At 34.0% G+C, this 72,089-nt stretch overlaps 1 long non-coding RNA gene and 1 pseudogene across 1 annotated transcript; both read left to right on the top strand.

Moving 5' to 3' along the window:
* The first annotated feature begins 18,147 nt into the window (after positions 1–18,147).
* Positions 18,148–35,240, top strand: LOC142873693 (uncharacterized). Its single transcript, XR_012921649.1, has 4 exons — positions 18,148–18,350; positions 18,560–18,659; positions 22,392–22,558; positions 34,781–35,240. It is a non-coding gene; the product is annotated as an uncharacterized LOC142873693 (long non-coding RNA).
* Positions 35,241–36,765: 1,525 nt separating this feature from the next.
* Positions 36,766–36,864, top strand: LOC142874129 (uncharacterized; annotated as a pseudogene).
* The last annotated feature ends 35,225 nt before the right edge of the window (positions 36,865–72,089 follow it).

The raw sequence follows: 72,089 nt of genomic DNA, 5'->3' as shown, positions 1-72,089 counted from the left end.
TATTTCAAACCTTTTTATTGTTACTGTATCTGTTATGATAATCTGTGATCAGCAATCTTTGTTGTTATTATAAAAATTGTTTTGGAACATTTTAATTATAGCAGCATTGTCAGCATAAATACAAACTCGTTGGGAAGGGAATGGCGAAATCACGCGGCTCTGCTGTGGGGTTGCCATCAAGATTGCAGCAGGTGACTTACCATCCAGAAATATAATGGGTTTCCAGGGAAGGAAAGAGCCCATAAAGGGCTAGGTAAGCTCCTCTCATATGTCTTGCTGGGAAATTACGCATGTGTGCATGGAAGATCTGAGAAGGCTCAGCAGAAAGTAAAGTCCAAGAAAGAGTCAAATAGAAGCTGTATGCTGAGTACTCTCCAAACCACTCATAAATGGAACAGCAGAGGGTGAAAAGATTTTATGGGCTCAAGAAGTTTAATACAATGCCTGCCCAAAAGATTTGCTGGCCCTTGTGCTTTACAAACACAGGGGCAACACTGAAAAGCCAAGCAAACAATAAAACTGAGAATTTAAGAAAGAGAGCATAGACACCACCAGACACATGCTAAGGAGGATAGAGATTGCATAAAGTTCAAGAAATGTACTAAAGGAAACTCAGAAAAAAAACAAGAACACAGAATTGCTACACTGTATTATCTAAAATGTGCAGTTTTTAAAAGATTACAGAGAAAAAAGTGTTACTGGATATATTAACAGAAAATTTTTTTTTCAAATATTCTCCTAATCTAACAATGAGAACAAGCCGAATTATCTCAAAATCATGTTTATTTTAAACCCTAGGGTTGCAAAGTAACAAAGTAATCTAATAAACTAAAATTCAATAAGTGATGTCTCCACAGTTATGATAGACCCATTTTTGTGGGCTTTTGTTTGTTTGTTTGTTTTGAATAGGTTCATAGTAATTTAGGTTCCTGGCTGATACATGAGGGCAAATTTGAAATACTTTTCTACTTCCCCTTGTAACTTTTCCTTGGCCAGTGTACATGATGATGATGTTTGCCAGAGACATGGGCTCCTAGAGCTGGGAGAACACGTGACATCACCTGCCCGATCCCCTCATTTCCTGCATATAACACAGTATTAACCCCCTTTTAATGGAAAGGGAAATTGGGGCCCAGGGGAGAACTTGACATGTCTCAATGAACAAGGATTCCAGTGCCACTTCTGAATCAGCACCAATGTCTCCTGCTTTCCTGGCTGGACTTTTCCAGTGCCCAAGAATGTGCAGAATTCTCAGGTTACCTAGCACCTTGGAGTATTTTCCTCAGTATTTCTGAATATCTTTCCTCCTGGAGGGATGCATGTATTACTGACCCATTTTGGATCTTTTATCATATTGAATATCTTATGTTATTAAGTTTATTCTTTCAGGAAGAAGGTACAAAGGAACACAAGAACACCTTGATACACATAACCACAAAAAACATGCAGGTTGCCTTCAATGAATCACAGAAAAGGACTATGCTTTATTGGACCCACGCTGCAGAACACATGGCCTGTAAAACCCTCTGACGCCATTTTCCAGGGTTCCTGGTCCTTCTTCCTCTCTTACATATCCCATCAAGATCCGGAAAGTATAAGATGTTCATTACATCTCAAAGTGATTATTTCTCTCCTACTATTTTTTTCCTTTGGTTAATGTCATATGGTTGATTTTTAAGACTCTCGAGATCACAAATGTTAGATAGTCTAAACTTTAGCTGGCAACCTCATTAAATCACACTTTTTAAGATCAATAAGTTATTTTCTAAGTGTCCAACACTTCCAATATTTTACCAATAAAATTTGTACTATAGCATTCTCGAGAATAACACAGAGAAAATCAGGTTTTCTTTAATAATTTATAACTTTTCTGTTCTGAAAATGCAAGTACACATTATGTTTAGTTGAAATTGCTATAATATATGGAAGACACTTACCAAATACAGTGATTTTCAGAGAGCTACATAGTTTGGGCTTCAAGGCCTGTCTGTATTTTCTCTTGCTGAGGTGAAAAATCATGAAACCATTGCCACACAATTGCTAATACTTTGGAGAGTATTCTTACCTATGAGAGTGAAAAATGAAAACTACTATAAAATAATGTACGCGGGAAATTTGCACACCATGAAATGAAAGTACAAGTCTGGGTCTTGGGTATTATTCTGTCCTTTAAGTTTCTTTAATAGAGATGTAGCAGTTTTCTATAATTATGCATTTATTCTTCAGAAATTGGCAAAAGCATGTAACCTGTTTAAGAACACTAGTAATTAATCTCAAGATTGCCATAAAAAAAATCAATGTAATTGTTTTACTTTGGCTTAGACAGCTCTGAATTTTCCTCAGAATCACTGAGCAACTCAGAACTCAGAGAAAGATGACATAAATAATTTCACTTATGTTAGAGTTGACCCAGAGCTAATCTTTTTCTGCTGAAGAGGATTGGTACTCAGCCTAGGTCATCCACAAACTTCCAAAAAAAGAAACCTAATTAAAGAATTAATACCAATTAGTGTAACAATACTAAGTTTATAGCATTGACTTTCACTAAATATCACAGCTAAAATCTTTTGTTGCCTCAAAACAGACTAAAAATGCTATGCTATAAGATGTCTTAAGCCATTATTATGTTATTCATAATTTAAGTATTTAATACCTACTGATATATTGGTAGTATGATTTACCTTTATCTCTCAAAAATTTACTTCATTTTTGCTCTTCAAATATAAGATAGGACATGAATCAGAAATATTGCCAATACAGATAGTAGATATTAAATGTTTCCCAGATTTGTGAAATTAACTTTTGATTTTATGAGAATTACACACTTTTTGGACTGCAAAAAAAGTGGCATATAATTTATACTACGCTAAGAGATGCATATAATGTGCAAGTATTATGTATTGTGTAATTCAATAGGTTGATAAAAGCAACTCCAAAAGATCAACTACCTGATGATCTTTTGTTGAAAACTGGGCATCTAACAGATTGTAAATCAAATTCTCTCAACTACCTGCAATTCTGAACAAAACAAAATAAATAAATGATTTTTTAAACTAAGGAATTTAAAATCAATATAAACAAGTAATCTTTTGCCAGAATCTAAGAGGAATTTCACTGTCTCTGAGGTCGATAGTAATGGGTTAAGAAAATACTAGAAAACTTACAACATGTAAGGCAGCCACCCCACCTTCTTGGAACAAGACCAGGAAATGCATCAGCCATTGCTTACCACTTCCGCTGGAGTGATTGTTTTTGTAGCAGATGTGACCAGTACGTGTTTCTACTCTCTTTTATTTCTTTTAATCTTTAGTAATAAGCATAGTAATAAATAAATTATTTAAAACTGAGGTACATTAATGGGAAGTATTTCATACTGATGGTCTAGTTCCCAAAGTAGATTGGTTTATGTGCAAATAGAGACAAGAAGAACTCCACATTAGTACAGTCTAGAGATTATAAATCCTATCTAGGACATCACGGAATCACAGAAGCACAGAATGGAAGCAAAAAAGAACCTAAACTTGGTCCATTGTAGATACACACAAAATAATAGAGCCTGCTAGACAAAGAGAAAGCCATCGACTTTATGGCTATCAATAATGTTGCATATCTCAAGTGGCCACCAAGCAGAAACCAAAAGGAACAACTTGTCTAGGCTGGGGATATCTGAACCTTATATATTAACAATCGCTGACTCTTGATATCATTCACTTCATTCAAAGATCAGGGTAAAATAAAAACAATTTAAAAATCAATGCACACCAGAAAAGTTATAGTGAACTAAACAATGAGAGAAAAAAATTTTGTGAAGAATTACAAATTTCATCTCAAAAATGATTACTACCTTAGCCCCAAACAAACACAGAAGTTATAGAAATACTGCTTTGAATTGTAAACAGAATGCAATAAATATAGCCTCTATAATCACTGGCAGAAAGCTACAAGAAAAGAATTAGTGACACGGGGAAATAATATAAGAAAATGAGATCATAGGAGGTTGCTTGATGGGTACAATGTGTGTTGATCCAGTGATGGATGCAGTGAAGGCCCCAACTTCACCACAGTGCAATATATCAATGTGGCCCAAATTAGCACATACAAAGGATTACATACTTTGTATGTACTCCACTACATACAAAGTTTTTCTTTAAAAAAAAGATTTAAAAGTAAAAAAGCTACAAAGAAAGACTGCAGTGAAAATGAAAGCAGGGGAGCCAAAATTTCAACAATACAATCGAAATATATACTTATGGTGGTGGACAAATACATGGAACCCATCTAGACCAGAAAAAGAGTAAGAATAAATAAATTCAAGAAAAATAAGAAAAAAGAAATTAGATATGGAGGAGGAAGCAGCAACCTAAAAGGTAAAGAACATCCCATAAATCATCAGAACAATTAAAACACAAGTGTTAGACAAAGCATACAAAAATATGTTTTCAGAGTTGAAAAAGTCCTGTGCATGCAAAAGGAAAAGGCTCACTGGGTTTGTTCATTTAATAATGATTTCTGGAGCACCTACTCTGTGCCAAAAATACAACAGAGAACTAGAGTATTTGTCTGCCTTCAACTGGAAAATGTATTCTAAATAAGGTAGCAGGAAACAAAGCAATCAAACATTTAAACTAATTTAATTACTAATCATGTCAGGCGCCATGAGAGAAGGGGCAAACATACAGATTGACATGGGAAGTAGCTTTCTTGAGATTGTTGGCTCAGGAAAGGCATCTGAGGAAATAATGGTAGTATTTCAACTGATCCCTGAAGAATAAACTGTTAACAATGCAAAGGGAATAGGCAAGAGTATTACAAGAAGAAAAAGAGTATATGCACAGGACTCAAGGTTAGAATTTTTGAAGGCTTGGGGCCTGAGTTTGTTGCTGGAAGATTTAAACGAAAGTTAGTGTTTTAGTTCATTTGGGAGGCTATAACAAAATTCCATGGACTGAGTGGTTCATAAGCAACCAAAATGTTTTTCTCACAGCGCTGAAGGCTGAGAAGTTCAAGATCAAGTCTCTGGCAGATTCAATGTCTGGTGAGGGCTGACTTCTTCCTTCATAGACAGCCATTACATCACTATTTCCTCCCAAGGTGGAGGGGGCAAGAGAGTTCTCCGGGGTTTCTTTTATGAGAACACTAATCCCATCCATGAGGCCTCCACCCATTTGACCTAATCACCTCTCAAATAACTCACCTCCAAATACCATCGCACTGGGCATTAGGTAAAATACATTAGTTGCTACTAAATTAAATTTTTGGGTGGATAAACATTCAGTGTTAAGCAGTCAAGATAGAAGGGAGGCAAGAATGGTTCAAAATGAAGTTGGAATGATGAACAGAGCTCAGATTATGCAGCACCAGAGAGATGAAGGCAAGGAGTCTGAAAACACCTAGAACATTTTGAAATGTATGATATATAAATATAGATAAATTTATTAATATATAATTTTTCAATATTCTAAGTCTGGACAAAATCTGACTTGTTTTAAAAGTCTCTTTTCTGAAGTAACTGGGAAGATTACCACTTCTAAATTTTTTATTTGATCATTTTGAAATTTGCATTTTATAATTGAAAGATATTCTAAAATATGTAAAGACTTGAAAAACTTAACAGGTTGTTCACTTAATCATACAAGCATTGAATGAGGAATTATGAAAATGGTGCATTTTTAAAACATTTTGTTTTTAGAAAACCAATTCAACTGCACTATTTTCAAACATTTAAGGTAGGGAGAAAAGCTTTTCCTTTTAATAAATATATTCCAATTTCATGCCTCATCTTTCATTCATAAAATATTGCATCCTTAATGTATGATCTAAATTTTGAATTTTGGTTCCTATATGGATGGCAAAGCATAAATTTAAAATCATATATGAAGTAACATAAAAATAGAGCTCAAAATTGTTTACAGGCATCCCAGCTTTTATCATTGCCTCTTCTCTATCTAATTTAGTAGCAACTTCTTTTAAAGCAATTTCCTTTTGGACATTCCACTTGGTTTTCATAGAATCATTAACTCTACGTTACACTTGAATATGAATATAACATTGTAAATATAAATGTATATCTTGATTTTTATGCATTTAATTAAATGTTTCATTTCATTAAAAGTCCTACAGATATAAAAGGTTTTGTGGGGAAAAGCACAAGTGAGTCTTGGTAAACATACAATTCAACTACTGTGGTGGAACCGCCAGGGTAGCCTAGACAGTACCCAATGAACCATGAGTTATCATAGTGTTGTGCGAATTAGTCAGTATGTTTTATAGAGGAAATAGAGAATGTCATTTGTTCTGACTGGCCTTTTAGGAAGAGGCTATTTGAAAGAAAGTCTCTCTGACCCACTCGCTCTCTCACTCGCTCGCTCTCTCTGACACACTCATACACACACACATATTTGTTTTATGTATACATATATGTTTTATATTAGTATTGTATTTGTGTGTGTATTTGTGACATAGAGTAGAATAAGGAGTGAGGGTAGGAAGATAGGAAAGAGGCCAGAAACTGTCTTTCTTTTTTGACCAGATCTGTGTTGGAACTGAGGATGTCTCACCAGCATTTCCTCAATGTGATTGCTATACTAACTACTGGGGCATTTATAAGTTCTCAGTCCCTGAACTATCTATTTTTCTCTCAAGAATTTTTGTTCTGATATCTCTTTACATATCTAGGAAACCCTCTTAGAGGTGGGATGGATATAAGGAAACTCCACAATGGCTCATGAGACCACCTAGCCTACATGTAGTTTAACTGGCTGCATCTTACGCCAAAGCAGGAATACACATCCATAGTGATATTACTGGGGAAAAAATGATTTGTGGCCCCTGAAATATTCCACACGGCTCAGCAAAAAATTTCTAACTTATTCACCCCTGGGATTCACTCAGTTACTTAAGGATTTCTTTTCAAAACATATATCATGTTTAGTCAATTTGAAATATTTTCCCTTTCTAAAATTACATAAGACACCATTAAGCTATGCCACAGTGCAATATATCTTACTAAATAGTATAACTTGAAAATAACAGAATTCTCAAGCAAGGTAAAAATTTTTTGGCAATTTGATTCCAGTATATAGAAATTAAATGTAAACCAACAGTTCCTATAATCAAGGGCAAAAAATGCAACAAAATAAAATAACTGGAGTAAGCACAGTCTTCTTCATTGTTTACACAAATAATTCAGAGTGTTTGTTATGGTCTGAATGTTTGTGCCCCCGAAAATTTGTATGTTGAAATCTTAACCCCCAAGGTGAGGGTATTAGGAGATGGGGCCTTTTGGACAGTGAATAAGTCATGAAGGCTGAGTGGGACTAGTCTCCTTCTGAAATGCCCAAAGGAGCTCATTTTCAGCTTCCACCATGTAAGGGCACAGGGAAGAGAAGCCATCTATGAGACAGTGGCTCCTCACCAAACACTGAGTCAGCTAGTACCTTCCAGCATCCAGAACTGTGAGAAATAAATTTCTGTTGTTTATAAGCTACCCAGTTTACGGTATTTTGTTATAGCAGCTCAAATACACTAAGATAGTACTAACAAGAAAACAATACCTACTGAAGGGGCTCTGGCATAAGTATATTTGTTTATCATTTTGTTTGTTTGCTAGTTATAGACAGATTGTATCAATGAAAAGTGTCAAATTGATATATTTGTTCTAGTTGATAAAAGTGTGATCTTATATTTCAACAATGGATCAGTAGTAAGTTCTTTATTTAAACATTTTTTTTCTTCTATCAAGTTCTATAAATACTGTTTGTTACATGCTTGGCCCTGATTCTTCATTACAAACTCCAGTGGACTGTATAATCCTACTATCTAAACAGGTCTTGTTTTTACCGATGTCTCATTCTGTACCCCAACCCACCCTTCCCACATAGCTCTTCAATGTATATATACCTTTCATATCTCCTGTTCTCATGAAACACTGAATCTGCCACCACAAAAATTACGTCTAATGTTTACTTAAGTGTATCTGTTTTGGTATGTTATCAATCTCATTTATTTATTAAGTTATGCTTTAAAAGTTTATGGTGACTTTTGTCTCTTTTTAATTTAGAATTATTAAATATTATGTGATAAAGGTAATAAATGCAAGGCTTATTTCCCAGATGTGTGTTAAAGAGAGTGGGTGTTATTAATATGTTCTGGAGACGTATGTTATGGTGAGGCTACCTCCCCCCAACCCCCACCCCTGCCCAGTGCCCATAGTACACGCCCACTCACAGCTGAGCCATGCACTCAGCTGTATGGAAGGCAGCACTGGCAGGCATCTTCTGTCCAGATGTTCACCTGGGACTGCTCCAGTTTACACTCCACTATCTCAGTCTCTTGGTCTTCCTCAACTGCGGATTCCTGAAATCTACTTCATATTTTGATAGTTGCTTTGCTTCCATCACTTTTGTCAGATACTTCCAAATACTCTTTGGCCTATGAAAATTCAGTTTCTCACTCAGCTTATCACTCAGCTTTCCCTGACTTTGGACTCTTGCCTCATTACAGGTTTTCTCTCTAATCTCATCCTGAAGTTCTAGGTAGAAGTTCACCAGACAGACTTAATGAGGGTAAATGGTTCAGAAATGCAGAAAAATTATTCAGAATATTCTCAAATATTGCCTCTTGTTTTAAAAGATTTCCCATGTAGGCCCTACACACACACTCTGACACACACAATATTTGGTCAACATTTCACTTTTGCCTCCTAAACTCTCCACCACCTTGCATTGTAGTTCTTTGTATTAATACATGTTTGGGGGTCGGGAGGAGGTTGGGCTGGAGGGCTACTACATGAGACTGTGAGTTTTAATGGAATAGAGACTTCTTTACTTTTGCTTCTCCTACAATGTCATGTATATATGTAGAATTGAATCAAAGATAAAGTCTTCCCATTTAGAGAGATAGCAGGATCTATATTTTCATAAGATATACTTCCCCACTCAGGGAGGAGCACGAAATGCCAATGAGACAGCTGAATAAATAAAGGATTCCAACACAAAAACACACATCCTCATGAACTCAAACATTTATTCCCAGTAAACCCCTGTATTATTCTATAATTGATATGGAAATTATTCATGTATATTTATACTGATTCTACCCACTGAACAGTCTCTATCTCTCTGACAAGTGGGAATTTTCATGGCTTCTGCCAATCTGCAAAGAACAAAAAACATATTCCAGAAACTGTTGTCACATGACCTCCTTTACAGTTCACTGCTTTTTAGCCTGATGGTGGATGATGCCACTAGCACTACATGTGACATGGCCAATCCCCACTGGAAACACTTAGATTGACATAAGAGATCCAGTAGTGAAATAAATCATGGCAACTGCTGCATGTGTGTACATCTGCAAGTACCTTTATGTACAGATACTTACAAGCATCTGGGGTACTTTATTAACATTTCTTTTTCTTGTAAGAGCACTGTACATACCTCAGAAAACCCACCCCTTACTCCATGTGTTCTGGAGTACTGTCGCTGTGTTGCATGTTCTTCTGAAAGGGCACACAATGTAATATAGGCTAGGTCAATTTGAGTCTGTCCCATAATGTTTTAATTGAACGTGAAAGGAAGGTTTCCCATCTTCTTGGATTTTAGGTATAAGATGATAAAGTCCTCATTAGTCATCTATTTTCATAATGTGGAGAAGCCCTTATGTACAAAATGAAACACAGTAAAAAGTTGCAGAGAGAAGAGATAGAGTCCTGAGAGCATTGAACCTCACTGTTGTTCTCTGAGGCCTTGATTCTTTTGTTTTTCTTTTTCTTTTTTTTTTGAGGCAGAGTCTCACTCTGTTGCCCTGGCTAAAGTGCCGTGGCACCAGCCTAGCTCACAGCAACCTCAAACTCCTGGGCTCAAGCAATCCTACTGCCTCAGCCTCCTGAGTAGCTGGGACTACAGGCATGTCCCACCATGCCTGGCTAATTTTTTCTATGTATTTTTAGTTGGCCAATTAATTTCTTTCTATTTTTAGTAGAGATGGGGTCTCACTCTTGCTCAGGTTGGTTTCGAACTCCTGACCTTGAGTGATCCACCCGCCTCAGCCTCCCAGAGTGATAGGATTATAAGTATGAGCCACCACGCCCGGCCTGTTTTGTTTTTCTTTTGGTTGTGTGGGCTCCAGTATTCTTCTCTGCCACCAAGAAAAAAAAAAATCTTTTGTTTTTTCTTCAGGTGATTCTAGTTGTGATTCTATCATTTGTATTTGAAGACAAACAACTGTTACTAAAATAGTTGGCTTGTAATCTCAGAGCTCACACTGTTTGCAGCCTGCTATAATCTTAAACAGTTCAGAAAATGAATCTTCTAACTTGGAAAGGATTAGATCATCTCACAAAATGGTGGAGACTTTCTAAAATATTATACATATTTTTAGGAGATGGTAAGCTATTTTTCTAAATCAAAAATTTCTTAAAGTCAAAGATATTGCCCCTTTCTACTCTTTGTATATTCTTGTGCTCCAAAACACCTATTAGCAATGAAATTCATGGCTTACTTTTTGCACTAGATTATAAAAAAAAAAAAAAAAAAAAAAAAAACAAAACTGTACTTGTCCTAGTTTAATCCTCCTTAAGCTTAAAGATAACTTTGCACAGTAAAATTTACCTCCAGGCTCTTATTGCTTCCTTTGTCCTAATATTCTTAACATACAGGTAAGAGCAGATCTCTGGGTTGTTAAGATTCATGGTGGAAAAGAGAATATGAAAAATAGCTTGTCTGTGCTCATATATGAGTACTTGATATATTAATACAAATATATTTAATACCTAGCATAAGGACATATTTTTCAACCTACTTTAGTGTGAGAAGATTGTAGATTGTCTTTTCCTCAGAAGAGAAGGTTTGCATTGAGGTGAATGTTACTTATATCTGAGGAAGAGCATGTAGTGCCTGGTTAGTTCCTTCATGGCTACATATAGCAGGAGGCATGGCCAGATTATAGCTAGCATCTGTTCTACTTGGCTGATACTTATAAAATAGCAATTATTAGGTTGTTAAATGTCTTGAAGATTATTCCAGGATTTCAAGAATGACTGAAGAGGTAGGGATCCAGAGATAAAGGAAAGGTATTGCTAAGAAGAAATTTTTTAAAATAAATAAATGACCAAGAAATAATTATAATGGGAACTTTCTAAAATATCTGAAACTCTTACATTTACATAGCTAATTTTTATTTTTGTTATACCCATTACTTGTTCTCCATAATAGTATTAGGATCCATAAAATAAAAGAGCTTTTTTCTCTTTCTTTATTCTTCCTTCTTTCTTTATCTCTTCCTTCTTTCTTTTCTTTTTTCTTTCTTTTTTTAATTTTCTGAAAAAGAGGTCAAAGGTGAGCCTGGCAGAAATTTGTTACTCAACAGATAATCATAGGGCAAAATGAACTCTAACAGTTGGAAAAGGGCTCAGCTATAGAGAGGAGAAGAGAAGGAAAAACTCAGATTTCAGAAAGAAGGGTTGTGGTCCAGCCCAGGACATGTGCTGGTGTTGGTCTAAAGTGGATTGCATGGTGTTTTTTGCCTATTTTTCTCTCATTCACAAGGGGGGCTTTCTAAAATTCATACTAAAGGTGATTTTGGAAAAACATATGTTTTATTACTTTTCCCCCAAGCTTGAGCTGTCCTTTGAGACCACATCCCAATGATACCTAAAATACCTGGAGGAAAAGGTGGTAAATAATGCAGATAGTCCTTAGCTTTTGATTTTTCAACTTTGTGATGGTGAGACAGAGATACACATCCAGTAGAAACTATACTTAAAATTTTACATCTCATGTTTTCCTGGCCTTGTAGGATATACTGTGTGATACAGTCTCCTGGTGTTGGGCAGCCACAGTGAGCGCCAGCTGCCAGCCAGCCAACTGATCATGAGGGTACACAGCTAACAACTCCACAGTGCACGGTGTTGCCGGTGTTTTCTGGATATTGTTTTTTGTATTTTCACATCCCATCATGTGTACAAAATGCCCTTTTTGACTTAAGATATTTCCAATTTACAACGGGTTTATCAGGACATAATTCCATTGGAAGTCAAGGAGCATCTGTACTTATTATTTTTAATTTTTTGTGCATCCAGAGCTGAGGCCAGAAAGATACTAAAATGCTCAATAAATATGCATTAGAATACCTTGGCAAACATTTAAGATTTTTTTTTTTCTTTAGAAAAAAAAGAAAAAAATTATGAGCTTTGTTGGTGCATGTAGATAGCATAGCAATTTTAGGAACTTGCTTTCCTTTCAGAATCATTTGAAATTCTGGAAAAACAAAGTATGTATAAAAGCCATATGTGGGCAATTTTCTGCTTTAAGGCTGACCTCAGGGGAAAAACACTGGACAAAACTCATTTTCAAAGCAAACTGAGTTGTAAGCCTAGATCAAATTTAAAGGAATAACTGAAGTATGTGGATTTCTTTTTAATTTTTTTCTTACAGATAAGGTTGCTGTCATTGTTGTAGTTTAAAAAAAAAAAAAAAAAAAAAAAAACAGAAGGATCCAGGTAAGTGATTCAGTTGAGTACTCACACTTGCCAATGAATATGGCAGGTCAGCGTTTTAACATACTATGTTAGAAGTGTCACTGCCATGAATATTTCCTAACATTTGTAGTAAAAGAGTTCAATCCATTTTACTTCAGTTCTAACCCTTATAAGAGCAGACATCTAGAAAATAGAGTACCTTATCTCATTTCATTAGTTATAGGAAATGGCTCATTCTACTTGATCCCTATGATTTATTTTTATATTAGGAATATTGATCCCCTGCCAACATTCATATTTCATTTGGAAATATGTTTTGATTACTTGTTTGACCTGAAAATAAAGAAACCCTGACATTTACCTAGGCATGGCTGCCTGGAAAACAAAACAAAACATTAACAAGGGCAACAGCAAAAATACACCAAAACAATTTCAATCTTTTTACTTATTGTGTTTTAGTTTCAATATTATTTATTATAATGTATATTGAAGCCATGTTTATTATTGTTATATGATGAAATTATTACTCAATATAAGAAAACAAATCAAGACTTTAAACTTTAAAAAATACTAGTACTGTAGTTGAAAATTAATAAAATAGTTTAAGATAACATTAACAATGGAAAAGATAAGATAAACTCAAAAACTATGAAGGCAGCTTTGTCTGAAGATCACAACAAGCTTAGGTAGGTGTTTAGGCTTGGAAAGGGTTTTTTGATTAAATTATTTTTTCAATAAGAAGGAGAGGAAAAATATGTGTGTGTTTTAATGAAGCTTATTTTGTATGCTCTACTATTAATTCAACAAATATCTATGATTATCTACTTTCTGTGACATCATTGTAACTTGTTTGTACAGTAGAGGAGCTTAGAGTTCCAAAACAGAAAGATGCTGAGTTTTAAAATTATAATTTAAGATAGTTTGGGAAAATTATGCTGTTGAGAATTCAGAGATAGCAAGGTACAGGGGAGAGTTCAGGTTGAGTCCAAATCTATCTTCCAAACTGAGTCCATTCCTTGCTATTGTAGGTGCTGAACAGGTTAATGTATTTCTCTTAGTTTGCATTTCTATGAAATACAGATCAAAGCAAATTCGTACAGTTAACATGAGTAGGCCTTCAGTATATGTTAATTAAGTGTTACTTTCAATTAGCTATGTGGAAGGCAAAAATCAGGAAAAGAGTACAAATATCTTGGCTATAATTAAGAAAATACATAAACAGACAAAACTCAAAAACATACATATGTATAAAATATTTTTTACTACTTGTCTTTTAAATATTATACAGTTGCTATTGAATAAAATGACTCAGATTAAACTAATTTACTTCATAAATTTTATGTATTTTAAAAAGGTAATAGAATCTATTACTTTAAAAAGTTCTTACTGATTTCATCAGGTTTATACAACAACCATATTTTCCGTCACAGACACCGCAATTATCATGCTTTAATAAGATTAAAATTGAAAATAGCTTTTGTTAAATTGATAACAATCATCTACTTTTATAATAAACAATTTACTGAAGTGTTACCCAATAATGAAAGGAAAACAGATCACAGAGGCACAGCTCAATGAACTGTCGTACCTGGGAGGTCACCCCTGGGACCACCATCCAGATTCAGAAACAGGGCAACTCCTGACATTGTAGCACTTCTTACGTCTTCTAGTCACCTGTTCTGTATTCTTGCTCAGAAGTATCGTCTTGCTCAGAAGTATCATCATCTTAATCTCTAAGACTCTAAATTAATTTTGCCATTTTTTGAATTCTATATAAATGGAATCACACAAATACACTATTTTGCATCTAGTTTATTTTATTAAAATGGTATTTGAGTGATCCATCCATGCTATTGCCTATAACAGTGGTTGGTTCATTTTCATTGCTATACAATATTCTGTGGTATGGTCAATCCACAATGTATTAATACATTCCTTTGTTGATGAGCATTTGTTTTGTTCTAGTTTGGAGGTATTATAAGTAATACAGTTATATGAATTGTTGAGCATACATTTTGGTGAGCACATGTGCACTTTATTTGAGTCGAGATGCTCCTCAACTTACAATAGGGTCATATCCTTATAAACCCATCATAAGTTGAAAATTTGTAAGCTGGAAATGCATTAAGTGCACCTAACCTACTGAACATCATGGTCTAGCCTACCTTAAACATGCTCAGGACATTTATCGTAGCCTACAGTTGGGCAAAATCATCTAACTCAAAGTTTATTTTATAATTAAGTATTAAATATCTCATGTAACTTATTGAATACTATGATGAACATAAAAAGCCAGAATGGTTGTATGAGTACTTGATATATGGTTTCTACTGAAAGTGTACCCCTTTGTACCATCCTAAAGTTGAAAACTCATTAAGTGTAACAATTGTAAGTCAAGGACCATCTTTATTATTTTTTTTTCTTTTTTTTTAAATTTTTTTTCTTTTATTTCATCATATTATGGAGGTACAGATATTGTTAGGGTTACAAATATTGCCCCTGCCCCCTCCCTCCCCCTCCCATATGTCCAATCCCCTGGTGGTGTGCACCACACACGTTATGGAAGCATGCACCCCTTTCCCCCTCCCCACTCCCGCCTGCCCACCACCTGCTAAAAAGCTTTTTTTGTTTTGTTTTTTTTAACATTTTGCTTACATTGTATATCTTTGCCTCTCCCTAAGAAGGGTTAGAATTATGCCCTTCCCCTCCAAAATGCTTGCCACATCCCTAAGATTGGGTCGGAGGGACCCAATCTAAGGGGCCATCTTTATATACATTGAAGTCCAATTTCTGTATACATGTATTCAGCTTAAACACTTACTGACAACACATTTTTCAAAGAAATTGTACCAATTTACACTACCATGAACCAGATCTGAAATTTCCAATTTCTTTGTATCCTTAACCACTTCGGTACAAGTGTCGACTATAGTCGATAGCCACAGATGAACACGCACAGCCGAGCATCGACTTTAGTGTTAATAACAAAACTTGACTTTTCTAATTTTTCATTTATCAAAATAAAATTGTGAACATTTAAAAATAACGTAATAAAAACATATATGTATAGGTTACCTATTCTGATTTACATTACACGTAAAGCTGCCTGTAAAGTGAAACAAGCTTTCAGTGCTTTACAGCTTTGCTCATCACACAAGAACAAAACAGATGTGTCGTCAATGCGCAGCACAGACCACCGTGGGGACTGTGAGTGCCGGCTGTGGGCGAGGTTTCGCAGCCAGTGAGCGCCAGACAGAAGTGGTTAAGAACACTTGCTATTGCCTGTATTTTCCAATGTGAACTGGAAATCCATTGTGTGTGTGCATATACATTCATGTGTGTTTTAAACCAGTTTATTGAGGTCTGATTGACATACAAAAAGCAATACAGATGAACACATTTAATTTAACAACTTGACAAGTTTGGAAGTAAATATACATCTATGAAACTGTCACCACAATCTATGCCATAAGCATATCCATCACCTCTAGAAGTTTCCTGCTGTTATCTTAATTAATTATTATTATTATTTGCATTTCATTAATGACTGTTATGGGTTGAATTACATTCTACTAAAATTCATATATTGAAATCCTAATTCCTAATACTTAAGAATGTGACTTGATTTGGAAAACAAAGTCTTGTAGATTTAATTAGAAAAAAGGTCCTGTAGTTAAATGAAGATGAGGTCACACTGGAGTAGGGTGAGCCCCTACCAGGGGTGGGGAACCTGCAGCCTTGAGGCCACATGTGGCCTTTTGGATACTTGAGGGCGGCCTTTTGACTGAATCCAAATTTTACTGAACAAATCCTTTTAGTAAATCAGTTGTCAACTGATGTTATAAAGGGACAATTTGGGACACAGAGACACGCAGAATACGCCTTGTGAAAATGGAAGTTATGCCACGACAAGCTAAGAGACACCCAAGATTGCCAACAAACCAGTAGAAACTAGGAGAGAAACAGACGGATTCTCCTGCACAGTGCTTGGAAGAAATTAACTCAGCTGACAACTTGATTTTGGATATGTAAGCCTCTGCATTTGCAAGAAAATACATTTCTATTGTTTCAGCTACCTAGTTTGGGGTGCTTTGTTGTGGCAGCTCTAGCAAACTAATATAATAACTAATGTTTAATTTGTATTTCTTTGTTTACTAATGTTGGCCTTTGGATATTCTCCTTTTTTGAAGTACTCATTCTAAGAGTATTGTCTCTTTTTTCCTGATGAGTACTGAAAGTATTTTGGCTATTTGACTTTAAGTCAACCTTCAGCTACATACGGAAATATCTTCTACCATATGGTCATTTTTTTATTCTCTTAATGATGCATTTTATTAAATAAAAGTTCCTGATTTTGATATAGTGTGATTTGTGTTTTCCCTTAAGTTTACTTTCTTAAAAAAAATTTGGTTCAACTTTTATATAACTAAGTTGTGAGTTGTTCTTCAGCCAATACCATGGCACTCAAGCTGAAAGATTTGAATGTTTCCTTTTTTCTCCTTGTGAGTCAATTTGCAATAAAGCTTTTCTTTTCTCAAAAGCTGGTGCCATGGCATTGGCTTCTGTGTACATCAGCATCAAGCCCATTGTTTGCTTGGTAACATTATCTCTGTAAAAACTTTACTAATTTTGTTTAAAACTAAATTCCCATGAGAAATATGTTCATGCTTGGTATGCATAAAATCCTGAATTACAGAATAGTTTGATATTTAACAGCAATGAGTTTTGCACACCTTGATTTATATTACTATTTTCATTATTTGCTTTTCCAAGAGAGGAAAAACTCATATCCAAAATGCCAGTATTCTTAATAGCCCTTCATGTTTAAATCTGGGTTCATTCGAGTACTCTTTTCGAAAATGATTATGAGTTTTGTCTCCTTTGCCTTTTTGCATGTATGGTCAATCTCAAAACCAGCTGACTTAGAGCATTAATCTGCCTTAGGGGAGGAAGGAGTTAGACTAGAGAAGAGATGTAGCTGGAAGTAGTATTGCAATTAATAGTGTTGCATTGGAAAGAAATTTTCTAAATTTCTTTATTACATCAAGAGCAAGGCGTGAAAAGTTAGCTCACAAGTTTTGTGTAAGGAATAATCAAAAGTGAAAGGAAGCCAAGAGTCTTGCTGCAGAAAGACTTGCTGCAGAAACAATGGGTGTGAAGTCAGTGTGCTGGATTTTAAATAATTTCACGGCCTAATTTCTCTTCTTTTGGTATTAGCTTAAAAGACTTGTATAGATAACTGTGGCACTAAGGTAAAGAGTAGCTCTTGTACCCACCCAGCCCTATTTGGAGCACTGGCAGGAGATTACCTTACAGCTTTTCCTTACAATCTTTGAGAGCAGTATTGGAAGTGCAAATGGTCAGGAGGGGGAAGCTTCGAAACTGACTTGTCCCTAATTGCTCACGTGATATAAAATGTTATAAGAAATAGCCAAGTACTTGTCTGAGAAGTGTGGCTGGAGGGATTGCTAAGCTGAAGATGGGCTGGCTCTGTGTCAGTGCTGCAGCGGGAACCAACAGAGCTGGGTTGGAAGGGCGTCAGCAGAGCGCTGGAGCCCAGAGCACGGGCAGAGTTGAACACAGGCCGACTCCAGGGGAGGAGGAAGCAGTGGAGGAGAGGTCATGAGTTAAATCAGATCAAATATCAGCCTCAAATGCCAAGAAGAATAGCAGAAACCAGGGCAACAAGTGACATTGTTACAGAGGTCATAAAAGGCAGAAAAGAATCTCAGCTTTTCTTTGTGTTGCTAATCTTATATAAAAAAGGATCTGAGGAATAGGAAGAATGAGAGACTGGTTTCCCAAGGGACTGAGCATTTTTATCCAAAGCAGATTGAAACAAGAACACAAATTATCCATAAATTTTCAAAGTGAGGTAAGCTTTAAATCAGATTAGACTTTACTTATCCTTTAATATATATATTTTTAATTTTTACTAACCAGAATATAAGGTGTGGAGAAAATCAGATTTGATATAGTTAAAGTAAAAAAGCCTATTTTTTCTATTCATCTGATTGAAGGAAAATGTGTGACCTTCTCAAACATGTCAAATATCACACCATTCTCTTTGTCCCCCAATAACAGGTTATTTCAACAAACACACATACACATAAAAGAGATGAATTGATGATTGATGTTTTGTGCTTCTTCCTAAGAACAATGGGAAAACATTGAACTTCTCAAAGTAAGAGTGTTTACTAAGGCATGGCTGTGGGATGCTAAAAAATCAACTTGGTTATCTCTTGCAACCTTGAATTTGCACATAGCAAAATCAAATATTAACAATATACTTTTATGTTTTCTATTATAATTGTTAGTGTACCTACCCCCCCCCCCAAAAAAAAATTCAAATGTGTGCTGTGGTATTGTTAGCTCCAGAGTCCTGGATTTTTAGGCATGCATGTAGCTTTCTCAGTACCAACATGGGTTATTTGCTCAAAAGACAAATTTAGTGAGTTTTGCACTTCTTCTACTTTGCAAAAGAAAGGATAAACTTCTCAGTGTTGAGAAACAGGGGACTCTTCTTCCTTAAAGCATTTGAATGACCAAAGAGCTCTATAATACAAACTAATTTTTAAAGACATTTAGCAAAAGGGTTGGTTGTATGCTTAAAGTAAAAAGAAATGAATAGCATTTTATCCAGCAGTAAACAATTAGAAGAGAAAATTAATTGTAGAGAGAACACTATTTACAATGTTCTTAGGAAAAAAACATTAGGTATCTATTAATGAATCAAAGTACAAAGCCTTCTATAGGCAACATTCTAAATTCAATTTATAACATATTAGAGAAGACCTAAATAAAGTGATATGATGTACTCCCAGGTAGAAGTACATAAAGTCATACATATGTAAATTGCCATAAAACTCATCTACATATTCAATGAAATTTCAATTAAAATCTTAATAGAGAGTTACACAGAATAGTTTAATTCCTACTATTTAAGTGAAAGAATAAAAAGTCAAAATCTAGCAGGAAAATTCTGAAGGAGAAGGATCAAGAGGTGACTTTCCCTTACAAACGTCAGGACTTATGAAGGAATTGAAATTTACAATGTGGTATTAGCACAGGGTAGACAAATTCATCAGTGTAGTAGAAGACAAAGTCTCACAACAGAACTATGTACTTATGAAACATATGACAAAGGTAACACAATAGATTATTGAGAAAATGAGAGAGTACTGAATAAGTAGAGATATGGAGAAAGATGGGATAAAAAGTAAAAAAAAAACAAACGTATTTTTTCTGTTCATCTGATTTGAAGGAAAATGTGTGACCTCCTCAAACATGTCAAATAACACATCATTCCCTTTATCCCCCAATAAGAGATTATTTCATTCATATGGCAAAAAAATTTTAAATGATATACTATCCACACAATTAGCTCCAGATCATTATGAGCATTAATGTCAGAAATAAAAATTTTAAAAATTCAGTTGAAAATTTAGGTTCTTATATTTTGGACATTAATGTAGAGTGGGCTAGGGAATTTTTTACGACAGATCCATTTAGCATTGTCCAAAAAGGTAACATATTTTACTATATTAAAATTAAGAACTTTCTCATGAGACAAAACTTTAAAAATCAGAAAAATGGCAAATTAAAAATGGGTGAATATACACACAAGAAAATTAAAATGGGGGAATATACCCACAACCAACAAAGGAGTAGGATCAACAGTATTTTAAATCACGTTTGCAGCAGTATAGACGAAAGTGGAAGCTATTATCTTAAGTGGGGTAAGCTAGCCATGAAAGGACAAACATTGCATGTTCTCACTTATATGTGGAAGCTAAAAAGTTTGAATACAGGGAGGTGGAGAGTGGATAAACAGATAACAGTGTCTGGGAAAGGCGAATGGGGTGGGAGAGGAAGAAGGATGAAGAGAGGTGGGTTAAAGGGTACGAACATAAAGTAAGGCAGGAGGAATGAACTCTATGTTTGACAGCACAGTAGGATGACTGTACTTAACAAAACTGTATTGTACTCTGGTAACAGACACCCTGAGTAGCCTGACTTGATCACTATGCATTATATATATTTTAAAAATGTCTCATGTACCCCATAAATTTGCACAAATAATAAAAAAAAGAAGACTCAAATCCTACATATCTGAAATAATGAAGGACTATTTCACACTAATCATGTAAAAGAGATTGAAGGGACTTAAGAGAATGTGGAGGCAAGGGACCTACCTGGAAGGCTAGTGAAGCTGAGAAAGTTATATGGAAGACAGAAAAATTAAGCTGATTTGGGATGAGAAAATAGAACAAAAGGTGTTCCCAGCAAGAAAATGTATGAGCAAGAATGTGTAAGCAAATATGAACACAGTGTGTTCTGGGATGCTCAAAGCAACCCGATTCTCCGGTTGCGAGCAGGCAGTGCTGGACAGCAAGGCTGAGGTCTGGATAGGGGATTGGCAGACAGGACCTAAGGGCCAAATCCAGCTGCCACCTGTTTTTGTGTGGACTGTGAGCTAAAAATGGATTTTTTATATTTTTAAATGGTTGAAAAAAAATCTAAAGGAGAATATTATTTCATGATAGGTGAAAATTATATGAAATTTTAGTTTAGTGCTGATTTTAGTGCTGATAAAGTTTCATTGGACTAGACTTTATTACTACCAGGCTTATCTAGATAGTGTAGAGAAATAAGGATGAATATATAATGTCCAGTACTAATAAAAAAATTAAAATAACTGCAAATCAGTAAGGATGGTAAAAACTACCCAATTGAAAAAAATATGGCAAATATTATATCTATGAATAGGTATTTTATTGAAGAAGAAATATAAGAATAAAATTCTCAGAAATCAGAAAAATTTAAATCAATACAATATGATACTCCTTTATATCAATTTAATTGACAAAAACTTTGTGACAATACTAAACGTTAGAGGGAATATGGCTACACAGAATCTTTTCTATATAGGAGTATAAATAAATGCAAATATTTTCAACAGTTTAACATTATCTCCTAACGCTGAGAATCACATATCTTACAAGGGAATAATTCTACTCCTAAATTTATATCCAAGAAAAACTCTTGCTTTTTCACAATAGAAGACATGTACAAGAATGTTCGAGAAATATTGTTCACAATGGAAAAAAATTGGAAACAATACAAATGTTCACAATGAGGAAAACACAAATAAGCTGTGGTCTATTTGTACAATGGAATACCATAAAGTGATCAAAATGAATACACTATGGTAACACGGAGCGACATGTATAAATCTTAGCAAAATAATATTTAGTGAAAAAAATCAAAACTCCAAAACTATATGAAGCATGGAGGGCTTTTAATAAAGTAAACACAACTAAGAATAGGAATATACTCTTTTGGTAACTATGTAGATACACAAAACAATATAAAGAGGAAATCATAATAAAGTCTGTAGATAATAAACACAGACTCTAGAAAGATAAAATTACATTCAGTGAGGAGAAAACAAAGTAATGGGATGGACAGAACATATGTTTAGATGCAGTTTAAGTCCTTGTCTGGTGGATTCACTTGGACTTACTATTAATACAAAGACGAAAATAATAAACTAAATATATACAATAAATAAAAGCAATGAGCATGAACTAAATTTTATGAATTTAGTTTTAGAATTTAGTTTTAATTTTAGAATTTTATTCAAATTCTATGCTTATAAGAGAAGGAAATTGTAAGAAATTTTAATTAGCAATTATAGATGAAAATATGTGCAACACGCCCAAACATGATTTGATACAGAGGATGACTGGGTAAACCGATAAGAATAGCGAAGTCCATTCTTATCCATCTATCCATATGACTCCAAAGGTTAATGTTAATACAGTGACACTTTGAAAAGCATTCTAATTGTACTGTGCTTCACCTATTTTGCGTCTCTATTTCTGAACACTCATATTTTATTTTTATTTCCTAGCAGAAACACTAATCTTAGGGATCTTAGGCACAAGCCCTTGCCTGGCTAGACTCACGGGAGACTCCATCCTCTTCAGCAGGCTCTAACCACTCCAATAATGGATTCTTCTAATCAGAAGGTCTGTAAGCAGCATTATCTATCCATCCATATATTCCTACACTATCCAGGTAAGTCCAATGCTAATATATAGAAACTGAACAGAGTACAGAGGGCATTTTGGGCTACAAGAAAAGGGATTGCAAAATATCCTGCAAAATATTATCAGGACACTTAATATGCTGTATTATAATAACCTGTTTACATGTTTGTGTTCAACATTAAAATAAACTCCCTGAATGTAGGGACAGTAACATTTTAAGAATTGAATCAGTGATGCCTAGTGAGTTTCTGGTACTCTGCAGAGGTTTATTTAAGAAATAAATATTTATCATCTTATATAATGTATGATATTATATACCTTATTGCATATCATAGATTAGCTAAAATGTTATGAAAATGGACATTTTGATGAAGTAACAAAATGCAATGCTTACTGGAAGTGAACTGCAAAGGAAATTTCTGATAAGGAGATATATTTTTATATTCTATGCAAATTTAATGTTCTCAAAAATATTTGAGAATGTAATATGCTATTATTTCCAAAAAGTAGCCTAGAGAATCATTTCCCTCTTTCGAATCTCCATTTTTTACAGCTCACCTTAGTTAACCTGGTTGTTGTTCCCATTCCCTTTCAGAATTGCATTTCCTCTATCAGTCAAACACAGTATCTGTCACATTTCCCTGAATCACTCCCAACCTGGCCACTGTGCTTTGGCAGTACTTTCTCTAACTGTCAAGAAATCGGGCTCTTGGAAGAGATAATTTAGTAGAGTGGGCATAGCAGTGGGTGGTCACAAAAATACACACTGAAGAGGAAAACAAAGGGGCTACAATGGGTTGGTAAAAAGAACTCATCAGATAAAACTATCAAGAAGCCATCAGATAAAACTATTATAAGATAGAATAAAAATTTATGAAAGTGACACCACCACCAACTTCACAACCACAATCTAATAGTTGATGAGAATTGAAACTACATAACCCAGGTAATAACAGTCCCTTTGGCTCATTTATCTGTTTGCAATGGCTTAAATCCTTGGCTTAGTTTTTAAATATATAATATTGCTATCTCACCATATCTAATTCCTGTGTCTTATTTATTGAAAGCTAGTAATGGGTGTTTGAAACCATGGTACCTACCTTAGACTTGTAGTTAGCAATATAAGATGACCCAAAGATTTTTCAAGTCATATATAGGAATACTAACAGCAATTAACTTATTAGAGAAGCCTCAAATATTAACACAAAGACAAAACATTGTATTTGTAAATGAGATCACCAGAGCTTATACTCTTTGTTTGTTCCATTTTTATTTCTAAAATACATCACCAAATTCTCTGGTAACATAAACTATACATCTATTATTTAAGTAAATACGCTTTGTAAGGAAAATACAAAAGTAAGGCAAAAGATAAAACAAATAAAAATAAGAGTTCAGCTGATAGAGCACTATTGAAGCATGAAAGTAAAGAAACCTGCTCACAGAACATTGTCAAGATAAAACTGCAAAGACACTTGAAAGAGGCCAGCGTTAAATAATAAATGACTAACACATGGACAGAATTAGAAGAGGTTGGAAGAAACAAAATACTCTGCAAACACAATTTGTTAAGATTATCTGTTTCAAACTTACAATCTGAATGTATGGGGAATCCAGGCCTTTGGTAGGAAAAGGCAATTGCCCTGCCAACCACGTTGATTAAAATAAGCACCCATACCTAAAAAATGTATAGGGCAGGTAGGTAAGGATTTCAATATACATTTAAATTATGACCTTAAAAAACAACAAGGGCTATATGTCTTACAAACAAGCATCATAACCTTACCGAAATGATATTAGTCAGCAGTGGAAAAACCAGAATCAAGTTTGAAGTAAAGTATTAATAGACCAGACATACACTTGTTTGTAAAGTAGCCTAAACCTGGTGTCCCCATAGTGCATAAAGTGATAATTATAGAATGTTAATAAAATGTCAAAATGTAAGGAATTAGCTTTGGACTGAGATTTTGGAGAAGTGAAGTATTTTGCATAGAAGAAAAATTAGTTAAAAGTAATAATTAATGTTCAATAAATAATACATTTATCATTTTAATGTATCAAATATATAAATGTTACCTAAAGCTTGGCCACTTGTCCTAGAAGCCGCATCAGAAGAACGAGAGCAAGTGCTTTGGGGAGAAGGAAAGAGACATTTTATTACTTTGCCAACAAGGAGGATGGAGACTCCTGTCTGAAATGCCATCTTCCTTACAATAAGCAAAAATACAGAGCTTTTAAAGATGGGTTCTCAGCCTCAGGCAAATACTGTTCAACTACAGTTGATGATTCTGACCAGACAATCTTGAGACCTCCACCCAGGACCTCCCTTTACCAGGTCTGGCTGAGCCATCTACTTTAGTGCAAATAACAAAAGACTGATCCTGCCCCTCCCAACCACTGCTGAGGCAGGGATGCAGGTTTTAGTTCTCAAAAAGGAGTGGAGGATGTTTCAAAGAGGCAGAAAATATTTTTGACATTTTTTTCAGGCCGTTCCCTCTGTTCCATAAATATAAAACATTATATAAAATAGAAAATAACACATAGCAATATGATCAAAGATCAGTAAAATAACCTTAGGAGAAATAGCAGTATTGGACAGTTTAATTATATTTTAGCATTTTCTCTGAATAAGGAACATTCGAGGGTTAATGTATATAGTCCAATTTGATAATAATTTCTCTGACCCGACAATTAATGAATGAGATTTATGTAAAAGAACTATAAAATGAAAATTAAAGAATTGTAAAATAATATGATGCTTAAAACTAAATAAAATGACATGTTAAACATTTAAACATTTGACATATTAATTCTACCACTAAATGGAAAAAAGAGAATATTATGACATATATATTCAGATTAGGTGAATTAATAATAATATATAATACAAAATTCTGGCTATGTGCAATCCATCTTAAAGGTGCATTGTGCATCCAAATCAGAACTCTTTTTAAAATCACTTGAATAAAGAACATGAATATACAAAACATCTCCATGGTTTATCAAGAATGAATACTGACAATTAATATTAAAAGACTCTTCTAATGTGTCACATGCATTTCATTACACAATTCTTTGTATGAGGAAGACTAATCATAGAGATGAAAAAGTAACACTGCATTTTCCCAGAGAATAAACCATTTATGAAGTTGTGGAATATTTTATCTCATCCATGTAGAAGGGTCTAAAACTTAATATTTGCTTTTCTTGTTTAAAACTCATAAATCAACAACTCAAACCAACTCTTTCAATGACTACAAAGAAGTTATATCTAGACAAACAATGTGAAGTGGAAAACTTATTTTCACATGTTATTGAAAACATGATGATGACAATATGGAAAGTTATGATTTTACTCCTAACTCAGTTACGAGAAATTCTGTAACTTGTTGGAAGGGTTTTACATAAGTCAGGAATTGATCCATTTCATTTGTTTCATCATCGAAGCTGATATACATCCTGGAGGCAGAGTGGAGCGACTATTGTGTGATTAAAGCAAATACCATTTCCCCTTTCATGTCTGACAAACTCATTTTCATCCTAAATGATAACTCAGATATTTCCTCTGCTGTGAAGACTTCTAGGCCTCTCTTAAAGAACACTGTGTATATATTTCCTAGGACTCATTACATTACTGTAGTTGTTTCCATGCCTGTTGCTCTGTGTTTCTGTCTTTGCATGCAGAAATCACCGTGGAATGCTTATGCAATGAATAGAGAGATAAATGAATGATACATTTTGCTGTGTTATGATCTGACAAATAAGTTTTACAGAGTCCAGAAAGGCTTAGCTACTTTGCCGATTTTCTGATTACAAAGATTCTTTACTTTTTGAATGAAAGATAACTGACAGTGACTTCTCACTATCTATCCATCAAACTGTTCCTACTTATATCCTTCAAATTCTTCAATGTCAATTCAAATGCATCATCCATTATGAAACATTGTTATTTGCTTCACTGCCTTATAAACTTCCCTGTATTATTTTTAACAACCTTATCTCCTTAGTGGAATATTTGAAAACTTTTCTTATGCTACTTTCTTTTCCTACTAAATTTTGATATTCCAGAAGATATTAACCATCACTATAAGAAAGAGTCCTATTTGCCCACAAGACTGAACCCAGTGTTTTATCCTGAACTCAGTAACTATTGCTTGATATTCATTTATATAAGTTGGCTATATATTTATCATTCAGAAAAATCAAACAGAACTAGAAAGAAAACATTTGCTTAAGAACTGCTAAGTTTCTTAAGAATATTCTCTTAAGAATAAATGTCTTAAAATAAGTCTCTTAAAATATAGAATGTATAAGTGAAATGTATGTTCAAAAATGTTTTCTTCCTTTTTAGTTATTTTAAGAAATGTTTGCTTTTAATGAAGTTGGATATAAGATGGGTTTATAGAAAAATATGTTTGGTTCTGGTGGGAGTTATTTCATTGCCTTCTTAGAATTACCATGTTAAGTTACCTGAATAAATCTACCCCAAGAAACAGCTTGAGTATTATATCTTAACTGGATAATTGGGGTCAAAATCTACCTCAAATTCCTCTGAATAATTTTTACTAAATCCTGTGATTAGATTTATACTTAGGAGCCATTGAGAATGTATTTGGTAGCATGAAAAACATTATACTCTTTAGAAGCTTGCTGAATATCAGATTTTGCAGTTAAATAATAATACCCTCTTATCAGATCTAAACATTTAGGTGACACTTAAACTTAAAAAACAAATTGTGGAAGATGCATTTTAGTAATTGCATTGACTTTCTACACAGGTTTCAACTGGTTTATGTTAAATTGGCACAAAACTGAGGTGAGGAACAGTAATATACTACAATAACTGATGTGCATAGAGTGCTATTCTCCAAATCCAGAATGTGAAGGTTTTAATCTATGAAGACTTTTTTAAAAAGTTGACAGAGTCAGACACTGGCAAAGTCATGAAAAAAAGAATTGTTTTGTTTTGTCAGTGGACATAGAAACAGAGGATCAGAACTGGAAGGATTCTTGGAAATAATGTGGTACAATCCCTTAATTTATAGATGAGGACACTTAGGAGTATGGAAATTAAGGATTTCCCCCAGGGACATCTGGGTATAAACAGAACAGAGAGTTTAAAGCCTTGAAATCAACTCTCATATGTAAACACAATTACAATGCCTGGCTCAGGCATTGGCACAATGTAGGTTTCCAAAATACTTTCATTCTCTTTACTTTTTCCTTATCTTTTCACTGTTATACAAAATATTTTTAACACATTGATTAAGAATGTGATTGTAAGAGCCAGACTTCCTGGTTACGTGATCAATATTCTCTCACCTAGTATCATAGCTGGGCAACCTCGGGCCAGTTGCAGACTCTCTCTGTGCCTTGGATTACTCATGTAAAAATAAGGATTTTAGTACAATTTTATCAATGTGTCATTGATAAATTAAGTTAATAGATGTAAAAATGCTTAGAAGACTACCTGGTATATAGGTCATGCTAATGAAAGTTACCTGCTAATATTATAATTATTATGTTATCTGACCTCTTAGCATTTGTCTACGTGTAAAGTGTCTGGTGCCCTTTTTTGCTTATTTCTCACACTAAGATAATTATTCAGGATATTTATCAAAATCCTTTTATCAAAACTAACTGGTTATATAATCTAAATTGCGAAACTATAATAAAATACTGAAGAATTTCTGATAAATTAATTAATCTAATGTTTATAGTTGCTAATTGTTTAATATATTTCACCTCCAGATACAGGTTTCATTTTAAGAGTAATTCTTTTTTTTTCTTTTTTATAAAAATCTATATATATTAGTTGGCCGATTAATTTCTTTCTGTTTACAGTAGAGACGGGGTCTCGCTCTTGCTCAGGCTGGTTTCGAACTCCTGACCTCGAGCAATCGGCCCGCCTCAGCCTCCCAGAGTGCTAGGATTATAGGCAAGAGCCACCACACCCAGCCTTAAGAGTAATTCTTTTAATTACTTAAGTGGTAGGAGAAGCACTGTGTAAGATCAATAGGAGCTAAGTTTTGGAACAGGTTAGGGTCTTGCTTGAATGGCTGGTTAGTTTTTCCACATGCACGTAAAGCCAACCAGGATAACTAGACAATAAATAATTTTAGCTGAATATTTTAATGTATTATTTTTACATAACATAAGATTTGATCAATATAAAAATTATAGAAATCCTATTCAACCTGTTCAGCTAACAAATTTATAAAATAATTTTTAAATAAGAGCCAAAAATTGAACCAACATTGTATACAGTTTTATATGTTTTATATGTATGACTGTGTGTGTAATCAAACACATATACATACATATTTTCATATAGTCAAACTCAGAAGAGATAGTTTCCTTCTTCTAACACACAAAAGTGAAAATATCAGAGCTAATTGCTTATTGTGGGGACTTCACTTTAAAACAAATCGATTGTTCTAGGTACAATAATATGAAAGTTTACAATGTTTATATTTTAATAGATCTTTTTTGAAATTGCTTTTTCATAGGCATTCTCTTATTTTCTCTGAAAGCAGCAGGGACACAATTGTGTTATAAAATAATGAAAATCCAAGCTGCATTTCTAATAATTTCAGAGAGTCATTTGGCTTTTTCCTTATATACTGTTAAAAACATTTTCTTTATCTCCAAATTGAAAAAGCAAACTAAATCGAAGTTCCTACTGGTTTTTGCCCATTATAGACTTACCGCGTATGACCAATATTGCTTCTGCAGGCAAACTACTAATAGCAAGAGTACATACTCTCTGGAATATTGTTAAGCTTTAAAAATCACATCTAATAATTTAAGTGATAAATCCCAAGTCACATTAAAGTGACAAGGCTGAGAGTTTCTCTGTATTACCTAACTGTATGCATTAGCAAGTTGTAAAAAAAAAAAGAAAGGACTTTTTAATGCATTCTTTAGGTGAGAAACAGAGACAGACATAACAGCCCAAAAACATCACATAGGAAGGAGCTGAGTGGCTGAAGCAAGTCATGGCAGTGTCTGATGAATCTCAATCTAGAAGAAAGAAGAGTTTAGACGGTGAACATTGACTATTACCATCTCACTGGAAAAATAATTACTCTCATAAATGAGGTGCTATTTAAATTTCTAATCACACACTCTCACGTTTTCAGATACAGTTTTCACTAGGCTTGGAACTTAATTATATCTGACTTCTGATATGGTAGTCATGCAAAGGCTGGTATTCTAGCCTGTATGACAGTTACAGTCCTTATTATAAATCCTAAAGAAGCATTTGCTTTGCTTCATAATTCTTGAGAACTAGGTTAATCTGACTGGACCTCTGAGAAACACTCTTCTCTCAGTTAGCAGACAGACATGTGTCTTCAGTCAGTACTAAAATTGTGGCACATCTACCAAAGTGACCCCGTAGTGTGAGTCTTGTGAGACAGTCTGTTGTTCTTCCTCAGGAGGCCCAATGTAATCCTATTGACTGAATGCTTTGTTGTTAATTATTTATTTTTGGAATAATACATTACATAGCAATAACATGTGATAAACACCACACACCCAAGTATGAAGGCTAGCTGCAAAAAGGCAACAATAGCAATAACAGTAATCAATAAACACTTGAACATTTACCAAGATCTTTATAAGGATTATTTCATTTAATACTCATCACAGTATTATGAGAAGAGTATTGAAACAAAAGAAGCATATACTAATTTGGCCAAAGTCAAATACATAAATGGAAAGGGTCAGATTAGAAGCCAAGCAGTCTGACTCAGGGCTGTGCCCTGAGCCACCACGCTACATTGGACTTATTTTGTTTGCCTAGAGGGAAGAATCATTTAAGGTAATGACTTTCTCATCTTATTCAGCACCTGGCATAGTACCTTGAACATGGAAGCTTGATAAAGATTTGTTGAATCGAGGTGCGAAGCACTCAAAATCATTAGGACAATGATCTCTGAATTGAGCTAGCTAACTAAACAAACGCCACTGTAAGTAAAAATTAAGGTCCAATATGTTCTTCAAAATAAAAAAAAATTATTTGGATGTCTAATAAGCACTTCTAATAGGTGCAATATTTTCTCTATTCTACTTATTGAAAATGAGTAGTAACTATATTTGCATAAAATATCCTTAAAATTTTTTCAATTGCCTTTAATACTTCTAGACTTCATAAATGTGTTTCTGTACTTTTCATTTTGTTGTTTAATAATTTAACAGACCTTTTTATATAATCTGTGTATAAACACTCCACCCCTTCCCATAACCAAAAAAGAAATGTAAACACTCATTTATTAATTGATGATATGCTAATTATTTTGTTGAACAAAAATTGGCTGAGATTGACAGTCCTCCTAGGTAATTATTTCATAAAGAATACAGAGGAACTATTTAAAATTTAATTAATTATTCCTAGTAGTTGCTTCCTAATATTGAATATTAATATTAACTTTGGTGTGATTATTATCATAGTGCATGTCTTGCATACAACTTATCTGTTTGATGCAACAAGGATTAGAAATTTGACAGGCATTCTATATGAGTTTAGCTGAGGCAGATGCATGGCTGTAATAACCTTAATATTTTTTTCCATATTGAAAATACTCTTCGCAATGCTATATGGCATGGGATTTTTATAGCTTTTATCATAAATTCATCTATGCATTAAAGCAGATTCTAAACAACTATGTAAGCAGACTATTAACTCTACCTTTTCACCCCTGGGTAGAGCTGACATGGTCTTCAACTCAGCACAAACTGTTTTTGGCCTCCAAGTGATCATTCATCTGAACTTCAATCAAAGGACTATTAAGGGATATGGGTGTTTGTTCAACAGAGGGCTACTCTCCAATCACCAGACCCCCCATTTTATCCAAGCCTCAGTTGAGAGAAACCACACATCAAGTGATGGCTTAGAACATTTCACCTTTTCCTTATTCAGATCAGCATAAGGGCAAAGCTGGCATTTTCTAAGCTACCTGAGGCTTTACTTATACTGATGTCACTTTGATGTTTTGCCACTAGCCCATGCTAAAGGTCTGAGAAAGAAATAGTCTCATGAGATTATTACTTAAATATATGGATATTGTCCTTAATTCAATTTTAAAACATTTTGTTTATGAAGACTGCTAGGATAAACTCCCTCTATGCTTGGAGCAAGTAAGAATCTTTTAAGGAATCACTTTGTTTATATTATGCAGACACTATAGATCATATTGCTGGACAGGTTTCTTCCTTTCTGATTTCCTATGAGCATCTGAGAGCCTAATTTTGGGCTCACACATCAAAGGGTATGTATATGTCATTATGGTGTAATTTTCAAGCATTACTCTGGATGTCACTTTCTATAGACATCAATTTTTTAAAATCTTAACTTTATGATATCTTGCAGGATATTCACTCTTTTAAAGTGATATTTTTCCCGAATATGTATGTACATAAGCTACAAATTAAGTCAAGTGCCTTAATGATCTTATTTACAGTCCACTATGTGATTTAACCAAAAGGTTCTCATCAATCTAAACTCCCTAACCTCATCCTCTGCAATAAATGTGCATTCTTCTCCAAGGTATAGAGACAGATTGTCCGTGATGTTTTCTGAAATTACTACTAAAAGGTGAAAAGATGCATGATTGCAGGTTACCTATAAACTCTGGAGCTTACTCTCATTTGGTATGTGTTAATTGTGAGAGAGAAGGGCAGAGAAAGAAGACTCTGTCATTTATAGCCAAAGGACATATCTTTGAGACATCTTGGTGAGCTAAACACATCATTCCAACGTTATGAACTCTGCATATGTATACTGCAGACAAATTTGAAATGGAAGCAAAACTCTCCATGGTATGGTTGCCAGTACTCACCGGTACTGACACACGGGCTTGATGAAATCATGACAGGGCATTCAGAACACCTTTGAATTGGCAATCACACATTTTCCCATATAATATTACAGTAGAAATGCCATCTTCAAAACTAATAACCATAAAGAAAAATCAAATACTCAAAATTTACCTGCCATTTTAAAATTTGTAGTCATAGGGATGGGGAGTGGATCACAAGAAGAGATACCTGCAGGAGCCAGCAAAGGGATGAAATGAAGCAAACTTGGCAGAGGTTGGCTATGGTTGAATGAAAAGGGTGCAGGTACTAGTTCTCTTAGGATGATTGTTGCTTTCTGAAAATATGAGTCCTGATAGTCTGATTATCCTGTCAGAAATATCTCAATTTTTAAAAGCTATCAAATAATTTGAAAAGTATTTTAAAAATTGAAATGTCATGCAGGCCAAAGAAAACAGCTTGCCAGTTTGTGAATTTTAGCTTAAAATGTGTATATATACTTCAAAAGACAGCTTGTGTTTTTTAAATAAAATCTAGACAATTTTAAAAATAGCACTTGGATTTAAATTGTACAGCAAATCATGAAGAGCTTAAAATATTTGTATTTTGTGTAGCCATACATCCGTTCAATAATTCATTAGGTTATATAAATCTATGAAATTTTAGAGCAAACATAAAAATTATGTCAGAGAATATTGAAAAAATACATGATTATGATGACACGAGTTTATGTTAAAAATGAACCTAATTTGGTGCATACTAAAGAGTAGATCATGAATATCAAATAATGATTAAAACCAATATTGAGGTTGATAAAACTTTACATGTATCACTCAGTAAAAACAGAAAAATAATTGGTTGGGGTCAGGATGTGGTGTTTGTGGTGTCATATTGGATCATATTAAATTCTATGACTAGTAAATCTATCTCAAAACAGCTGAATGAATATTTCTAGATCCCATTTTACCATATTTGCTTTGTCCAAAATCAAGTCATATTTTGACCATTTCATCTTCTGATTCAGATTCTGTTATATACCATGTGACATTAGACAAGTCAGCTAATAATCAGATATTATTTATTTAAAAATATGAATGTTGTAGGAATGGGTCTTTATTATTGCTGTTTAATTTATTCACTAATTTGCTAACCCAACATTGTTTTAACAATGATTCTTGAAAATATATAAACAATCTATTTTGATAAAAATATACCTGAATAAGAAAATTGATTTAAAGTGACAAAAATGTTAGAAAGTAGTAATGTAGGCATGTATTAAGTACAGACACACACACACATAAGCACGCACGCATGAAAAAAGTTGGAAAAATAAGATCCCATTAACAAGTGAGTCCACACATGCAATAATCGCATGCCTTTAACGCCTATTTTCATCCAAAGTTTTGTCATATATTTGGCTATAAACTTTCTAATAGTCAACACAAGTGATGAAATATGATTAATTATGGGAATGTCTGTACAGTAAGAAGAAATCATGTTCTGATTTTGTTTGATACTAATAAGAGAGAGAAACCTCTGCTGAAACTCTTCAAGGAACTGAAGAGTATATCTCCCTTATAATATACAATACATGTAATATGTCTTCCTTAAAATAAAAATAAGGATGAATTGCAGAGTTCCTTTTTTGTAACATCTGTCATATTCTGAAATCAGAAATCACATCAAAACAAAAATCATTTAGTGATCAATAAAGTACAATATATAACATACTGATATACTATGTTAATCTGGTTAGATAGATTCCTAATGACATGACTTTGCTTTAAGTGAAAATCATAGAGTTTTTAGAGCAGAGTTTCTCAACCTCAGCACTATTAACATTTGAGCCCAATGTTATTTATTATAGAGAGCTTCCGTGTGCATTACAGGATGTTTATCAGCATCTCTGGCTTCTACCCACTAGATGCCAGTAGTCCTACTCTACCAGTGTGACAACCTAAAATACAACCAGACATTGCCAAATGTCCTCTGTAGGAGGGCAAAATCACCCCTGATTCAGAAACAGTGTCTTGAGGAATGGTAGGATTGCACAGATCCTTCATAAATAGTATTCCTTTCAGCTGACATGAAAGCTATTAAATGTCTGTCAATTGAATCTCTGTCTCAGAACTACCTAGAGTACAGGTATTTGTCAGACAGAATGGTATTAATAAGTTTAGGGGTTTAGACTTTAAAAAGTAGCTGCACTGATGGTATCCGAACTCCTAAATATTTACCACCGATTCACTTTCTTTTCTTTCTGAACACACAATTGAAAGGCATTTTGCAGCCTCCCAGCATAGAAGCTTTGCTGTGTGGCTGAGTTCTAATCAGTGGAATGTGAGCAGAAGTGATGGGCACCATTTCTGGGAAAGACTAATAGGAAGCTAGTCAGAGCCCTCCTTCCTCTTTTCATCTTTCTTTTTGCTAGGTGCAGAAAGTGATAATCACCTGGGAGACGATACATCTGAAAGATGGGAAGCACCCTAGTTCTTGAGCAACAAGTGGAGAAGAAGCAAAAGTCAATCAGGAATACAAGTGCTGGGCTGGTTTGCAAATGAGAAATCAATTTTTGTTGTGTTTGAACCCATAAACATTTTGGGTCTTTATATCACAATGGTTTTAGCTTATACTAAATAGCACAATAAGACTGATAGCTTCTTGGCAAACTAATGGAGGCAAATGTAAACCTTTTCATGCCATTTCGCTGTTCTCATGTATTTGTTTGTCATGTCAATATTTGTATAATGTAATATGGGAAACAAGCTTTGTAAACATGTTTCTTATCTTCGTAAACAAAGCTCTGTAAAGAGTATTCTTTTGGAAGGAACATGACACACCTAGAAAATAAAACACATTGAAGAGTAAAATAGTAAATAAACTAAGAACCAGATAGTAAATTATCCAGGTCAAGAAATCCTAAAAAAAAGTTATAATGCTAACTTCCATTATTATTGTGATTTCTAGGCAAGGAATGTATGACATTAAAACAATGGCTTTTTTCCCTTCTTTTGACATTCTTCTTTATTTTTAAATGGCAAATAATAATTGTGTATGGGGTACAATGGGGTATTATGTAATGTTTTGATCTATATATATGTTATAGAAAGATTCAATCAAGCTAATTAACATATCCATCACTTCACCAACTTATTTTCCTGTGGGGAGAAACTTAAAGTCTATTGTTTCAGCAATTTTGAAATTTACAGCAGATTATTATTAACTAATCTCAGTCCTCATCTCTTTTATGAAGCCTCTATAAATTAATCCCTCTCCCCACATCAGCTACTGACTGGTGTTCTTCATTGACCATGTATCAGTTGCTATCTTGTATTTTAACTATTTCTTCTCTCTCAAGATCATGTGAAAGAGTTTGAAATCCTTGAGGTTAGAGCTGAACTCACAGATATCTCGCTTTGTCTAATAGCATCTAGCATATGGTCTCCAATTTAGCAAATGTTCAATAAATATTATTTGACTGTTGTTACAATAACAATTTTCCATACCTTTCACTTATTGGAAACATAAAAATTAATCTTTGAGAATTAGAGTTTTAGGGGAATTTTTATGATAATGCTTTTTTTTCAAACAGGCTATTTTCCATATAACTAATTATAAAAGTAGCTAAATAGTATCTGCTTAATACATAATAGATGCCTTATTGATACTGCCTGAGGCACAAGACCAGATAAACTATCTTACAAATCAAAATAAGAGAATTATGTATTTAGGACATTATTAATAAATTGTGCTGTATCTGACAAAAGTTACTTGTATAGTTGAAAGAATACTGTCCTGGTTTCAAATCCTGCGAAACACTATCAGTATGTCTCATGCAACATTTGGCATACAGGCATAAATACTTCTCAGATACTGCATTCTTCTAAAAATTGAAGGTGTGTGGCAAAAGTCTATGGGCTCCATTTTTTCCAACAGCATGGGCTCACTTCATGTAACTATGACAGATTTTGGTAATTGTTGCAATATTTCAAACTTTTTTATTATTACTATATCTGTTATAATGATCTATGATCAGTAATCTGTTTTGGGGTGCCACAAATGCTGCCCATATAAAATGGTGAACTTGATCAATGTGTGTGTTCTGACTCTTCCACCAACTGGCCGTTTCCTTTCTCCTTCCTTCTTCTCAGGCCTCCCTATTCCTTGAGACACAATAATATTGAAATGAGGCCAATTAATAACTCTACAATGCCCTCTGAGTATTCAAGTGAAAAGAAGAGTTCTATATCTCTCAATTTAAATTAAAAGCTAGAGTTAGGGTTATAGGTGTGCCCATCACCCATATAGTGTTCATTGTACCTGTTAGGTAGGTTTTCACCCATCCTCTCCTCTCCCTCACCCCCCTGCTTGATTTCTACTGAGTTTACTTCCCTCTGTGCACATGTGTGCTCATCCATTGCTTCTTGACTTTTTGGTTAAGATCAAGTGTATTATCTGTTCTTAGTGTATTATCTGTTCTTATCAGTTTAATATTTAGTTGCTTAAGTAATCTATAATTCTCTATTGATTTGACACAATCATTTCATCATATATTATGATGGGCAGCACATTATATTTTAGGTGACATTTTTGAACATTTTTGAAATTTTAACCAAACTATTTTCTTATTCCCATATTTTCTTTCATTCTACTGCCCTTCAAGTTTATAGTAGATATTCACAGCAAAGTAGTAAGATCTGCTCTAAGGGGAAAACAAATGTAGAGGCAATCTAAGAGATGTGAGGAAGTCCCCTTGAGTGAAAAGCAGTTCTTCCTCCCACAATCCTTCACATTACCCTTCCCCTACCTCAGAACAGATTAGGAAATATTCTTGAGAATAGAAAAGGAGGGAACCCACACAAAAAGTGAGGTATGCTCAGATAATTACAGTCTTTGAAAAAGGAGGCCTTCTTCCCGGAACAGACCTAATTCCCAAGCCCCAGAAAAAACAGCATGTGAGAGGCTAACAGCATTTGAGATAAGTTTAAGTGATTAAGTTTATAATCAATGTTGCAGTGTTACAAAAATCTAGCTTTACATTTATAAATTTTTAATGTAATAACTGTACAATATACCAATGGAGAAATTTTTATCGTTTGGAGATTAATAAATTGGTTATTAAATAAGAAATAATAAAATTTTATCTACATACTCTAAGGCCCTTAGAAAACTATAACTTTATTTCTCTTAAAACGAACATCATTTTAGTTTCTGTATTAGAGTCTATTTTAGTCCCTGTATTAGAGTATCTCTGATTCTATGAAATATTTAATTTTACAATGCTATTGTAAAAAGAGAATTACAAAGTGAAAGTGTTGGCACTGTGACAAGTTAATAAAATTCACCTATTATAACATTCTTCTGGCAACTGCCCACATCCCTACTGCTCTCTATGCTATCCTAATCCTCATAATCTCTCTCCTCTTCTTTAACATGCACAATTTATTTGAGACCCTACCCTTGAAAAGCAGAATAAATTATTATTTATAATTTAATTCCATTTGAGGCTCAGAGAGATCCAATGTACTTAGCCTGAGATAGAGACAAAAAACAAACAAAAGAAACATGGAATTTCACTCTAATAAGGTGACCACTAATACTATGCCAGTGACAGTGACCTGCAGTGAACAGTTGGACTCTTGCCCTATTCCATTACTCTTCCAGGCCCTTTGCATATAATGATTGGTCTTTAGAACAGCCTGTAGAGTGCATACTGTTGTCCTTATTTTGCCAATAAAAATGCTTAAAAATTGAAAAGTTAGATGGCTTATCCATGTATGCACAGCTAAATACAGGGATAGATAATCAAACAGGCTACATTATAGCAAAGTAAATGTTTGGGACTGGGTCCTGGGCTGCTAACTTATTAAGAAAAACAATACAGAAGATCTCATAATAATTCAAGTCAAAATATTTTGCTTTAATATAATGACTTCAATAAAATATCATTTAGATATTACTATTAAAAAAGCATACTTTTCAAGATAAAATTATAAATCTAAAAATACAGCATAGACATAATTATAGTAAAGGGGTAATTATTAACAAAAAGTTGGATGCCTAAACCATGTTACCACTTTTAAACTATGTCTTTTAATGTGTGTGCTACCTCTTTACAGGTATATCTGCCCTTCATATTCTAACTTATAAACTAACTGGGTTCAAAGAAGAAATTCTATTAAGAGCCACAGGTTCCAACTTGATTCTTGCACTGAGTTCCTCAACAACAAAAATTCAAATCACAAAATTGAGATACAAAATTTTAACTGTAAAATTATTCAAAAAAGACTTACTCTAAAACTTTGGTTGAAAGTTGCATTACTTTCAGACATAATGAAATTAAAATTGCTCAGGCTTCCAAAGTCCAAGCTAGAAGAAATCTGGCTTTAAATTCAAGACTCATTCCATTTTACATGTGAGAGGTCTTGGTTTGTGGCCACAGCTCCCATGGTATCTAAACAGGAAAGGAAGTTGTTTTGTATATCCGCCTTTAATAATTACGATGTTGAAAGGAATTAATCATTTTAATATTGATATGAATAAGGTTAACCCATACATCAGCAGGACCGCTGTCACAGGAGATCAGAAGAGCAGCTGGCAGCAGAACTGACCTTCAGCTGCTGGACAGAACACCCTCAGTTCATTGAACTTCAGGAAGACAGTGCATTTCCCTCATTCCCGTGTGTGAGTAGCCCGGAACTAGTGACGTTAGAGAAGCTAGCCCAAGTGTGTGTTTGAGAAGAACAGGGCTAAGAGGACATAACCTTGGATGAAAAAAATTGCTGAAATGAAGAGCTCTGCAGGCTCTTAGCTGGTATGCCCTGAGGAAATGTGAGGTCAGACACCACATAAGCCTACATTCACTACAAATTATGAACTAGAGATTTTTCTTTATTTTTTTTTTTTATTTTGTGAAGAGCTGATCTAAAATTTCCCAACACATAGCTTACACCATAATTAATGACAACATGTCCAACCCCTTGTTTTCTTTCCTAAACTCACAAATGGATTTTGTATGAAATCCCAAGGTAAATGTATTTGAATGTTGTACATGAAATGTATATTTATTTTATAAATTTATTATAGTTTCTTCTTGCATGAGAGTTTATTGTGTAACAGTTGTCAAAAACAAAAACCCAAACAAACAAAAAAACTGAATGATTGAATTTCTTGTTTAAATGTCCTGTTTCTATTTCCAGTAAGAAGGAACTTACAGTTCAGGTAGTATATTATATGCAAATAAATTATATAACAAATCCCTGCACTTTAGTTATTATCCTGAAGGTCTGGGAGAAGTTAAGAAGAGAAATGAGATGATAAAGAACAAAGTCACAAAAAACTACAACACAAATTTAAAATGTCTCAAAAAATAGCTTTTGCCCCCAAAAGTATGAATATCATACCAACTGGAGAAACGGGATTATGTTCTTATAGAATAATCATGGGAAGCTTAAGGAGTTGTTTGTCTTCCCTCCAGGCCTTTGACAACTCACCAGTACATATTCTAATAATAAACTAACTGCATATTGTCAAGGTCTTATGCATTTCCTTTGATCTTATTTATAGGGCAAAGTCACTTTCCTTGAAAATTCCACACAATAATGTACTCTTGTATAATATAACCTACTGGGTCTCAATCAAGGAACACATATTAAAATCTCTTGACCCTTGCCAAATCAGATTATACTAGATTTTCTTAGAAATCACTCTGATAGTAACAATTAGAAAATTGGACACTGCAAAGTATTTTCCATACAAAGAAATAAGTAGAACGTCACCTTTTCTGATGATTTAAAAGAAAAAATTAACTTTACCACAAATTAAAGTGCACGGATGCCTAAATTCATTATCACTCCCAGTTGAATGGGAAAAGGAAAGCAACTAATTCAGATGACAATCCCATCTATATATTTGGAAAAAAACAGTTAGAAGGAGTACTCTGGCCTGTGCTACTATTAATAATTGCTTTCCTTGTAGACATAACTGGTCTTAGAGATTTAATTATTTGGTGACAAATAAATGAAGAATTTATAGTAAATGCTTCAAAAATTCTTTGGTGGTATGGGCCAAATATTTGCTGTTTTTGAGGTATCTAAGAACTGTGCTTTTCACATTTTGCTGTAAATATACATTCCCAGAGCAAGTTTTATTTATTTATTAACTTACTCATTTAAAACACTCTACTGAGGTATGGTTGACATAGTTAATGTACATATTCAATGCATACATCTTGATGAGTTTGGAAATAATTATGCATCCATGAAACTATAAACACCATCAAAGCTATAAATGCATCTTTCACCTCCCCCAATTTTCTCCCTTCCCCTTTACTATCATTATTGGGATTTTTTTCAAAATTTTACTGATTTTACTGTTCCAGATTCTGATTTAGTGATTTGGGACTCGATCTGAGATTCTGTAAGTCTAACAGGCTCCCAGACTATGGCAATGCTGGTGGTCTTTGAAGTAACAAGGGGTTAATCTGGTTGACAGATTAGTTGTAATTATATTTTCCCAGTGTAAGACTTTAAGAACTAAAATCTATAACACCTGCCCTAGAATTCCTCTCAGATACATCATTATGGAGTATTGCCCTGAATTTTAGCGGCCTGCCTCTTCTTCCATACAATGTATGGCTAACTAGTTGACCCAGAGTTAGTCCCAACACATATGGTTACACTAACATCAGCTCTTCAGACTTGCTCTACAGTTATCCTGCTCAGCCTCCCATTAAACGCCTCTGTTTGCTTTTAGGTCACTGAAAGAGTGGGCTCCCTGAAATTTTACCAGGTGGACCAGTAATAAAGAAATCACTCATAGACCTGAGGACATTGTTGCATTGAAAAAATATAAACACACTAAATTAATTGGGTTATCACCACAAAAAAGATAAATATATGAAGTAATACAAATGTTAATTAGCTTTATCCAGGCATTCCACAATGTATACATATTTCAAAATATCATGTTGTAGATCATAAATGTAAATAATCTTTATCAGTTGAAAATAATCATAAAATTAATTGACTATTACAAGGCTTTCCAGTTAATCACTAAAAAAACCTAAATCAAACAATAATTTGAACAAAATCAGGTAGCTACTACAAATTATTTATTGTCTTTACTCAACCTGACCCACATCATTACTGGCTTGGGAAATTATATTCTAGTTACTGGTTCTGTGCCAACAGCTGAGTTGAGCCCAGAGAGATCTAGCCACATCTGTCCTCAGTGTTCCAGCCAAACTATTTGGCTGAGACCTGACCAACTGGATTACATAAAGATATTGCTCAGATTGGGATTCATTATTGGAGTGTGAGCTTCCTCAGAAAGGAAGCCAGAACAAATATAAATGTGTGGAATAAATAATTTTACTCATTATATATGAAACCAAAAGAGAAAAATCATTCTGGAAATTTTTCTTCTCTGGCACATTCTATTTATATATGAATCAAAAATTGTTAGGATTTGTATACTAACAGTATTCAGGATGATTTGGATCTTCTTAAACTAAAGTGAAGGCAGTCTTCCTTTGCCTCAGAGACAAAACTGATATCAGATACTGATTATGCAGTTGTGAACTTCTAACTCCTAAAATGATTCAATTGTGCATTACTGACTTTACAATTTTTATGTTAAAAGGTGTAGTGAGCTAAGTGTCTTAGGAATATTGTCAAAAGATTAGAGCATTCTAAATAAACACAAAACAACAAATTTACAAACTGAGTACAGTGTATTTGCTATGACAAAATATTATTTGTGCTTTTACTTTAATAGTCCTTTCTGTTATAATAGAATCATTTTCAACTTTACTACATTTATATCTTTTTGTCCATTAATTGGTTTCTTCAAGCAAATAGCTCTTAAATTTACTTATTATGTTCACTGCTTTTCTGATTCATTAAATTTGAATTTCTACATTGTTATTATTTTCTCCATATGCTTTTATGTTTATTTTTCTAAATTATTCTGCTAAATGATGATATCTTCATTTAAAATGTTTTAACAATTTTAGTAGTATGGACATAATACATCCCCATTACAAAAATTTGAGAGTACAGAGAATACATCCACCTTTCCTTCTTATAATCATTCTTTCTTTTATTTTAGATCATACACTGAAGTGGCTATTTCTTTAGCCTACTATAAAATTTCTAGAAATATATAAATACTAATATATGCAACTCTAAGTTCTTTTTTTTTTTTTTTGAGACAGAGTCTCACTTTGTTGCCCAGGCTAGAGTGAGTGCCGTGGCGTCAGCCTAGCTCACAGCAACCTCAAACTCCTGGGCTCGAGTGATCCTTCTGCCTCAGCCTCCCGGGTAGCTGAGACTACAGGCATGCGCCACCATGCCCGGCTAATTTTTTATATATGTATCAGTTGGCCAATTAATTTCTTTCTATTTATAGTAGAGACGGGGTCTCGCTCTTGCTCAGGCTGGTTTTGAACTCCTGACCTTGAGCAATCCGCCCGCCTCGGCCTCCCAAGAGCTAGGATTACAGGCGTGAGCCACAGCGCCCGGCCGCAACTCTAAGTTCTTAAGCAAACAACATCATATTTTATGTTATTTATTGCAACTATCTCAAATTAAATCTCAGATATATGTACTCTTAAACAGCTTTCCATTTTTGGAGAGTATCTTAACTGAGTGAAATATCCTCCCATATAGATAAGCATTTTCTATTTTTCTTTTCTTATGTTGCCTTGAACATACTTGTACATATACTACTGTACTCCAGTGTAGGTATATTTGCAGTATAGATTTATGTATGAATTGTTTTGCATCAAAGAGTATGAATACTTTAAATTTGAAATATACAGTAAAATTACCCTGCCTAATTTTGTACCAATTTTTATTCTTACCAAAATTATTCGAGGGAGTCATTTGCCTTTATCTTTCCACATTTTACTTATTATCAATCCAACAGCTTGATTGAAATTAAAAACTCATTCTAATTCACATTTATTTTATTATACATAAAATTTTCTCTTAAATTTGCTTGTATCTTTGAAATTATTATTACATCTTGATACTTGATTACATCTCTGATTCACATGAGCTTGATTTTACAATTCAAGCATTTATGTTATCTCAGCAACTTACAGAATTATCATGAAGAATAAAAACATATATTGAGAGGAAAAATGATTACAAATAAAATGAGAAATTAAGAATCTATAAATTCTTTTTCATTTAACCTGCTTTGTATTTAGCCCCAATGGAAAGAGTCTAAAACTCTTATTTGAATGTGTTTTTATTATATTTTTAAAAAACCTAGAGTTGAATTGAAGAATTCTTTAAGTCCCTCACTTCAGAAATTACGCTAATAATTCTCTTCCTCTGATCCCTCTTCCTTGACTAATGTTTGGACATGGGCAGAGCCACACAAAGTTTTGACTAGCCCTTAGTGTTAGTCAGCAAAATCCAAGGAAAAATATGAAAAGGGCCCGCTGAACTATGACCAATTTTCAGAGTAACCTATCTGTTAGGGCTGTCTCTTTTATTAGCCTGTACCTGAGGCCTTTCATGAAAGCCATGCAGAGACGTATCAAAATCCATAATACATTTTAAAAAATATATAATTTCTGTTATTTGACTAAATTTTATTGTGTTTATCTTTGTTATTCTTAGTATTTCTAAAATGTTTCTGCAAATGTTTTCTTTAAATAGGTCTATTTCTTTTCCTTGACAATATATTACCATAGTCCATGATACAATTAAAGTCATGAATAGAGTGAATGTTGAACAGCAAATAACACCTTATTCTATCAATTATTTGCAAATAATCATAGGCAGTAGGTGTCTTTAATGAGTCCTACTTATAGATAGACATATTTTACATGTCCCTTTAAAATGTATTAAATTAACTTCCTATATTCAAGTGTATGTTTAAATTTATAAAACACTTAACATGTTGTGGACATGCTTCAGCATTACAATAGAGAACAGAATTCACATGTGATATATGGAAATATTGATGCAAAGATATCTCAATCAAATTGTGTAAAAAATCACTAATCTTGCATTTGAATTACTGTATCTGTGGATTATTTATGTGATTTGTCATAGACTTCTTATACAGAAAGTTTTTACCCATGGCATATTTGGGTCTGTACTTTTGTTGCCTCTAAGAATACAAGTGTGAAATGATTTCACACTTCAAATTGAGTTTCACAGGTACGACATTGTTCCACTTAAAATTTTCCCACAGTCTATCTGTACTTTCTAGTTCACTGCTAGATCCCTGATAGCCAATGCAAAAGACAAAAAAAGTATCAAAATGATGATTTTTTTCTGATCATTTTAAAGTATAAGAAAATAAACAAAATCTATGCTGATTATTTTTATTTTTTGTATTTTATTAATAAATATGATTGATATACCTTATTGCTGCTCTTCTTTGAAGAAGCATAATTAATTTTAGGGAGATGGAAGCTTAGAAATATTAAATAATTTTTACATTGGATTAGAATTGTTTTGTAAATAATATCAAGTCCAGTAAGTTTGTTTGAGAAGAGACACTAAAGTAACACACACAAAAAAATGATAATATGTCTCTTTTTATTCACTACACCCATTCATATGTATGCAAATGACAACACTGCATATACATATATAAAATATACATTATGCCTCCCAATAATTACATCATGTGAAGGTACTAAAAAACTATCTCCATGTTATAGAATTCTCATTTTCCAGTCAGTCCAGTCTTTGTATTTGCTCCTCCAAAGCTTATTACTTATATGATTATAGTAATATAAAAATGAGAGAAAAGGAAAGAATCAAAAATGATTCCCAAATTTTAAGATAAATACCTGGAAGAATGATATGTTTGTTTAAAATGTAGAAGAAAATGAGATAAAAGTTATATGAAAGAATTATGTATTAAATCGTAGAATGTAAGTTTGAACTCACCGTGTCATATCCTGGTGTAAGTCAGTCAATGGCACAGGGGGAGGACTGGTTTCAGCCGAGAGGTTGAGACTCCTCACTGTCAGGCAAGAACTGAGACTTAGCACATGATCTACTGAGCTAGAGAGAGTATAGAAAAATAATAGCTGTAAGTCAAAGGCTCAGCTTAGTATTTATACATAATTAAGGAATAAGACCTGGGGCCAGTGAAGAAATACTGTCTAAAAAATAAAGAAGAAAACGATAACTAGAAGAAAACTAATGTTAATTCAGAATGTTAAACTATTTTGTCTTCTAATAATCAAAAATAATGTAGGAGTGTTCCTATCTTCCCGTATCCACGCCAACATCTATTGTTTGGGGACGTTTTGATAAAGGCCATTCTTACTGGAAATAAGTGATATCTCACTGTAGTTTTGATTTGCATTTCCCTGATGATTAGAGATGTTGAGCATTTTTTCATATGTTTGTTGGCCATTCTTCTGTCTTCTTTAGAAAAGTTTCTGTTCATGTCCTTTGCCCACTTTTTGATAGGGTTGTTTAATTTTTTCTTGCTGATTTTCGTGAGTTCTAAGTAGATTCTAGTTATCAGCCCCTTATCAGATGTGTAGGATGCAAAAATTTTCTCCCATTCTGTAGGTTGTCTGTTTACTTTCATGACTATTTCTTTGGCTGTGCAGAAGCTTTGTAGTTTGATCATGTCCCATTTATTTATTTTTGTTGCTGCTGTGATTGCCTTTGGGGTCTTCTTCATAAATTCTTTGCCTAGGCTGATGTCTAGGAGAGTGTTTCCAACATTTTCCTCTAGAATTCTAATAGTTTCATACCTTAGATTTAAGTCTGTTATCCAGCATGGGTTAATTTTTGTGAAAGGTGAAAGGCGTGGGTCCTGCTTTAGCCTTCTACAGGTGGCTATCCAGTTTTCCCAGCACCATTTATTGAAAAGGAATTTTTTTTCCCAGTGTATGTTTTTGTCTGCTTTGTCAAAGATTAGATGGCTATATGAGGATGGTTTTATATCAGGGTTCTCAGATCTGTTCCACTGGTCAATATTCCTATTTTTATGCCAATACCAGATTGATTTAATTACTACAGCTTTATAGTATAGTTTGATATTTGGAATATTAATACCTCCCATTTTGTTTTTATTTCCTAGAATTGCTTTTGATATTAGGGGTCTTCTCTGGTTCCAAATGAAGAGTAAAATTATTTTTTCCACATCTGTGAAGAATGATGCTGGGATTTTGATAGGTATTGCATTGAATCTAGATCAGTTTGGGTAGTATAGACATTTTAATGATGTTGAGTCTGGTGGGACTGCAAACTAGTTCAACCTCTATGGAAAGCAATATGGAGATACCTCAAAGCGATACAAGTGGATCTACCATTTGATCCAGCAATCCCATTACTGGGCATCTACCCAAAAGAACAAAAGTCACTCTGTGAAAAAGACACCTGCACTCAAATGTTTATAGCAGCACAATTCATAATTGCAAAGGTGTGGAAACAACCCAAGTGCCCATCAATTCATGAGTGGATTAATAGAATGTGGTATATGTATACCATGGAGTACTATTCAGCGTTAAGAAACAACAGTGATATAGCACATCTTGTATTTTTCTGGATAGAGCTGGAACCCATACTACTAAATGAAGTATCCCAAGAATGGGAAAACAAGCACCACATATACTCACCAGCAAACTGGTATTAACTGAGCAGCACCTAAGTGGACATATAGGAACTACATTAATTGGGTAATGGGCGGGTGGGACGGGGGAGGATATATACATACATAATGAGTGAGGCGTGCACTGTCTAGGGGATGGTCACGCTTGAGACTCAGACTTATGGGGGAGTGGGGGCAACGGCATTATTTGAAACCTTAAAATTTGTACCCCCATAATATGCTGAAATAAAAAAAAGAATGCAATCAATTCACTACAAATGAAATATATACTTTCAAGCACTTTTAAATTTTAATAGTCCTGGAGAATATATGCTTATTTTCACTTACAAGCCAGAAGCAAAATTCACGGAATAAATATGGCCTAGATGTGAAATGGAGGTGAAGCTCAGGGTAAGAAATTAAGCATCTGGCTTTATTATCTCCAAATCAATTTAGTTCTCTAATTACTTACAAAGTTCTCAATTTAAAGGACTGTGCAGAGCAAAAAAGCAACATGCTAGGTGACTAGTGTCAGAGATATTACAAGCTCAGTGTGATAAGCAGACACAATGGCAGGTTGGTTTATAATAGGACAAAACAGTATCTTGAAAGGGCTAAAATTAAGGGTACAAAACTTCATTTGGTATTTAGGATGACAGAGTATTGTAACATATTAATATTGTATGAGGAATATTTCTTTTAAGAGAAAGGACTAGAACTGAGCATAATGGATGTATGTCTAAAGAATGCATGGGTGTTTTAATTCACACTGTTGCTAAGGAAGTGACACCACTCTAGGGTTATGTGATGGCCAGCTATACAATACCCAATGCTGACCAGATGAGATCTACAACAGTTTATCATTCACATATACTCACAGCCTGTGAGGGACGGGTAGCATTCTGTAGAACAACACAGGGATTACATTTGGAAACAGAGAGAATGAATGGGCAATGTGGAGATAGACTTTGTAATATCAAAAGGATGGGGTGAGCCCTGGTTGCCATGGGAGGATGTAGTTTGCTTGTTTGAATAATTTCATGGGTGGGCAGAGAACTGAAACCCATTACTCAGAAATAAGCAGAAATTGAACCTTTTCCTTTTGATAAGGAGGAGGGTTGTTTGCGTAGAGGACTTTATCCATGGCAGTACAATAGGGAGGCAAACTTATATTAATAGTTAGGCTATTTGAGGTCCTCTTGGCTTCACCATTTGCCAAGGGTGCACATAATATCGGAGTTTTAGGCCTTACCCCACGAATGGAGAGACCAAATACGACCACAATGTAGAGATAAAGACATGCAAAGCATGTCAGAAAAGAGTGAATCAATGTTCTCTCTCTCTTTAACTCTGTCTCTCTCTCTCTCTCTCACACACACACACACACCCACTGCAGATTGGTGTTTCTCTGACAGCTGCAAAGATGAATCGATCCTCATGGCTTCCCTGTATTGGGTCGTGTCCTCTCCTGATGAATCGAGGGGTGAGGTGATACTGACGTCTATCAAGTGTCCCAGCAAACAATTCTGAGCATCTGGAGAGCCCGTCCTCTGTCTGTGCCCATCATCTGGAAAGCCAGTAGGAAACAGCAACATCAAATCAGGCGAGGAGAGCAGAATGTGTAAGGAGCCTCAGTGAGCAGGAAGGGACAAGACCTGACTTGCTTTGCCACTTAGTTACAGCAGCACATCAGGCCCTCACAGTGTAGGAAAAATTATCCCATCCCACAGAAGTAGAATTATTAACTCTGTACCACTCTCAGTAATGACAGGAGTAAATGGCTGAGAGGCTGCCACTTACTCTGTCAGTCATCAGCACCTGTTATTTACCTAGTGCCAAAGCAACTCGCTAATCCATGTCTTTAAAATGCCTCTAAAGCTAGTTTACAGTGACTGCAGTGCCAAATTTATTCTGCTAGCAAAAGGCCATAAACACCTGAAAAATGTCTTTGGAAAAGTATTAAGAACTCCCTCATGTTAGCATTTTCATTGCAAAGTTGTAATTGCAATAAATTCAAGAATATATTTTTTTCTGTTATATGATGACATTATCATCATCTATAATGTTCATTTGATACACAATTTTGTTACTGCATTCATTGTTAAAAATAGCATCCTATGTGTAGTGTGTATTTAAACTTTGTGTTTTGCCAAATAGAACACCTTAATACTTATGCTCTAGAATCCCAACAATAGATCTTAAGATTCTTGTTTTTTTAGATTGCCAATATATTTAATAAAGTATGTTCTCATACATTGTAAATTGTATCTTCAAATCCTTCCAGTCAAGGGACCCATAACAAAGCAATGAAATCACTTTGTAGGAGCCAATTCCCTGACATAACTCTAAATACAAGCAGTGCTCACGGATAAAGACAGGCATTTGGGTTTTTATGCTTGGCATTAAAGGCTCCCTTTGGTCTCCTGATAAATAAGAAACATAAGTTATTTTTACATATTCATATTATCACTTCCTGGACTCATTATTGGCCAATGTCAGTTCATTCTACCCACATACTCAACTGAGGAACTGCAATATGGTTTCTTGTTTTCTTAATTTTAGTTCACTGATAACAGAGAATTAAATTTTAATTTACTAGTCACAAAGAATAATGACAAAATTTAATAACTTCAATATATCCATTTGCAAGACACCACTTCTTTATTTAAGCAGCAGAGATTATTTGTTTAAAAACAAATTTTGTATTTAAAAGAATAGACTAAAGGCAGGTTTATGTATGGCAGAGTTCTTGTGTTCTGTATTTTACATGTAATGTAGTCTTGCATGTTTTTAACCTTTTAGAAACTCAGGTTACCATCCATTAAATGGATTTAGAAATTCTGCCCTCAGAGGACTGTTGTGACTGCAGTATGGTAAATGGAGCAGTGTACTGGCATGGTTATGGTGGCTGCAACTGGCAGATGCCTAATAAATGTTACTTCTCACTCTGATGATTTCCTCTCACTCTGTTCTTCCCATGGTAGTTTGTGTGTGTATATGTGTGTGTTTAATTTTGAAAAAGTATTTATTTTACATGAATTATGTACATTCTTTTGCAATAAGTAAAAAATACAAATAATCAAATTGAAGCAAACAAATATACCAACAACTCCTCCACCCTAAGAAAATCATTGTTAACCCTTTTGGTGTAATATTACCAATTTTTTAAATTTATACATACATATTTTTAGTAACATTTTATCTTATGTATATTTTATTTTTCACTAACAATATGTTTTAACAAAGAAATATGTATACTTTATATTTGTTAAGCATAAATATATTAACTTCATAAGGTATCATAATGTTACAGCCTTACCAGGTTCATGCCCACTGCTGAAGAGGAAGCCTGAGGCAACAGAGATTACAACATAGAAAGAAGTTAATATTGCAGGCACCATGCGAAGAGACAGAAAGAAATTCTCAAATTCTCAAATTCTTCTCTCTGAGAATTTGGGAGAAAGGATTTTTAAAGATAATTTGGTGGGCAAAAGGCTAAGCAATTGGGTCTGCTAATTGGCTGGGTTCAGGGTGGAACTACGGGGGTGTAGAAATTGTCTTCTTGTTCTGAGTCAGTTCCTGGGTGAGGGTTGCAAGACCAGTTGAGCCATGTCCCTAGTATGCACCACTGGTCAGACCACCCAGTGGAATGCAGGGCCTGGAAGGTAACTCAAAAACTAGCCTTAGGTTTCATATGGGTGACATCTATGGAGAAAATTAAGACACTTTATGACCATCAGCTATGTGACTCCTGAGTAGCAATTATAGGAAAGCAAACTAGGGGACAATGGCTGGTAATTATTATTATTTTTAACTATGCCTGTGCCTTTGCAAAGTTTAGGTCCCTACCACAGTTCTTGTCTTATACCCCTTTATTAATTTGTAAAGGGCAGTTTCAATAGTAACTTTACTTCTTGCACATTTAACATGCTTTTAATTTAATTTTAATTAACAATGCTGGAAATTAATATATGTACAATTAAATTTTACACTTAATTTTATCTTCTCGGTATAAGTTCTGTGAATAGAATTCCTAATTCAATTGGTATGCATATATTTTTTATATTTACATATACACATACAAAAAAGAAGACAAAGATTTTCTTTGTCTCTAGTTTAAGTACCAACTTGCAATTGAAAAGAATTCTAAGTAATTGAGTACTTCATTGTTTTTATAACTTACAAAAGGGTTTTGAAAATGATTAAACTTCTAGAAATAATATAGATATTTATTTTTTCCATGCTTGCACTATTATTGAAGATTTAAGGCCTCTCTATGATTTAGCAAAACCTTTCTTTGTGACTTTTACAACTGCTTCGGTAAAGAGTCATTTAATTTAGATTGCCTTGCCCATTAAAAGTGTTCATATCCTTTTTTCTAGTGTATGGATCCATTTTCAGACTATTGGTTAAAATTACACCTTGACCAAATCTTCAACATTTCCTGCATATGCTATAGGTAGTTCATTTTTTTTTGGCACAATGCATATACAAATTTGGTAATGTTCAGATTATTGCTGCCATATTTTTGACTGCATGATAAAGTTTGCAGATTTGCTCACATTCTCATCTTTAAAATATTATAGAACATGTTATATATGTATATTGTTCTTTATATATACATACACACACATATATATTTTGGGGGAAACTGATGAGTTTCACACTGTTTTATATCCCACTTAATGGCGTAGGCTCTGATAATATACATTATCATAAAACTCATTTTAAAACCAATGAATTTAGATAAATATTAAAAATGAAAACAAATTTTCAATACTTACAACTTCAAGAATTTATACCTGGCCAAACAAGGAAATACATTTGAAGAATAGGCTGCATTGCTGTGCATATTTTATGTTTTAAAGATTCTATTTACATGTACCACATTTCTCCATACACAGAATATTTACCATCATAGTTGTTTGGGGAGGATAATGGGAGGAATTTGACTTGGGCAGACATGAGCACTAAAGAAGACAGCCATGTGCAGTTGAGTCGAATAGGAGCTCTGACCTTGCAGTTAAGTGACCTGAGACTTAAGCTTCTGAGCTTCAGCCTCTTAGCAGGAAATAGCTTTAAAAAAGCTTATCTCATGAATTGAAAAACTGCTTATTTCAAGATTCATTTAATTCAGGTATAATAATAAGTACCACATAAGGCTGTTGTGAGAATAATGAAATCCAGGGCTGGGCAGCATGTCCAGTATATTTGTGTAGAATTCTGGATTCTGGGAAATAAGTTTTTCACATTTCACCACAGTAGAAGATAATATGGAGACTAATATTTCTTTTTTTTCTGAATGGACAAAGTGATTTTTTTTTAGCTTACCACTCTGGAGCTGATATTAATTTATGGCAGTTGTTACCATCAATAGCACCTTAGAATTGAAGGAATATATTAGGTCATTAAATATACAATGTCCAATATTGAATCAAAAGTATAGTTTATTATATCTCAAACAAGAAGCAGTATGATTAATAAAAGTATGTGCCTAAACTATCAATGCAGTTTTGCCATCTTAATGGCAGCTTGTTTATGCCAGCAGCAAAGAAGCCTGGAGAGTGAGTGGCCATGAAATCATGAAAGGTATTTTCCACAGCTTGTTGAGGATTGAATATTTTTCCTTGCAACAAGTGGTCCAAAACCTAGAAGAAGTGATAGTCAGGTAGTGCAAGGTGTGGTGAATGCAGTGGATGATAGAGAGTTTCCAAGTTCAGCTTCTGTAGTTTGAGCAGCATTGTTTGGGCAACATGTGGTTGAGCTTTGTCTTGCGAGAGGATTTGCCTGTCTTTATTGGCCAATGTCAGCTGCTTAATCACAAGCATGCTCATTATTTCATCCAATTGGTTGCAGTAGACATCGGCTGTAATTGACTGACCAGGTGTCATGAGGCTGTGGTGGATAATACCAGTGCTGGACCACCAGACATCATCAGCTTTTTTGGATGAATATTCAGTTTTGGACTGTGTTTCATCATGCCACTTCATCTTTATCTAACCATTGTGCTGGATGCTTGCAATTTTCAAAAAGAATACATTTTTCATCATACATAATAATACAGTGTGGAAATGGTTTGCCTTTATGTCATGACAGCAAAGAAAGACAAGGTTTGAGACAATTTCTCTTCTGATTGCTCTTTTAATTCATGCGGAACCCATGTATCAGCTTCTTTATCTTGCCAATTTGTTTCAAATGGTCCAATATTGTTGTAATAGTAACATCCAACCTTGCTGTTAATTCATGTGTAGGTTTAGATGGATTTGTTCCACTACACCTTTTAGCTCATCGTTATCTACCTTGGTTGCAGGTTTCCCACATGGCTTATTTTCAAGATTAAAATAACCAGAACATAACTTCTCAAAACATTGACATGCTCTGTGTTCATTAGCCACATCCTTCCCAAACACTTCATTGATATTTTGAGCTGTCTGTGCTGCATTGGTTTCATGATGGAACTCATATTTGAAAATAACACAAATATTTTACTTTTCCATGGTTTCACAAATATTGCACTAAAAAAGCCCTTAAGATAATCACAAGCCAAAATGTGTATTTGAAATACTGAGGATGTACCTTCACAATAAAAATAAAACAAGAAATGTCAAAGTGAAATATCAGAGATATCAAATGTCAAACTTAGTACTTAGTACTTAAGGAAGTACTAAGCAAACTTAGTACTTAAGGAAATCAAACATTTCCTACTTAATAACCTTAATAATTACCTGAACATGCTGCATACTGCGTTCAGAAGAAATGCACTGACACATAACTTACCATGTAGAATATAACCCCACAGATGATTTATAAAATGTATTACCCGTAATTAAAAGTATTGGCAATGGGCATGGTATAGAAGAGAAGATGATAAAACTGGGAGCTGTGGTAGGGTAGAGTAAGAGAAGGACGGAGGAAATTCAGAGAAAAAAAGCTATCAGATAATAAAGTGTATGCTCATTCCTGTACAATGTATATGGCAGGCAATTCTCCCTTCTCCAACTTTCTTTTGAAACTTTTAGTAAAGACCTGATTAAAATATTAAAGAGTTTTTTCGTGAATATTTAATATATACTAAATATTTTTTCTTTCTTTCTCGTTTCTTTTCTTTTCTTTTTTTAATAGAGACAGGGTCTCACTATGTTGCTCAGACTGATCTGAACACCTGGCCTCAAGCAATCCTCCATCTCAGCCTCTCTAAGTGCTAGGATTATAGGAATGAGCCATTATGCCTGGCCTATACTAGGTATTCTTGAGAAATATTTGCAAAATAAAATAACTATAATGTTGATTGAAATATTCAAAACATTTTTAAAATGCATAATTCAGTTGGGCACTTGTCTAAGAGAAATAATGAAGGGTAGAAACCATGAAAACATATGGATTCAGAGAAAGCAGTAGAGCTGGCATTCATTCCAGGGAAACAAGGGTTTGAATTTAATAGAACTAAGACTTCATCAAGAACAAAGAGACAAACTTTGGGGCACACCCAAGGTTTGTCAGAGCAAAGAATTCACCATGAAACACGGATCTATAGCAGTGACTACTTCATTTGTGAAATAAAAACCTGTTTCACAGTCAATGAAAATACTAACTTGTCATCTAGCTCTGATAGAGCACAACAAATGGAAAAATGTCTATCCTGATAAAATAAATTTACTCTATTCCTGGCTTGAATTTACTTTATATGTATTAAAAACTAACCCATAAACCAAAACAGAATGATGAAAACAAAGCAAGGGATGATTCTAATTGGTCTATGTTGGCAGTGTCCCTAGGCAGTTGGCAGATGAAGATATAAATCATATTTGGAGAAATGGACCCTAAACCCAGTACTGAAATAATTCCAACGAATTAAATTCCAAAGATCATGAGCTCAAAATCTGTAGCCTCCACTGATCTTTGATAAGAGTGCCAAGAACACACAATCATTAAAGGATAGTCTCATCAGTAAATGGTACTGGGAAAACACTGTGTCCACATGTCAAAAACTGAAATTGGACTCCTACCTACAGCATAAACAGAAATCAATTCAAAATAAATTAAGACTTAAATGTAGGACCCAAAACTATAAAACTCCTAGAAGACAACATAGAAGAAAATCTTCTCAACATTATTCTTATCAATGATTTCTTGGATATGACACTACAAGCATAGGCAACAAAAGAAAAAATACAACATACAGTGAAACTCTAAAATAATAAAAATCATCTGGACAGCAAAGGAAACAACCAATAGAATAAAAAGACAAGCTACAAAATGGGAGACAATGTTTATAAACCATATACCTGATAAGGAGCTAATCTCCAAAATATATAAATAACTGCTACAACTCTATAGTGTGTGTGTGTGGGTAACCCCTGAATAATCCAATTTAAAAATGGGCAAAGGATTTGAACAGACATTTCTCTAAAGAATACAGACAAATGGCCAATAGGTATATAAAAATATGATCAATATCATAAATTATAAAGAAAATGCAAATCAAAACTGCAATGAGAGATCACTTTACATCTGTTAGGATGGCTATCATTAAAAAAAAAAAAAAACAAAAAACACAGTGTTGGCAAGGTTGTGAAGAAATTGGAATCCCTGTACATTGTTGTTGGGAATGTAAAATGGTACAGAAGCTGTGGAAAACAGTAGGTAGATTCCTCAAAAATTTAAAAATAGAACTACCAGATGATCTAGCAATCCCACTTCTGGGTCTATAACCAAAAGAACTGACGTTAGAGGCCCAAAGAGATATCTGCATTCCCATGTTTATTGCAGCATCAGTCACAGTAGTCAAGATATGTAAATAACACTAGGGTCCATCAATAGATAAATGGATAAAGAAAAGGTCGTATATACATACAATAGACTATTATTCAGTCTCAAAAAGATGGAAATCCTGCCATTTGTAACAATATAAATGAACGTGGAATACATTATGGTAAGTGAAATAAACCAATCCTGGAAGGACAAATACTGCATGATTCTACTTATATGAGGTACCAAAACAGTCAAACTCATAGAAGCAGAATGGAATGGTGGTTTCCAGGGGCTAGAGGTGGGGAAAATTGGGAGTTGTTATTAAAGGGCATAAAGTTTAAGCTATGCTAGACAAATAATTTCAGCACTTATTGTGCATTTCAAAGTATGTTGAGGGTAAACCTCATGTTATGTCCTTACCACAAAAATAAACAAAAAAAAAGGACATAAGGAAAGTTTAGGAGGCATTAAATATGCCCATCACTCTGATTGTGGTGATGGTATCACAGGTGTTCGCATATGTCAAAACTTATCAAATGTACACACTTAATGTGTATATCAATCGTAACTCAATGAAGCTGTTCAAAATCAGTCAGCATGTGAAGAAACACAGCCTGATGACATGATATCAGAAAAACAAATATCATATATATATATATATAGGAAGCTTCAGATACTGAAATAACCAGATCATAAAATAAGGTCTTACATATGCCAAATGAAATGAAAGAGTATTTGGAATACCCCATCAATGAACAAGTGTCAAAAGGAACCAAACCGATTTGAGAAAGAACCCAGTAGAATTTATAAGATGTAATAATTAATTTAAATTTACATAGAACTTAAACATGTAACAATTAAATTTGACATTTAATGAACTAGGAAGTGCAGAGAGTAAACAATTTGGTATAGCATCCATGAATTAGCTGACAAATCTGGAGAAATCACATAGACAGAGGCCCAGAGAAAGAGAGACGCGATCTAATCGGAAAGGCTGACAGGTCTGAGGGACTTGAGGAGATGTTCTAATATATGACTAATTAGGTTTTCAGAGGGAAAATAAAAGGAACATAGAAGAGGTAATATTCAGAATGATAATGCATGAAAAATATTTAGAATTGCTGAAAAACACCCAGCTTTAGATTCAGTAAGTCTGATAAATCCCAAATGAGATAATAAAAAGAAATTAAAACTAGACTATTTGAGGCAAAACTGCCGACACTAACTGTGGAGAGAAAACATTAAATGCTACCAGATAAAAAAGACAGATAACCCACAAAATGACAATTAAGCTGATAGCAGATTTTCTAAAATAATATAAAAAGCCAGAATAAACAAGACCATTATCTTGAATAGAGCTTTCAGTACGGAAATGTATTCCTAGCAAAACTATATTTTGAAAATTATCATTAAACAACCATTTTTTTAGACATGTAAAAACTGAGATTACTAACAGCAGATCTTTGCTGAAAGAACATTCTAATCTGTACTCCAAAAAGAAAAAAAAATCTGATAAGGAAGTTCTGAGATAAAGAAGGAAATGTGAGCCAATAAACTAGTAAGCATGTGAGTCTATCCAAGCAAACACTGATTGTATAAGATATTAAAAATGGAAGATAGAAATAAAATATAAAACATAAAAATCACTAGACAGTATTCAAATATAGATCAAAGAAAACAGTGAAAAATCAGAGTTAAACTTTGATAGGGCCTTATATATTTAGTGTAAATACATTAATCAAAGTTAGACATTGTTATATGTCTAAATTTAAGTACTAAGTTAAAATGCTCATTTAAATTCTTACTATTACAACTAAAATGATAGATATAGACTACATCTATAAAAGCAGAATGAGAAAAATATATTCAAAAGAATCTCTATTTCCCAATAAGAAAAGCCAACAAAAAGCTGGAAAATCGATAAAAATATCAAGAAAAAGTGATTTTGAATGCAAACAGTAATGATGTTTTGTGTTCTTCAGCCTTTTCTTTTTCTTGATGCACTAATTATGCTCTTAGGTATAACACTGAATAAAATTGCTCATAGACGATATCCTTTTATTTTCCTGATTTTCATGAAAATCCTTTTAATATATCACAAAAGCAAAGAGAAAGCTTTGTATATAACCTTTACTAGATTAAAGAAATTTTCTTCTATGGATAGTTTAAAAATAAATGTGTAAAAGTGTTTTTTCACATTATGCTTGATTTATTTTCTTTAATTATTTAATATGCCTGGTTATATGACACCATATATAGTGACAATATATGACCTGGCTGCACATATTAAAATGAATAATTCTCAATAAGTAATTTTTCATAAAAGTAATTTGCATATCTATAATATGATCTCATTTATAAATGGTCTAAAATATACAAAACTAAGCAATATATTATTTAGGATTAACTTTATATCTGGAAAAATGTAATGAAAAGCAAAGCAAGGAAATGATAAACATGAAACTAAATAGTGGTTATCTTAGGTATTAATAGCACAGAGCCAGCTTTAAATAATATTTGCAATATTCCCTTAGGCTGGAGTTTGTTTTATTACTTTTATGATATATCCATATGTATATAAACATATATTAAGATATATGCATATATGCAAACACATGTATTATATATACTTTAGTAAGAATGAAATCATTCATTAGTAAAAACATGTTTGCAAAATCCAGTCTCTAAACTACTCTGTGAATAATAATAATAATAATTTTAAAACGAGATTCTTTTGCTTTACAAGTGTTAATATAATTTAAAATGCATGGGAATAGCTAAATTTTATTCAGAGTCTAATGTGCACCACACCCTGTATGTACTAAGCAATGTATTAAATTATTACCTCATTGGTACTTTTAATAATTCCATAATATATATACTATTTTATTCCCCTTTGCAGGTAAGAAAACTCACAATTAAAGGGATTCACTGACTTATGCAGATGCTGAAACTGCATCAGACCCACCTGGTTCAACTTTCATATAACGAAGTTGTGAGTTGTTTTTTGGTTGCCAAGCATCCCCAGGTTGAAGGCCATGTAATCTGAGGAACCAAGCATGCAACCACAGGCGGAACCTGTATACTCAGACCACGGCGCAGGGACTGAATTAAGAAGCAGACATTGCATGACAGGAATCAGGGTGAAAATCAGATGGAGCCAGGGCATTACCCCACGGCCTGGTCCAGCCAGAGCACACCTCCAGACATCACCCACTGCAGGATCCAATCAAAGCACACCTCATCAACCCAGCCCCTAGTTTGGGTTTTCTTCTGCATGGTAGTTTCATCATAGAAAATTCATTCTTTATGGTAAAGAATTCAGGCCTTATTCCTAACTCCTAAGTTCTTTTACGTATGTGGGTAAAGAGTAAAAATTGCTTAAGTGAAGAAAAACTTGAGATCAAACAAGGGACAGAAAAATATCAAGTTTGAGTGCTTCCTCCTGTTTCCTTGCCAGTTGACTTGCAATAAAGTGTTTCTTTTTCCAAAGGCCGTGCCCTGGTTTTGGCTTCTGTGTGCATGGGGCAGCAAGCCCATTGTTTGCTCTGTGGCAATGTCTCAGGCCTAGACTTTGTACCCATGTGATCAGCTAATGAAGGAACCACTCATGCACACACACACACACACACACACACACCACAATCATGCACAAATTTTCTCTCTTTCCCTCTCATACACATGCACACACATAGTACATATCTCTGTAGGCCACAAATTTGTGTTCTTTTAGTTAAGTATTAATTTACACAGTGTTAAACTACTTAACTAAAATGAAATGTATTTTAACAATATTTTTTTCTGGGACTTCAGCCACAATATAATGTAAAAGTTGTGTTAACATTAGGTAGATAACAAGGAATACCGGGTTTCCCAGGGACAAAAGTGGGCCCCTGCCCTGGTATAGCCTCACCTTAATCCTGTCCAGAGAGACTGGCTTACCTGGGGTAGGAGGAAACAGCCTACGAATGAGCCAATCCTAACTTAGTATTCCAAAACTGCAAAAGAATACAGGGGAATCTCTAGCCCAAGGGCCCACAGATATGATAGAGTCCGGAAAGTGACCTAGAATAATTTGCATGATAGTAATATTCAGGTAATGCAACTCTCAACTGTCCAATCAAAGTGGTTCCATGGTGACCTCTCAACCATGAGGGAGGTCCCAATCCTGGCACTATAAAACAAGATACAAGTTCTTCCTTTTCTCTCTCTTTGCTGCAACAGTGGGTCCAGACGTCATCTGTGGCATATGTATCATGCTCTGTAAACCTGTATCTTGCTCTTGCTCTATAATCCTATCTTTCTCTTTTCAATAAACTTCATTTTTGTGCTTGCCTTATTTTGGTGTGTCTGGTCATTCTTCGGCTCTGAGCATGCCAAGAACCAACATTTCAGACTGAAACCTGACATTAATAGAGCCTGGCTTACCTGCTTAACCAGAGACAGTACAAACCTTTGCAGATATAGAAACAGTTTTTTACTAGCAACTATTCTGAAAGTAGCTAATTTCAAGACAATGAAGAAAAAAGGGTTCACACAAGGAATATGCCATCTCGTATTTGAGAAGCACAATTAGACAAATCATTTCTTTCCTCAAAAAATCTTGCCCCAGCAGCATATGCAATATGGCATTTAAACTCATCATTGATTGCCTTTACTTTCCAAGTAAATAAAATCTTCTCTGAAATAGAGTGCAAACTCCCATACATATTAATATAGTGTCTTTGTAAACTTCCCAGTCATTAAATATTTGTTCTAAGGGACATTTGAATGTATATTACACAGAAAATTTAGCCCCAAGAAAATATCACGAAGAATTCCCTCCATATAACATTTGAAAGTTTTCTTCTGCACAGTAGATTCATTACAAAAAAATTCATTCTCTGTGATAAAGAATTCATGCCTTATTCCTAATTGTGAAGCTCCTTTACATATGGAGCAAAGAGTGGAAAAATTGTTTAGGTGAAGAAAAACTTGAGATCAAACAAAGGGCAGAAAAAATATATAGTTCTCAGCCTGTGAACTGACCACTTTAAAGCATGGTTAGTGCCTTGTGTGAGTTTCCTCTGAGGAAGGAAATAATCTATTTCACTTATGTAAATCAGACTTACAATAAACACGGTTAAAACAAATGATGATTTGCAACCAAATAAATCTACTAATTTATTTTCTGTAAGAGAAAACAAATGGCTTCCTAGAGAAAATTTCTTAGAATTTTTCCCTAATGGACTTTATAGAGAACAACCTTTTTAAGTCTTGGATTTCCATCTCTTTCTTATCTTTCAGACATCCGTTTAAATGACATCTCCTAGAAGAGGGCGTCTAACCTTCCAGTTTAAAGGAATTGTTTAGTCACTATCACAGTACTGCGTGTGTTTTTTTTCAATCCTATGTATAACTTACTTCAAACTGATTTTTAAAGTTTAATTTGTCTGGTTCTTGTGTTCTTCAGTCTTCTAAACTGCAGACTCCAGGAGAGAAGGGGGTCCTTCTGTCTTATCTACCACTATTTTCTAAATGTCGAATTAAAAATATATGCTGATCAAACATAAAATATCAGTTCTCACTAACTGTGAGAGTGAATAAAAATATGTTGCTTTTTTCTGTGTATGTCTTACTTTAGAGTAGAGTACATATTACTTAGAATGTAATTTTATCACTGACTTTATTTTTTTTCTTAGAAATACAAACTCTGGCATTGGTGGTCGAACTAAAATTCATTTGACATAAATCATTAATGATAAGGCTATTATTAAGATCTCATATTTACTGAAAAATTTCTTTTACAGCCCTTTTACAGGAAAGACAAATATCTCTGGCCATTAAGTTCAATTACTTGGAATCTTTTCATGCTTTTTTCTTGTTTCCAAAGGCTCAATGCACATTTAAATACGTTCCAATCTTCTGATCAGCACCACTTAGATGAGAAAGAAAAAAACTGAAGACAAGCCACACTGAAAGTTATTTAACATCTGAATATTCAAATACATAAACTTAGAACTGTAATTTTAGTTAGAAAATATTATAAAGATCAGAATTAGATAGCTTTGAAGTTTTTAAAAAAATAATAGGCAATAATAAGGATACTAATAACAGTTATAACTTGTGTAATATTTACTTTGTAACTCTTTGAAGGTTTCAGATACATATGCTCATTTTAATATTAATAACTACCCTATGAAGTTGGTACTACTATAAGCTGTATTTTGGTGATAAAGATGAGGCACAGAGAACAGCTGAAATTCACCCAGTGTTACACATTAATGGTTGTGTAAGACAATCTGAATCCAGGATCTCTGGTCCAAACCTATCCATGGATTTTAGCAGAATAGAAGAGATATAAGGAAACATCTTTATCCAATTACACATTATTATACTAAAATTATGAGATCCTGCCCATAATATCTAGCATTAGTCATTTCTTTGTCTTAAAATTCTAATGTCTCTGCTCAAATAAAAATATATACATAATCACCATGAACAAATTATTATAGATCCATTTATCAAGGAAGTATTAAAACCATCCTGTATTTATGTAACAGTAACATTTTATTAAAGACTAAGAAGAGTGGGGACTTAATAATATATGAAACAACACTGAACAGAATAGTAACTCCAACAGTATCCTTTAAATGTTGTACAATATTAACACTAAATTTCTGGTAGTTCAGGTGGAAGATTAGAAAAGAAAAATAAAGGACAAAAAATAAATTTTACTATTTTGTATCATCCATGTAGACATAGGTAACTATATTTAACTGGCAATCCACATCTCCTTCTCTGAATTTGAATAGCATGTTTAGAAGGCAGGAATTGAAAGCTTAATTAAAATACAATGAGGAACTATACATTCAGATTTATAATAGTGTCAGAACCCTAAAATGTAATCTGACAAAGTATACAAATAAATAATTCATATAATTTAAATTCATTCTTTATATATGCATTATATGAAATATTCAACTTTCTAGTAATCTAAGCAGTGCAAATTAAAACAGTGAATTACAATTTAACACATACTTGTAAAAAAGTCAAAATAATTGTAAAGGCTTGGCCTTTCATATTATGTTAAATTGAACATACATGTTTTTTTCCTGCTCCTACTAAAACTTCTCTAAAGTTATTGAAAAAAATTAAAGAGGTATGTGCCATGGCCCATTTGCAGGAAGGGGGGTGAACACAGAATACAAAAAGACACACAGACACACACAAAGACGGTTACAAGACTGCAGTGCCAAATGCACCAGTTGTTTTATTTTTATACCCTAAAAAATCAAAGTTACTTCCTTGTAAGTGACCACCCTGGCATTGCAGCAATGACCATACATTCTGGAACACGTAGCCTAAGGGCACAGATGTCCCCTCATTCAAGGTTTCCAGGCAGTTGCTCGAGGCATCAGGCATAGATCACAGACTGAGATTAGCAAGGTTGGGCAAGGCAGCCACAGGGGGCATTTTTCATCCCCAGTTCCTCTTAGGCTGATCCCCTGTGGCTGTGCATGTCTTAGGTCGCCCCTCCCTTGAGGGATCTTACCCATCATTGACTAACCAGACATCTTATGGCTAAGCAGTAATCAAAGGAACAATGTATTTATTGTGTGGCCTCCAGGCCTCCACTTACTGTGGGGCTGGGTATCTCTTGCCTCAATGCAGAAACTCAGGCCTATTATTATGCCTCTAGGCAGCAACCTTGTCCGGAGCACATTACTCTGGAACGTTCTGGGTAGGGCACGTACATTACTCACTAAATTTAATTCTTAAACCAAGAAAGTATAATGTCAGTCTCCAACAGGTATTAAACCACAAAAATCAAGACAAAAGAGAGAGACCACTAGGGAAAAAGAAAATTCAACAAATATTTTGGCAAAATAAAAAGTTCTTGGGGGAATGTCACTGATTTAGCTTGCTATAGGAGTTAGCAATTTAACATTTTGCAGAGGAGTTTGATATAGCGAAGAGAGCCTAGATAGGTTTAGGAACTGTGGCACTAAGTGCTGTGAAGTGTGGCAGTTATAAAGAAGATGGGAAGCAGGGTGATGGTCATATCTCTTCATGGAATAGATGATTCTTCTTGCTATGGCCAGAATGCCAGAAGATAGCTGTTTACTGCAGAGTAAAATTTGTTTGGTATCAACTTTTTCTAGATTGTCACATGAGTAAATTGATTTAATCTTCAAAACAAATAAATCACTTAGATACAAATTTTATCTCTAGATGAGGAAACTCTAGATTAACAAACTTGCCCAAGATCCCCAGATAATGAATGACAGAACAGGGATTTGAGCCAGGTAGTCACATCGGTGCTCGTGAACCACAAGACTGCATTTGCTACTTCTTATCCTTAACCAGCTGAAAATCAGACATTTATTTTCTAGAGAAATTAAAAAGATGATACCCCAAGCACAATAGAAGGCAGCAATGTGCAAGTTACTAAAAAGAATAATATTTAAATTACTACAGATGGAATTGTCCACCATTCCTGGTGAGAGGATAGAGAGATTTGGACAAAGGAGATGAAAAGGACCTAGGGAGAAGGGAATCACTAGGAAACATTTGGAGGCACAATGCACAGGACTACTGAGGGAGTGGATATAGGGTTTGAAGAAAATAAAGACAAAAGAATAATTTCTAGTTATTTAATGCTAGAAGATGGAACATGGTACTATTTGCCAAACAGGAAATATTTTAGGAAAAGTAGGTTTAGTAGGTAAATTTAGCATTTTCTTTTCACAGATAGGAACTGAAATACTTACTGGTATTGAAATGGCCTAATACATAGGCCAGTTTAGTGTTATGAATTGAAAAAGAGTGTATGTGTTTGTGTATATATATGTGTGTGTGTGTGCGTGTGAAGATTAGATAATTTAAAATAAAATTTATTAAAAGTAAAAACTTATTTCTGAAAAGTTTCAATTAAATTATATTGCAATAATAAAAATAATTTTTAAAGGAAACTCTAAAATGATTAGAAAATGATAAAGAGTTCTTGGTTATTAAAACTATGAAATTGCCCAGAAAAGTAGGGTCAAAAATATTATCCTTGAGAATTCTTACAGGGAATTTCTCTAAATTCTTTCTATCATTTATTTTGATTATATATGTATTTCACCCACACATATTTAAATACCAAGAACTGTTTTTTATTTTCTATTTATTTATTTATAATAACCTATTGAAGTGAAGCTTCAACACTTATCTGTTGAGAGATCTGGTGAAAAAGAACAAAGGAAAAAATAGAGTAGGAAACTGAAAACAAAAAATTCTCAGAGCTACTCCAGATTGGATGGACCTATTGAATGGTTATTACTTTGAGTAAAATAATCCATAAGCATTCTCATTCTAGTAAAATTTTAGAAAATAGTAACTACAAAAGATACATCTTTTATGAAAAGAAAAGCAAAACAAGAAACAGATTCATAGAAAAAACATTGTATTTCTGAGTACAATACTGAAATTCTACAAGACTTCAAAATGGAATACTGACTTCAAAAATTGACACTGTTTTTATTCCAGATCAATCTTTGAGAGGAAATAATTGACATTGCATTTTTATTATACTCTTAAGGATGATACATGAAATATGCTCATCAACGTAAGGGTACGGACCAAGAATGAGGAAGACCTGGGATCCAGGAAACATGGGATTCAACCCTAGAGAGGGAAAGTGAGGTACATCAGGCACATATTGGAACAGAAGGAGATAGCTCTGCAACAGTGGTCTAGATGTGATGGATTCCAATTTAGAAGAAAAGGGTATGGTGAGAAATAAGCTATAGGTTAATGGCAGATTTGATAGAGCATTGGAGGAACATGAGGAAAGGCAAATAATATTCTTAGTCATAAATGACCTATACACTGACAATCATTTTATGCCAAAGACATAATTGTGTAGAGAGAGGAGGGAAATATGGGGTGGTATGAGATGGCAAGATCTTATTTCAAAGCAAGAGGCTGAAGTATACTGTCTAAAGGCATTCAAAAGAGTATAGCATAAGCACATTAACTTAATTATTTCATTAAATTTGAAAATAAATAGTTAAAAATTTGAAATAAATAGTTAAAAATATCTGTAGATGCTTCCATTTTGGGGGGTTATGGGTAGGGCTGCAAATTCTTTCTTATCAAAAGCCTTCTTTCACGATTTGGTTTTATAACTATATACATGATTTTAAAATAAAGATAAATGAATATATTAAATTCTAGGATGATTGTTGTAAAACTAGTAATAATATATTTTTTTAAACAGACATATACCTTGTAAATAAGGCTCTAAATATGCATAGACCTTTTGGAAAGACCTATAGCATTATTTCTGTGAAAAGACAATATTTGAGTTAATACACTTCTGGGGTGATTTTATTCTAGGAGCATAATCATAACTATGAACATTTTTAGCATTAGGAAGGTTATAGTCAGATCATTTCTAATAATAAAAAACTGGAAATAAAAACTGGAAATCTAAATATTCTAAAATTTTAAGGCAGTTATTTTATGTACTTTTCTATATAAAAATTTTCTAAAAACATGGTTTAAGATTTCAAACATATGTTTATTTAAATTAATAGACTTTAGATAATAAAATGCTGAGATTATCTAAATGGAATTAAAGAACAAGTTTTTTCAGAATGTTTTCAAATAAGTACTAAAATGTTTCAGTGTTGTTTAATATGCTTTTATTAAAGACAAATACTTTGAAATATGTACTTCCTAGGACTTTGCTAAAATAAACATAATAAGTCTTTTTTATAACTGTTACTTTGGTTGAGTCCCAAAGCTCAAGGTTTTTACTTTTATTAAACATAACAGCTGTTAATCTTTCTAGTGTATAAAATGTGGTATAATAAATGTTGCCTTTGTTTATACAGTATGTAAAATCTTCAGCAGATTGGATTACAACCATTCCAAACATGTCCTCTCTTTGTACCCTAACAACAGAGCATTGAGAATTGTAAAACTCTTATGAACTATGAGCAGCAGAAAATCAGCAATATCTTTATCAAAAAGCCAATTTCAAGGTGAATGACAATGTGAAGTGAGCACAATGCCATACAAAATATTATCCTAGTAAGGAAATCTATGAAACACATTTGGCAGAAAATCTGACACCTAGCAAACTCTTAGTCAATACTACTTCTGTTTCCTTAACTAATTATACTTGCTTGCAAATGCAGTTGCTTCAACATTTCTGATTTCTTCATGATTTCTCAGAAATTCAAATCTCTTTATTTTCATTTTTTGTTATTTCAGAATAGTACAGGGGTACAAATATTTTGATTACACGGATTGCTTTTATACTGCTTGAGACAAAGTTACAAGTGTGCCCCCCAACCCATCACCCAGATGGTGTGCATTTGTACCCATTAGGTGTGAATTCACCCATCCCCTCCCCCACTACCTACTTGATTTCCATTGAGTCTTACTTCCATATGTGCGCATAAGTGTCGATCTATTAGTTCCAATTTAATCATGAGTATATGTGGTGCTTGTTTTTCCTTTCTTGTGATACTTCCCTTAGGAGAATAGTCTCCAGTTGCATCCAAATCATTACAAAAAGTATTAAGTTTTTATGGCTGAGTAGTACTCCATGGTATACATATACCATGTTTTATTAATCCACTCATGGAATGATGGGCACTTGGATTGATTTCACATCTTTGGATAGTAAATTGTGTTGTAATAAACATTCTAGCACAAGTGTCTTTTTGATAAAATGCCTTTTTTTCCTTTGGGTAAATATCCAATAGTGGGACTGCTGGATCAAATGGTAGGTCAGCTTTTAGTTCTTTGAGGAATCCTCATACTATTTTCAATAGAGGTTGTATTAGTTTGCAGTCCCACCAACAATGTGCAAGTGTTCCTTTTCCTTTGCATCCATACCAGCATCTATTATTTTGGAACTTTTTAATACAAGCCATTCTAACTGGGGTAAGGGAATATATCATTGTGGTTTTAATTCGCATTTTCCTAACTAATAGTAACATCGAGCATTTTTTTCATATGTTTATTGGTCATTTGTTTATTTCTTTTTGAAAAACTTCTATTCATGTCTTTTGCCCACTTTGTAATGGGGTTGTTTGAGTATTTCTTGTTGATTTGTTTGAGTTTTTATAGATTCTGGTTATCAGCCCTTTATTGGATGTATAGCATGCAAAAATATCTCTTTTTTTAAATAACATACACTTATATTGGAATAAATTAGGCTCTGAAAACTTTAGAATTATCAAAGGACATAACTGAATTTAAAATATTATTTTGTACAAACTCTAATCATAGTTGAAATTCATACAGAACTGCTCTCTGAGATTAAAGGAAAAAAGTACATGGTATAGATACACATATACACATACATACACAATTATATATATATATATATACACACACACACACTTTTATGCACATAGTAGAAATGATAGATGACATAGAAATATTGCTTTTTAAAAAAATTGATAATCTCCTATAGTAAAGCACCTTTACGGGAACATCTTAGATAATTTACAATGTGGGCTGTTAATTTCTCACAGATTATAGTCTCAATATTAGGAACACAGCTAGTAACATATGTCTCAAGTCCTTAATGTTATGGTAGAAATTTTAATGAGAGCCCCTTTATTTAATCAAATTCACCTACTTCCTTTTTTGGTGTTTGTCTTTTGTTGTTTCTTTGGCTTTTTAAAAAAATACTTCCACTCTTCAGCTTCAGCAAATACTGCAGACTTTCTGACCCATTTTAAATATTATAGAGTTTTAGTTCTTAATGATATTCTAAACACTGACCATCCTGTTTTATTTACATATTTTCATGTATTCAAAGATAAATTATTCATGATTTTTAGGGAAATAATGAGTCCTTCAAAAAGTCAACTTAGCCTGGGCAAAGTGGCTCATGTCTATAATCCCAGTACTTGGAAGGCTGAGGTGGGGGGATCGCTTGAGGCCAGGAGTTCAAGATTAGCCTGGGCAATACAGTAAGACCCTATCACTACAAAAAATAAAAATAAATAAGTGAAAAATAAAAAATAAAAGTCAGGTTAAAGGTCCAATATTTTAGATTGATTCCCTATGCTCCTTGGACCTCCAAGGTCTGAACAAGAAGCTGGTAATACAAATGTTTTAATTGAAAAACCATTAGACAGAAAATTGGGGGACCTGACATCTACTTCCAAATGGAAGACTGACTAGCTGTGTGGCCCTAGAGAAGAATGAATTATCTCTGAACCAAAATTTTATAATTTATAAAATAATGGGATTCCACCATACTGTTAATAAAACTTCCAGTTCCAACAATGTCCAAGTATGTCTTATAGTAGAATCTCTTAAACATTACTAGTGTGAATATAAATTGCTAAAACTACTTTGGAAATCATTTAACATTACTTCATAAAGTTGGAGATGCATATATATTATGACTCAGTAATTCATAGCCTAGGGAAACTCTTCTAAATGTGAATCAAAAAATTTGTACAACGCTCATTGTAGCAGTATGTTTTATTTCAAAGCTAGAAATAACCCAATTTTTCATAAGGAGAATAATGGATAAACACAACATTGATGTTTTTTAAAAGCATAATATTTAAAGAAAAAAAGTCACATATAGCCTAATCATATTTCTACAAAAGCAGAAATAGGAACAACTATTATTTAGGGGGTATATACATACGCGATAAACTATAACCAATGTCAAAGAATAATTAACACAAAATTTTTTAAAAAGTGTTCAACTCTGAGGTGGAGGGAAAGGGATGTGATTGGTGAAGAGTACCCAAGAGGCCTCTAACTTTTAATTCTTAAACTAGATATCAGGTACAGAGGACACTATTCCATTACCTTTGAAATTATACCTAAGTGTTGCAAACACTCTTTGTATGCAATTATGTATGCATAATTTTTAAGTCTTGAAAATGAATACCTTTACAATGGCTAAAATATTGCTTTCATTTATTTACAGCACAGAAGTCTTCTTGAAACACATGAATAATTGATATTTGCAGAACTATAATCATTCCAATAAATGATCAGAATAGCATCATCTTTGATTTTCATTCTACAGAGGCGGAGAAAGATCCACAAATCCTTCCCATGGTTTTATTTTTGCTTTTGACCTTGGTGGTGATTAGCATGACACTAAATCTCCTCACCACTGGTATAAAGTATTTCTAAATTCACATTCATAATAATTAATCATCCTTGCTTATTTTCCTAAGGTGCTTATTTGCCAATGACAGCAATGGCAGCTGAGGTAATTGAAATTCTCACTTAAACAGGAGAACAGAGAGGGTCTCTTTTGGTCTTTTGTGCTGCACAACAACCCTCTCTGCTTGCTTCCTATTTGTAAAGGTCACTAAGGCTCTTTTTTAAAATTTCTCAATTTCTATCCTTTGTTACTGAAAATATTTGGTTCCAATCCTGAAACAGCTTTTATCATTTGGAAGATAATTTTCAAAGTCAATTCAGGGACGAAGAGAGCCTGGAAATGCAAGCAAAAGCCTTCAGTCAGAGTGGCATTACAAACACTACGTTTGTTCCATCTGCATTCTCCTAAGGTGTCACAGACATTTAGCAACACCTATTCAGAACTCCCTGAGCACAGATCACCATATGCAGCATGCAACAGAAACATGAGAACCAGCAATTAATTATGAGTTCAAGAAAAAGCTCTACAGATAAGAAACCTCATCTCCGGCCAGGCGTGGTGGCTCCCGCCTGTAAACCTGGCACTCTGGGAGGCCAAGGCGGGCGGATTGCTTGAGGTCAGGTGTTCGAAACCAGCCTGAGCAAGAGTGAGATCCTGTCTCTACTATAAATAGAAAGAAATTAATTGGCCAACTGATATATATATAAAAAATTAGCCGGGCATGGTGGCGCATGCCTGTAGTCCCAGCTACCCGGGAGGCTGAGGCAGAAGGATCACTCGAGCCCAGGAGTTTGAGGTTGCTGTGAGCTAGGCTGACGCCACGGCACTCACTCTAGCCTGGGCAACAAAGCGAGACTCTGTCTCCAAAAAAAAAAAAAAAAGATAGAAAAAAACCTCATCTCCCAGATACAATGTGAGACTCACACTTTGTAATGAAGGTCCTTAAGTAATGAACAAATCTTGCTGTCACACGTAGGCAGGAAGTTCCCATCAGCAGCACAGACACACAGAAAATGGTGAGGGATAGGTAGAAGCATGCATTAGCTCATATTTTCTGACCACAAAAGAAGACCTAATTAACTACTATTATTATTATACAAATAGGTATTCCACATTTCAGAAAGGAAAATTTATGGAGCCTTCTATGATTGGGGTGAATATAAATATTGCAAAGTTTTCAGACCAGTGTGACTTGGAGGGGTTTAACTGAACAGTGTCAGACCCACACAGTCTCTCTCCGGCTGCAGAAAAAAGTGTGGGTGGGGAGATGGGTCAAAATCTGGCGGCAGAAGTCGGAGAGAGGCAATGGAGAGGGTTATTTTTAGGAAAAAGTAGAAAAGTGGAGAAATCTATAGATTTATAGGTCTTTTATTCCTACTTACTATAATTTGTAAAGATTCATTTAGAAAATTACTCTCTCTGAGAAGGATGACTAAAATATAAAATGTGAAATATGAATAGTTCTGTCTTTTCTGCCACTTCTTAAGGTTTATGATGTTAAAGACTAAATTAAGAAGATGATTTTTCTTAGGCCAGTGCAGTATGAAGAACATTCATTAATGAAGAAGATCGCAAAAGGAAGGAAAGGGATCTGGGCTTTGTAGAGGCAGGTAAATAAAAGAGTCATCTGGCAGTCTCATGGTAGTCATGAGGAAGAGTGGAAATGTCTTTACCTGTGAATTTGCAAGAGTGGGGTGCCCTTTTTCCATTAACCCTATCCCAGAACAACGTAGGGTGGAGAGATGCTATATCATTCCTGTTTTCTGGAATACAGGGCTCAGAAAAAGTTCAACAATGCCCAAGAAGATGACAAAACAATGAATGTTGAAAATGATGGAATCCTCACACTGACATGAGAGCTACTAACAACCAACCTACTATGAGGTACCTGGTTTCAGTACTGGCTGTAAATATTAGGTCATTAAGTATGAAATGTCTGATTTTGAACCAAAAGTATAATTTATTAGATCTCAAATAAGAAGCAGTACAATTAATAAAAGTATGAGACTAAACTATCAACACAGTTTTGCCATCTTAGTGGTAGCTTGTTTATCCCAGCAGCAAAGAAGCCTGGAGAGCGAGTGGTGATGAAATTGAGAGAGGCATTTTCCACAGCTTGTTGATAATTGAATATTTTTTCCTTGCAAGAAGTCGTTCAAAGCCTGGAAGAAGTGGTAGCCACTTATTGCAAAATCTGGTGAATATGGTGGATGACAGAGTTTCCAAGTCCACCTTCTGTAGTTTGAGCAGCATGTTTGTTGTTTGTGCGACATGT

Source organism: Microcebus murinus, chromosome 11 (assembly GCF_040939455.1).
Source record: "Microcebus murinus isolate Inina chromosome 11, M.murinus_Inina_mat1.0, whole genome shotgun sequence".
Classification (NCBI taxonomy): Eukaryota; Metazoa; Chordata; class Mammalia; order Primates; family Cheirogaleidae; genus Microcebus; species Microcebus murinus.
Note: the sequence above shows the minus strand (reverse complement) of the source record. Positions and strands in the feature narration are given on the sequence as shown.